Source organism: Taudactylus pleione, unplaced genomic scaffold (genome assembly GCF_031769625.1).
Source record: "Taudactylus pleione unplaced genomic scaffold, aTauple2 ptg000670l, whole genome shotgun sequence".
NCBI lineage: Eukaryota > Metazoa > Chordata > Amphibia > Anura > Myobatrachidae > Taudactylus > Taudactylus pleione.
In genome coordinates, this window is record NW_028285072.1 from 170,249 (window position 1) to 242,337 (window position 72,089).

The 72,089-nt window shown below is 47.0% G+C and overlaps 1 protein-coding gene across 1 annotated transcript; it reads right to left on the reverse strand.

The window, feature by feature from the left end:
- Positions 1-19,233: 19,233 nt before the first annotated feature.
- Positions 19,234-37,730, reverse strand: LOC148478244 (lymphocyte antigen 6E-like). The gene is made up of 3 exons (XM_088455735.1): positions 37,635-37,730; positions 21,338-21,457; positions 19,234-19,562 (listed from the first exon to the last, which is right to left on the reverse strand). Exons 1-3 carry the CDS (start codon positions 37,687-37,689, stop codon positions 19,360-19,362), a joined length of 378 nt encoding a protein of 125 aa, XP_088311861.1. The 5' UTR covers positions 37,690-37,730; the 3' UTR covers positions 19,234-19,359.
- Between the last annotated feature and the right edge of the window lie 34,359 nt (positions 37,731-72,089).

Here is a 72,089-nt window from a genome sequence, read left to right on the forward strand (position 1 = left end):
CAGTTTTGTGTAAGGACCTCCAAATTGCCTCTTTTTCCTGTCAGTAGTTATTTACATCTCTTCAGATCTGTGTCCGTTGGGAAGAAAAAACAATGTCTTCATCCATTCTGTGATGAAATTCCACTCCCAGCAGCAGGCATGACGCTCAAGACACAACGTAAGACTTAAAGCTTAAATCTTAAATGTTGCATTTGCTACTCTGTTCTGCTTGTCCACAATATCTGCTCAGGTTAAGTGGACAGTGGGTACAATGGCAGTTGAACTGAAGGTCTAATGCAGGGCTTGACAAATCCCAGGAGCCAGGTCACCATGGCTACCAGATTTTGCAGTGAGGGAGGAAGCAGATCCTCATAAGCCCCCGTAGAGATTCGTGCCTATAGTATTGAACTTCTTTTTTATTACTCATTTTCAAAACACTTTAAATCACATATATGCTCCTCAATAAAAAAAATCTCCTAATTTGTTCATCAAGCATACGCATTCACCAACAGTGTTCTTTCACCAGCATTTTTGAAAAACCTTCAACACTGTCGTTCTCACACATACACTATTCTTACCTCATCCACACTGTGACCATGTTTTCTTCAAATTCTCACTTTACTCAGTGCCTACCTAATCTTTTATTCTGCCCCCTGTTCTCACCTCTATCCTTCCCCCCTCGTCTCCTCCACTTCATCCTCCCCTTCTCTCCCCTCCTCTGTCTGTATTCCTCCCATCTCCTTTCCTCCTTCTCCTCTCCTGTTACTCCTCTCTCATTCTTTTCTCCCCCACAAGGGTCCTACTACCCAACCACTAAGCTGAGCACCCACCCTCCTCTCCCTATCACCTCACCGCACCTTCATCTACATCACACTAATCTCCCTCCCTTTCCTACAAATGCATCCCACCTCTCTTACCTGTTGATCACTTCCTTCCACTCCTGCCTCCAAGATCTCACCCGTGCTGCTCCCTTCCTCTGGAACTCTCTCCCTCTCCCTATCCGACTCTCCACCTCTCTGCAAATCTTCAAACGGGCTCTCAAAACTCACCACTTCAAATCCTTCCATCTCTCATCCTAACCTGCTGCTTACATGCTTCTTCCTGACTGTCTACCCTATCTGTGTCATCCCTGTCTGTCCCCCCCCCCTATAGAATGTAAGCTCTCACGGGCAGGACCCTCTTCCCTTATGTGCTTTTCCTTCCCTCACTCATGCGATCATCTACTCAAAACTCTCCACAAGGGCACTTAACACTTGGTAGCTGACGCCCTACTGCTTTTTTGAGAATTATGGCCCTCATTCAGAGCCGTACGCTCTGAGCAGAGCGCACGCTCTGAATGAGGGCCGGGCTCCATTTTCATGGAACGTCCTCCTGGACGCTTGTATAGCTGTGGGTCACCACCCACAGGCTATACGAGCGTGCATTGTGATGGTCGCGATGGTCGAGACCATCGCGACCATCGAATTTGCGAGCCGGAGCCTGCGGTTGAGGTTTTCAACCGCAAGCTCCGGAGTGATTTTGGCTCTATCAGAGCCAAAATCACTCCCACTGACATCACTAGTGATGTCAGTGGGCCAGCTTCTGACGGGAGGCGTTCCCGTGGGAACGCCCCCATCAGGGAGGCACGCCCCCGGCATGCCCACCAAAGGGGGCGTGCTGTCAATCAACATTGACAGCACGCCCCCTTTGATCGGACACAACGAGCGAAGGACTTTCCTTCGCTCGTCGCGTCTGGCGCATGCGCACGACGGAGCTCCCTCCGTCGTGCGCATGCTCAGTCCATAACATCGACCCACTTGCGAGCGGACAGCCGCTTGCGAGTGGGTCTGAATCAGGCCCTATGATCGCTGCAGCAATGTTTATAAACCATGTCCTTATTCTGTATTATCTTGTACTGTAAGTCGCTGTTTTACGAGTTTGCTCATTTGTTAATGTACTTTGTGAAGCACTGCGGAACCCTTGTGGTGCCATATAAATAAAGGATAATAATAATAATATTGCGGCACTCATTTCATGCACAGGAGTGCATGTGTTGCGTGTCGTCTGCGGTGACTGCTGTGCCTGTGTCTGTCCTGGTCTGCGCTGACTCCTCCTGTCTTGCTCTGACCCATGCTGTCTGTTTCAGTCTACGCTGATCCTCCTGATCTTACGTATGTCCCGGCTGTCTGCTGTCGCCGATCTCTGGCTGCATAGAGCTCCCCGGTAATAGGGTCTATGTGTGGACAGGGACTGCAGAGTGGCTTCAGAAGGATAATGGTGTGACCACGAGGGGAGGGGGCTTCTGTTGTACTTTCTGGCACCATTGTTTTATATGAAATGTGGTCCGTTATTACTGGAGGGTGGGGGGTGGAGCAGGGGAGCTGTGCAGAGCAGTGAGTTGAGTCTCCCATATCCAAAATGCTTGGGACCAGGAGTATTTTGGATATATCAGAATATTCTGTTTTTTGGAATATTTGCATATCATAATTTAATATATTGGGAATGGGACCCAAATCTAGACTCAGAATGCATTTATATGTTATATAAACTTTATACACACAGCCTGCAGGTAATTTTATACAATATTTTTAATAAATTTGTTGCTCAACCAAAGTTTGTGTACATTAAACCATCAAAAAACAGAGGTCATGGTAAAAAAAATTCCGGATTTTGGAATATTTCGTATTTCGTAATATTTGGATATGGGAGACTCAACCTGTATATCCATTCAACTGTGACCATTTTGTTGGCTAGTATAGTTTGTATAACAGTTGCATAACACACATAGCTGTGCTCCTCAATCACTCCTGTAATTTTTTGGGGGGACGGTGGTCTGGCTCCTACACTTTCATCTTGGCTCTTAGATTTTCGAAAAATTTGTTAAGCCCTGCACTAACTAACTATGTTTTTTTTAATGTCCCTGTACAGGTTGGGAAATGTTTTTTCGGAAGGTTTGCAAAGGATTATTTAAGTCAATTGTTTTTGGAAAGCACTCTTTCTGGTCCCGTTCTGGGATGAAAAAAATCCACTCCTAGTTGCAGAAGCAGGCGCAGGATTCTCAAGAAAGACACAACGTAAGGCCTTAAATCAGGGTTAGCCAACCTCGGTCCTCGAGAGTTACTAACAGTCCATGTTTTCTAGACCACCTAGCAGGTGCACAGTTGTATTCATTACTCAGCACCACATTTGAAAAGATTCACAGGTGGAGTTAATTATTACCGTTGTGATTCTGTGAGGAGACCTAGAAAACATGCACTGTTGGTAACTCTCGAGGACCAGGGTTGGCTACCCCTGCCTTGAGTCATAGATCTTACGCTTGTGACATATCTGTGCTGGTTAAGTGGCACTTTGAGGCCACTAACTAAGTATGTGTTTTTTAATGTCCCTGTACAGGTTGGGAAATGTTCAATGTGGAAGCTTTGCAAATGATTATTTTACAGTCAATTGTTTTGGAAAGCAGTCTTTCTGGTCCCCTTCTGGGATGATAATCCAGTCCTAGCAACAAAAGTTGGCAGAGGATTCTCAAGAAAGACACAACGTAAGACCTTAAGGGGTAAATTTAATTTACTAAAGTGAGAGTTTTTAGAAGTGAGTTATAGAAGTTATGTTGCTTGCCCATAGAAAATAATCATATTCTAGCTATTATCTTCTAGAAAGTGACTAGATAAGTAGAATATGATTGGTTGCTATGGGCAACATCACTTCTAAAATGCACTTCTAAAAACTCTCACTTCAGTAAATTAAATTTACCTCGTAATATCTTTGTGCTGGTTAAGTGGCAGTTTGGAGGCCACTAACTAACTATGTTTTTTTAATGTCCCTGTACAGGTTGGGAGATGCTTTTTCATGTGGAAAGCACTACTAGAAGTCTTCCTGGTCCCCTTCTGGGATGCAAAAATTCACTCCCAGCAGCAGGCATGGTGCTCAAGGATTCTTCTGGGGCAAGGACTGATGTGAATGTGTTAAATATTTGTTTGTAAATGCCTCCTCCTCTCCCCTTCTCCCTCATAAATTTTCTTCAGAATAAAAAAATTAAATACAATTTACTACCATTCAACCCTTCCTGTCCCTGCCCTGCCTTCAACTACATACATACTCCAGCTCCCTCAGGCCTCTCATGTTGTCTGTGCTTACTATTCCGTATTTCAGTTTGCGATTCAGGTAGGAATAAAGTCGGCTACAGAACACATTGACAGAATCACTGGATGTCTTAGTGCATTCAGGCCAAATATGATCCATGAATTCCCAGACAGATTTCGGACAGATGAATCCTTTGCTTGTAATAATCTTTGGTAATTCCTGGCAAAGGTGGGTGTTATAGCCAGACACTTTGAAGGCTGTAACTTTGAACTGCTTTATAGAAAACATGAGAATTAAACTTTTCCACACTGCAGAACATGATGGAGAAATCCCTTGAAGTTTTTTCATGTTCTCTGAGGCCTCTCCTGGCTTTTGCTTATGTTTTTGAATAGAACAGTTTTAGAATTTAGGATGTCTACTTTATATAGGTTTGTAAATAAATATAGGCTTTAGTTTTTTAGCGCATATAACTTTATAAGCTGTTAGGATAAAATTTCTGCTATGTTTAAGATTAAAAAAAAACAACTATTTGTAACCCAATTACATAAAAAAAAAAGTTTTCATTGCAATATTCATGCAGCCCCTTGACAGACAGCAGCACAGCACCCCTGTGCAGCTACGCCAATGACAGGTGTGGCTAACATGCAAACAATAAAAATTGTTTATTTATTATTTTGGGCAGCAGCCCCTCGACAGACAGGAGCACAGCACCCCTGCGCACCTACACCGATGACAGTGACAGCCAGGTGTGGCTGACACGCACACAATAAATATTGTTTATTTATTATTTTGGGCAGCAGCCCCTCGACAGACAGGAGCACAGCATCCCTGCACACCTACGCCGATGACAGTGACAGCCAGGTGTGGCTGACACGCACACAATTTTTTTTTTACAAAAGACAATATATTTTTATTTTCTTTCAGCTCCAAAACTTGGGTTCAGAGCACAGATTAATCACAACTGGAGTTGGGCAGCACTAGGTTGCATTGCCAACTTACTAGATATTGTGCGGCTAAGCCTAACAAGCACAGACACACAGACAATTATTAGACAAAATATATATTTTTTTCAGCTCCAGAACTTGGGCCCAGAGCACAGATTGATGACGACAGGAGTTGGGCAGCACTAGGTTGCATTGCCGACTTGCTAGATCTTGTGCGGCTAAGCCTAACACGCACAGACACACAGACAATTATTAGAAAAAAAGACAATTGATTTTTATTTTTTTTCAGCTCCAGAACTTGGGCCCAGAGCAAAGATTGATTACAGACAAATCTCAGGTGCACAACTCCAAATTAATAATAATATATATAAATTAGGGGTGAGCGGGTTCGGATTTCTGAAATCCGAACCCCCCCGAGCCCCCCCGATCCGAGTCCGATCCGAGTCAGGCTCGACTTTTCCCGCCTGACTCGGATCTGAAATCGAGGCAAAACGTCATCTTCCCGCCTTCCGAGTCTCGCGGGTTTTGGATCCTATATAAGGTACACACGTCGGCGCCATTTTCTCACTCGGCTGTGGACAGTGAAGAGGGAGGGTGGGAGTTAGGGCTGTGTAGTGTAGTGTAGTGTAGTGCTGCTGTTGTCCACTACTTCAAAGTCCATAGGGGCTGGCTGTGTTGTGCTGTGCTGCTGTTGTTAATAGGGGCTGTGTCCACTACTTCAAAGTCCATAGGGGCTGGCTGGACTGTGTTGTGCAGTCAGTTCTCCATAGGGGCTGTGTCCACTCCAAAGTCCTGTGCAGTGTCCCAGTCCTAAAGGAGTGCTGTAGTGTTGTCCAGGGGGTGCTCTGTCCATCAGGGGTGCTCCCCCCAAGTGCTAAAAAAATAATATATTTTCTGTGTTTGTGAATTGTGTGCGCAGTAGCCGCACGTGCATCAACAAAGTAGTGCCAAGCGTGCGCCTGTGTCATAAGTAAAGGGCCGGCTGGCTTGACCGTTAAGGGTGCTGTAACCCCCGAAAGTACACTCCAGTCCAAACCAAAAAAAAAATTATTTTCTGTGTTTGTGAATTGTGTGCGCAGTAGCCGCACGTGCATCAACAAAGTAGTGCCAAGCGTGCGCCTGTGTCATAAGTAAAGGGCCGGCTGGATTGACCGTTAAGGGTGCTGTAACCCCCGAAAGTACACTCCAGTCCAAACCAAAAAAAAAATTATTTTCTGTGTTTGTGAATTGTGTGCGCAGTAGCCGCACGTGCATCAACAAAGTAGTGCCAAGCGTGCGCCTGTGTCATAAGTAAAGGGCCGGCTGGCTTGACCGTTAAAGGGTGCTGTAACCCCCGAAAGTACACTCCAGTCCAAACCAAAAAAAAATTATTTTCTGTGTTTGTGAATTGTGTGCGCAGTAGCCGCACGTGCATCAACAAAGTAGTGCCAAGCGTGCGCCTGTGTCATAAGTAAAGGGCCGGCTGGCTTGACCGTTAAAGGGTGCTGTAACCCCCGAAAGTACACTCCAGTCCAAACCAAAAAAAAATTATTTTCTGTGTTTGTGAATTGTGTGCGCAGTAGCCGCACGTGCATCAACAAAGTAGTGCCAAGCGTGCGCCTGTGTCATAAGTAAAGGGCCGGCTGGCTTGACCGTTAAGGGTGCTGTAACCCCCGAAAGTACACTCCAGTCCAAACCTAAAAAAAAATTATTTTCTGTGTTTGTGAATTGTGTGCGCAGTAGCCGCACGTGCATCAACAAAGTAGTGCCAAGAGTGCGCCTGTGTCATAAGTAAAGGGCCGGCTGGCTTGACCGTTAAAGGGTGCTGTAACCCCCGAAAGTACACTCCAGTCCAAACCAAAAAAAAATTATTTTCTGTGTTTGTGAATTGTGTGCGCAGTAGCCGCACGTGCATCAACAAAGTAGTGCCAAGCGTGCGCCTGTGTCATAAGTAAAGGGCCGGCTGGCTTGACCGTTAAAGGGTGCTGTAACCCCCGAAAGTACACTCCAGTCCAAACCAAAAAAAAATTATTTTCTGTGTTTGTGAATTGTGTGCGCAGTAGCCGCACGTGCATCAACAAAGTAGTGCCAAGCGTGCGCCTGTGTCATAAGTAAAGGGCCGGCTGGCTTGACCGTTAAAGGGTGCTGTAACCCCCAAAGTACACTCCAGTCCAAACCAAAAAAAAATATATTTTCTGTGTTTGTGAATTGTGTGCGCAGTAGCCGCACGTGCATCAACAAAGTAGTGCCAAGCGTGCGCCTGTGTCATAAGTAAAGGGCCGGCTGGCTTGACCGTTAAAGGGTGCTGTAACCCCCGAAAGTACACTCCAGTCCAAACCAAAAAAAAATTATTTTCTGTGTTTGTGAATTGTGTGCGCAGTAGCCGCACGTGCATCAACAAAGTAGTGCCAAGCGTGCGCCTGTGTCATAAGTAAAGGGCCGGCTGGCTTGACCGTTAAAGGGTGCTGTAACCCCCGAAAGTACACTCCAGTCCAAACCAAAAAAAAATTATTTTCTGTGTTTGTGAATTGTGTGCGCAGTAGCCGCACGTGCATCAACAAAGTAGTGCCAAGCGTGCGCCTGTGTCATAAGTAAAGGGCCGGCTGGCTTGACCGTTAAAGGGTGCTGTAACCCCCGAAAGTACACTCCAGTCCAAACCAAAAAAAAATTATTTTCTGTGTTTGTGAATTGTGTGCGCAGTAGCCGCACGTGCATCAACAAAGTAGTGCCAAGCGTGCGCCTGTGTCATAAGTAAAGGGCCGGCTGGCTTGACCGTTAAAGGGTGCTGTAACCCCCAAAGTACACTCCAGTCCAAACCAAAAAAAAAATTATTTTCTGTGTTTGTGAATTGTGTGCGCAGTAGCCGCACGTGCATCAACAAAGTAGTGCCAAGCGTGCGCCTGTGTCATAAGTAAAGGGCCGGCTGGCTTGACCGTTAAAGGGTGCTGTAACCCCCGAAAGTACACTCCAGTCCAAACCAAAAAAAAATTATTTTCTGTGTTTGTGAATTGTGTGCGCAGTAGCCGCACGTGCATCAACAAAGTAGTGCCAAGAGTGCGCCTGTGTCATAAGTAAAGGGCCGGCTGGCTTGACCGTTAAAGGGTGCTGTAACCCACAAAGTACACTCCAGTCCAAACCCAAAAAAAAATTATTTTCTGTGTTTAGCCGCACGTATATATCAAATCGATATAACATAAATGGAGGACCAAACTTTCTCCGATAAAAATAAAATAGAGAAAGATCAAGAACCACTTCCTCCTAGTGCTGAAGCTGCTGCCACTAGTCATGACATAGACGATAACATGCCATCAACGTCGTCTGCCAAGGCCGATGCCCAATGTCATAGTAGAGGGCACATACAATCCCAAATGGCAAAGTTCAGGAAAATGACCTTGAAAAAGACATTTAAATCAGCTGAAGAGAAACGTAAACTTGCCAATATGCCATTTACGACACGGAGTGGCAAGGAACGGCTAAGGTCGATCCCTAGTATGTTCATGACTAGTGGTTCAGCTTCACATGACGATGGAAGCACTCCTCCCACTAAAAAAATCAAAAGAGTTAAGCTGGCAAAAGCACAGCGAAGAACTGTGCTTTCTAAGAAGATATCACAAATCCCCAAGGAGAGTCCAAGTGTGGTGGTGGTTGCGATGCCTGACCTTCCCAGCACTGGACGGGAAGAGGTGGCTCTTTTCACCATTTGCACGCCCCTTGCAAGTGCTGAAAGGAGCACCCACAGTCCACTTGCTGATATGCAAATTGAAGATGTCACTGTTGAAGTACAACAGGATGAGGATACTGGTGTAGCTGGCGCTGAGGAGGAAGTTGGCGAGGAGGATTCTGATGGTGATGTGGTTTGTTTAAATCAGGCTCCGGGGGAGACAGTTGTTGTCCGTGGGATGAAAAAGCCCATCACGGTCATGCCTGGGCAGAAGACCAAACATTCCACCTCTTTGGTCTGGCAATATTTCTATCCAAATCCAGACAACAACTGTCTTGCCATATGTACCATATGTAAAGGTGAAATAAGTAGGGGTAGGGACGTCAACCACCTAGGAACATCCTCCCTTATACGGCACCTGCAGCGCGTTCATAAAAAGTTACTGTCAAGTTCAGAAACTTTGGCTCAGACCGTAAGCAGTCCAGGGACACCTAAATCCCGTTGTCCTGTTGTATCCAAGCGCCTGCAAACCACACCGTCAACTCCCTCCTCGTCAATTTCCTCCTTAGTCAGGATCGGAAGTAGTCCTGCAGGCCATATCACTGGCATGACTGACTCTCCTATCCGGGATTCCTCCGGAGGATCCTGCATTGCTACGCCTACTGCTGCCGCTGCTGCTGTTGCTGCTGCTGGGAGTCGTTCATCATCCCAGAGAGGAAGTAGGAACACCACTACTTTTACTAAACAATTGACCCTCCAACAGTCCTTAGCGAGGAGGATGAAGTACAACAGCAGTCATCCTGAAGCAAAACGTATAACTGAGGCCTTGACTGCTATGTTGGTGTTAGACGTGCGTCCGGTATCCGCCATTAGTGCAGTGGGATTTAGACAATTGATGGAGGTAGTGTGTCCCCGGTTCCAAATCCCGTCTAGATTCCACTTCACTAGGCAGGCGATACCGAGACTGTACAGAAACGTCAGAAAAAGTGTCCTCAGTGTCCTGAAAAATGCCGTTGTACACAATGTCCACTTAACCACGGACATGTGGACAAGTGGAACAGGGCAGACTAAGGACTATATGACTGTGACAGCCCACTGGGTAGATGTATCACCTTACGCAGCAACAGCAGCAGCGTCACCAGTAGCAGCATCTCAGAAATGCCAGCTCGTTACAAGGCAGGCTACGCTGTGTATCACCGGTTTCAGTAAGAGGCACACCGCCGACAACCTCTTAGAGAAACTGAGGGAAATCATCGCCCAGTGGCTTACCCCACTTAGACTCTCCTGGGGATTTGTGATATCTGACAACGCCACCAATATTGTGCGGGCATTACATCTGGGCAAATTCCAGCACGTCCCATGTTTTGCTCACACAATAAACTTGGTGGTGCAGAATTTTCTGAAAAGCGACAGGGGCGTGCAGGAGACGCTTTGGGTGGCCCGAAAAATTTCTGGCCACTTTCGCCATTCAGCGACTGCGTGCCGAAGACTGGAGCGCCAGCAAACACTCTTGAACCTGCCCCGCCATCACCTGAAGCAAGAGGTTGTGACGCGGTGGAACTCAACCCTCTATATGCTTCAGAGGATGGAGGAGCAGCAAAAGGCCATACAAGCCTATACATCCACCTATGACATAGGCAAAGGAGGGGGTATGCACCTGACTCAAGCGCAGTGGAGAATGATTTCCGTGTTGTGCAAGGTTCTCCAGCCCTTCGAACTTGCCACACGTGAAGTCAGTTCAGACACAGCCAGCTTGAGTCAGGTCATTCCCCTCATCAGGCTTTTGCAGAAGCAGCTGGAGAAAGTGAAGGAGGAGCTAAGACGGAGCGATTCCGCTCGGCATGTGGGACTTGTGGATGAAGCCCTTCATTCGCTTTGCCAGGATTCCAGGGTGGTCAATCTGTTGAAATCAGACCACTACATTTTGGCCACCGTGCTTGATCCTAGGTTTAAAGCCTATGTGGTGTCTCTCTTTCCGGCCGACACAAGCCTGCAGAGGTGCAAAGACCTGCTGGTGAACACACTGTCAGCTGAAGCGGAACGTGACACGTCAACGGCTCCTTCTTCATTTTCTCCCGCAACTGGGGCTGCCAGGAAAAAACTTAGGTATCCTAAGCAACCCGCTGGCGGTGATGCAGGGCAGGCAGGACCAAGTTTGGACATCTGGTCCGGACTGAAGGACCTGGCAACAATTTCTGACATGTCTACTGTCACTGCATATGATACTGTCACCATTGACAGAATGGTGGAGGATTACATCGGTGACAGCATCCAAGTAGGCATGTCAGACAGTCCATACCTGTACTGGCAGGAAAAAGAGGCAATTTGGAGGCCCCTGTACAAGCTGGCTCTATTTTACCTGAGTTGCCCCCCCTCCAGTGTGTACTCCGAAAGAGTGTTTAGTGCAGCCGGGAACCTTGTCAGCGAAAGGCGTAGGAGGTTGCTTCCACAGAATGTGGAGAAGATGATGTTCATCAAAATGAATTATCAGCTCTTCCAGGGAGACCAGCCTCCAGAAGGTACAGAGGGACCTGTGGTGGTGGATTCAAGTGGGGACGAGTTAATACTTTGTGAGGATGAGGATGTACACACTGAAGAGGGTGAGGAATCGGTGGATGAGGAGGATGAGGATGACATCTTGCCTCCGTAGAGCCAGTTTGTGCAGGGACACATTAATTGCCAGCTTGTTTTGTGGGGGCCCAAACGAACCAATCATTTCAGCCACAGTTGTGTGGCAGACCCTGGCGCTGAAATGATTGATTTGTTAAAGTGTGCATGTCCTGTTTATACAACATAAGGGTGGGTGGGAGGGCCCAAGGACAATTCCATCTTGCACTTCTTTTTTTTCTTTGCATTATGTACAGTTTGGGGCCTAGTTTTTCTAACTGCCATCCTGTCTGCCACTGCAGTGTCACTCCTAGATGGGTCACGTGTTTGTGCCGCCCACTCGTGTCGCTTAGCATAGTCATCCAGCTACCTCGGTGCAACCTTTTGGACATGAAAACACTATTGTGAGGTGTGAGGTGTTCAGAATAGACTGGAAATGAGTGGAAATTAAGGTTATTGAGGTTAATAATAGCATAGGAGCAGAGAAACCAACAAATTCTGTGATTTTAGCTGTTTTTATGCTTTTTAAAAAAAAAATACAGATCCAAAACACAAAACCCAGAACCCAAAACACGGAAGGGTGGTTTTGGCAAAACCAATCCAGATCCAAAACACGAAGAAAGATCCAGATCCAAAACCAAAACACAAAACACGAAAAGTGGCCGGTGCACACCCCTAATATAAATGCAATAAAATTTTGCAATCAATAGAGGTTTTTAGCATAATCATGGCCAAGGTTATGGGCCTACCCACCATATCCAGGTAACCTCTTTCGGGTAGGTCCCTAACATACTAGGGTTCAAATCCAGAGCGCAGGACCCCCCAAAACTGGCCCAGCCAAGCTGCCCCAGGGCACCACCATAGTAAGAAAAGTGCAGTGTAAAGAGATAGTTAGGAGCAGCTGCAGCTGCATATAAAGAATGAAAATAAAAAAGTGAAGTACATATATATTAAACACACAGTGAAGGGTTAAAATGTGTTATAAAGGAAAATGTGTTATAATGCGGTGCCCTGAGACAGATCAGCCAATGCAATCCAGGGGGACCCACGCCCCAAAAATGAACCAAAATTGCACTACAGTATATAACTGGTAGGACTTACCTAGAATTGTGCCTAATACAGTGTGCATATACATTACCATACTCCATGCTTTTAAACCAATAAGGAAGGGTGCTAATCCAGAATGTGTGTGTCTCCTTTCCCTCAGACGTGTAATAAAGCACATTAAATGGAGTATATGGGAAAGATTTCTGGACTGCACAACCTGACTATATATATAATGGGAGGTGCTACCTGATGAGACTAATTGCAGGCACAGAAACAGACAAATCTCAGGTGCACAACTCCAAATAATTAATTATATATATAAATGCAATAACATTTTGCAATCAATAGAGGTTTTAAGCATAATCATGGCCAGGGTTATGGGCCTACCCACCATATCCAGGTAACCTCGTTCGGGTAGGTACCTAACATACTAGGGTTCAAATCCAGAGCGCAGGACCCCCCAAAACTGGCCCAGCCAAGCTGCCCCAGGGCACCACCATAGTAAGAAAAGGGCAGTGTAAAGAGATAGTTAGGATCAGCTGCATATAAAGAATGAAAATAAAAACAGTTACGACGGAGACGATTAAACTGACTTTGTGGTACATTTTGGAGCCAAGGTTTATAATGCCCACTAGAAAAATGTAAAACGTTATTAGTATCAACGTCCTTATGATAATTCGTCGTAACTAGAGCAGAGCCCTCAGAGGAGATGGTGAGTTCCAATATGGACAGTTTTCGGAAACAAGCTGATCAATTGTGAGGATTTCCTGAGTAGGGGATACCCAAAAACCCTTCAATGAATCTGCATATACTAAAACTTTAAAGATAGATAGAAATAATCTCTTGATCCCTAAAAATAAAAATAAATATTTTAAAGATACGTTTAATTCTCAATATAGTAATGATGGAAAATTATATTATATTTCTAAATTTAATAATCAATCTAGTAATATTAAGAAGACTTTAATAAGAAATTTTGATATTCTTAGACAGGATCCCATCCTTAATCAAACAGCTGATCTTGGATTAAAAGTAATTTTTAGCAAGAATAGGAACTTGAAAAGTATATTGGCCCCTAGTTCCCTGAGGCGAGAACAAAATAATACCATTGGATCACATTCCAATTGGCTCCCAAGTGCACCTAGAGGGTGTTTTAGGTGTGGGTTTATAAACAAGACTACTGGAATAATATCCTCTGTCACTAAAGAAGAATTTGTCATACAAGAATTTATCAATTGTAATACTACGTACTGCATTTACGTATTGCAGTGTCCTTGTGGCCTGCAATACGTAGGAAGGACTACAAGATCATTAAAAACCAGATTCAGGGAACACATTATAAAAAAATATGGGAATCATAGTGTTTCTCAGCATTTCAGCGTTGCCCACAATGGTAGTCCCACGGGGTTAACTATAACGGGGGTCCAGCATATCAAGTGTACGAATAGAGGTGGGGATCGTTATAGAACCCTTTGTAACAAGGAAGCCTTGTGGATGTTCAAATTACAGACACTGTTTCCAGCTGGTCTCAATGATAATATCGATTTTGAATCGATTATTAATTCTTAGAATCCCCGACTTACTTACTTTAGAGGTTTAGTAGAGGGGTATTTTGGGCATCTAGAGTAGTGTAGTACATGTGACTAGTCACCTCCACTTAGGTATAGTTGCTAGAGTGAGATAGGTATATTTTGTCTCACCCCTTCAGGAAGAGATAAGGTCATAATTGATCACCATTCTTCTATTCTTGTATTGTTTAAATATTGCAGTCAGCTTGAGAGCTCCAGTGGTACTGAGCATGAGAAATGGGTTGAGAAATAACAAATAAGATCAATGCAAGTTCGAATCACATAGGCTCAGTACAAACAGAGACTGTGGTTTATATTATACATCTTGCAAAATTTAGTATATGGTTTTCAAAAACAACAACTTTTTTTTTTTTTATTATTTTTTTATATTTGTTATATTCGGTATGTTATTTAATGTTCTATGTGGGGCTCATTGTTAATATAGATTAATAACATTCAGATTCTCTTTCCTATGTATTTTTAGAGGTTTAGTGGGGAAGGGGTCCATCAGGTATGGTTGTATGGATTATGAGATTAGATATACATATATACATGCAATTACAGTCTGTTAGAAGAGATATAGGTATATTACATCTATCCTTGCAGTAGGAGTTAATGTGGTTATCTACTAGTCTTGTATTTACAATGACGGCACTCTGATTGAGAGTTCCAGTGGTGTGGAGCATGAGAAATGGTTTGGGAACTAACAACATAGGAGGGTATAAGTCCGAATCCCATATGTGAACAAGATAAAATTAAAAATAGGGATGTTGGTTTAATTAATTTTTTAACAATGGTTAATTTTTATTATATTATAAGACCTCTTGATATTATATTGTTTTATATATATTTATTCTTTTTTAATTGATATGTTGCTTCAATGATTTAAAGATATAATGTGATTATTTATTTATGTGCATTTGAGTTTTCAAGACACCAAGTGAAGAGTTGATTTTATTTTTTGGTTTCAAAATGGTTTTACATGTGTTAAGAATGACAATCAGAACATTGGCATCATGTGGAGACTGATTAAATAACATTGCATCCTATCAGGAAAAAGGAAGCTGTATATAAGGGGGGAGAATATACTCTATCCCATTCATGCTCTTTGATAAAGCGTCATGTAGTGGAAACTAGTTAGAGGATTTTCATCAAGTGACACAGTCGTTTTGCTGACCCTGGACACCCACTTATTTCCACAGAGAGCCATAAGCGCTATATATATTGCGGTGACGGTGCCCGCTGGCTGGATTCAGGACGGTGAGAGATAATCAGGCGGTCATGTGTTGACCATATTACAGCCTCAGGATTTCCCCGTCAGAGGATAACCTTGTCCATTGGCCAGGCGGTAGGAGATACCAATAACCGCTACACCTCTTCAGGATATACAGGTGGGTTATACGTACGCTTCAAATTAGCGTGAAGTCCATGTTTCCTAAATAACATTATATTGTTTACATCTTTGGACATCATTTCAGCGTTACCCCTTGTTTAAAACCCGGAGGTAGAATCAAAGGGATATTAGGACTCTCACATGTGGACTTTGATCGGGTGAGAACTGTCAGATCAAGATTGGTCACATTATATATGAAATATACCATTTTTTATATATATTTTTTATGTTTTTTGCTTCCTTTAGTAAACTAGCCAGTTATGCAGGTATTTATTAGGAACTAAGAAGTTCCATGGTAATGCATGATAGTCTGTACAGACTTTTATAATAAGGTGATTGTTATGTCATTTGTATCCACTATTGACATGCTTATTGTGTGTTTATTAAATATATGTTAGATTTATTTGGTGTCTTGAATTAATTTCTGCCACGTTAAGTATTTATTTGTAATTACAAGTCCAATTAGCGCAACTCCACTAGTGTAATATTTATGTTTGGGATCATCAGTAGGTGATCTGGTATTGGGTTTACACAGACCTATAGGAGTTTGCATCTGTGGTCTATTCTTTAATTGTAGTTTATTAGCGCCAGGCTGTCATTTGGTGGGACCTATTATTAATGAGGCCTTACTGTTATCTCATTTACTTAAACATTTCTTATATTTATTTGCTCAAACAAGCAGACTTCATTTGCTATATGTATAATTATGACTGCAGCACATTGCCGGGGTAACAGGTCTCTTCCTTGCACGCTGAGGGCCTGATTCAGAGACTGAAGCTCGCTATGAATTAGAGCGTTTTTTTTTTTTTTTGGAGCGGCCCCCTGACCACCCACAGCTATAGCGAGCGGCCAGGTTGATGGTCAAGACCATCGCGACCATTGGGCTTGTGACGAGACCCTTGCGGTAGGGTCTCGTGGCTGCAAGCCCTAGAGAGCTTCTGGCTCTAATAGAGCCGGAAGCTCTCCCACTGACATCACCAGTGATGTCAGTGGGGCCGCCCACAAACGGCAGGCATTCGCTTGGAAACGCCTCAGTTTGTGAAGCCACCCCCCCGGCCACGCCTACCAAATGGGGCGAGCTGTCAATCACCATCGGCAGCTCGCCCCCTTTGGTGTGAGACCTGCAGCGACAGCGCACCCGTCGCTAGCCGGGTCTCGCGCATGCGCAGGACGGAGCCAGCTCTGTCGTGCGCATGCCCAGTGGGCAAACATCGACCTGGTTGCGAGCGCTTAGCGCTCGTGACTGGGTCTGAATCAGGTCCTGAAGTCACCTTGTTGTCTGTCTCTCATAAGCAATGACGTAACATACAGTATGAATCACTAATCACTACCTCGCCGGCTAAACCCACCTTCTATCTCTCTAATCTTCATAGCAGAACATAACATACAACGGTGCACAGCAGGAGCGCCGAAGGACATTTCGCTGCTAGTCGCTTTTGTCGATATGTCCACAATCAATATGTAGACAGTTGAAATGTAGACATGGACATTATTTAGACATTCAATGTACAGACCGTTTGAAATGTCGACAGGGTCAAAATGTCAACATTTAAAATATAGAATTATAAGGTCGAGACCAAAATGTCGACCGTCAAAATGCCGGTGGCTCAGACGTCTGTGAGAGCCGCCTGTTTATGCGCTGCTAGGAACAGCTAAATGGTTACTGTACATTTTATTAAAATGCGCTGTGTTGTCCCCTCCCCAAATCCATAAGCATCCCCGGACCTCTTGGGCTACTGGTATTGGAAAATCGGGGGGCAGGGGGGGTGTTGAGTGGTTCCCCCTATTTTCCAATAACCAGCACTGGGCTGAACTACAGTAGGTGGGGTCAGACGCTAATGCAGGGAGACACAGCGTTTGGTACCCCTGTCATAATGTTATCCATCCCCAAAGCTTGAGTCACTCACTCTCAGCCAATCTGCATTTCCCCATTCATTTCTATGGAGCGATCGGGAGTGACCCGGTCACATTGCGGAGCCTCTCAAGTCTGTTTCAGGTAGTTAGTTTTCCTATGACCCATGGATGCTACATGGAGAAGAGGATGTGAATACCTGCATTGTGTGAGTATTAGACTGAAGAACAAGTGTTGGGGAGTGTTTGTTCATAAAAAGGCATAAAAAATTCGGTGTGTACGGTCTTTTTTTTTTTTTTTTTTTAATTATTTAAAAGGCAGGTGCCAGTGGTCCCTTAATGTCTGGGCATGCTGGCACTTGTTACACAAGTGCCATCATGCCGCGGCAGACTTGCCGGGACTTGTAGGCGGGATGCAGTAGGACTGTCTAATCCCGGCAAGGCACTAATGACAGGCGGCGAAATCCTGAAGCTTGTCATTAGACCTATTCCGGGAGCCCGACGCCCAGCATACTGAACAAAAAGGGGGGGAGGGTTAGGTTTTAGGGCAGGGACTTAGGGTTAGGCACCCCCCCCGGGAGGGTTAGGCTAGAGGAAGGGGGGGTTAGGGTTGGGCACCCCCGGGGGGAGGTTAGGGTTAGGCTGCGGGGAAGGGGGGGTTAGGTTAAGGCACTTAAAGGTGGGTTAGGATTAGGCAGCCCTAAGGGAGGGTTAGGGTTAGGGGGGGGAGTAAGGGGTATACAATCGGAAAAACCAGCTACCTTAATACTGACAACCAGCTTCCCGACTGTCATATCCCGCCGAGGGTGAAATGACAGGCGTCTAGATGTAGACGCCTGACATTTCCCCGACGCCGGGAGACCGGCGCCCGACATCCTGATCGAAGGGAGGCCGGACGACATGCGGCCGTCAGTAAATCATACCAATTGCGGCCGGCAGTATTACATACTGATTCCCAAGTAGGCGGCCTGTAAAGAATAATATTATTTAGCTATTTATTACCATTACCCCCGTACCCAATGCCCAGGGTGGCGGGGTAGGGCCATGGGCTTACCAGTTTTGGGCTGGTTAACATTATGATGGGGGACCACATGATGTGTCCCTGCTATAGTGTAATGCTGGATACACACAGGACGATCTGTTGAGCGACCGATATCGCTGAACGATCTCCGTTGAAATTCCTACTGTGCTGGATGAACGATATTGTTCATCCACGCACCAACGGTTCCATCAACGATGAACCTGCCAACAATCGTTCTCCCATATAGAAGAATAACGTTATCTTCCAGTTTGGCCTGCATGCCCGATGACGATATCGTTATCACAGCAAAAATACAGGGAATATGTATCTGCACATGCGCCGCCACCGGCTACCTCAACCCCTTCTCGTGACCGCCCCCCGCAACCCCTCCCGCTTAGCTTACAGTTACCTTCGGTGATCGGTACTCCCCTGATGTCCTCTGGGGATCTGGTCAGCTGGTCTCCCAGCTCTTACACTGTGACCCCGGTCTGCTGTTCTGTGCAGCAACTGACCAGGGTCACAGTGCAGGAGCCGGGAGACCAGTTGACCGGAGTTCCAGAGGACATCACTAACATCACTGAGATGGCATTATCCAGGGAAACACTGGATAATGCCATCTCCAGGTGGAGTTATTATCACAGGGCTTCCCCAGGTATTCTTTCCGCATTTTGTTTTTAGTAAATCTCAGGCAGATCGCATTTCCCATTACAATTATGGGAAATGCGATAATTAGGGTTTGGAGTAGAATTTTACAAATTCTACTCCAATTGCCCTTATGTAAATGTATGTGATACTTATATAATGTGCAAAGGGTGTGAAAACACCCTATTTCACTTTAGTTTAATAAAAATAATGTTAATAAATAGGCCCCGTAGTCCACATCAACATTTTGGTTGTCTAAATATTGTACCTGTTGACATTGTGGTGTCTATGTTTTGACTGTCTACCTTATAACTAAGTAACGTACCCAACCCCTCCATGCGTGTGTTTTGTAGAACATTCGGGTGACAATATCTTATTGTCACCATAAGCGGTAATAAGATATTATAATCATGAGGTCTAAGAACCGATGACAAATATGCCCCTATGTGAGCTGAGGCTGAATAAGAGATACTGTAACATACTTGAACTATAAGAACTCTTATATTAGTGTAGTTTATTAGGCTGACACAGTACAATACAGGAATCAGAGAGCAGTCATCCTCTATGTTATTAATCAGGTAGATGGGCTCAGTTTCCTCGGTCAGTTATCACTCAAGTAAGTTTTTCAAAAAGATGAATCCCAGCGCCAGAATGATGGCGGTAAGGCTGTATTTTACGCTGGAGCCAGCGCTGAAATTGCACAGGTCTGTGTCGCAGCAGGAAGTGGAGGTTGACGCCACGCCAATGCCGAAGCCAGTCGGTGTGCAGGATGATGCACATTGTTTGGTGATGGTGGTTGCAGAAATTATACCTGCAGCAGAGAGAACATAGAATTAACCAACCTGAGAATAAAAACACATCCCCAGGACTGAAAGTCTAATTTACGAAGGATGACGTCCCACTCATGAAGGTAATTGGAGCCGTATTTGAGGAGAAAAGCTGAATGTGGTGATGGTTAGTTGGAGGGCTTGGATACAAAGTGGCCTGAGGGTGTATTTCAGGTGGCAGGAGGGTGGTGTTAGCAGAAGGCTGCACTTTGATGTCACACACGGTATTGTACACAGGGCCTGATGCAGAGCCGCTCGTAAGCGGCCGCTCGTTCGCTCTGAGCATTGTTCGCACAACTGCGCATGCGAATGGGTCGTAATGCGCATGCGCAAACCAGTAATTGCGGTCGGAAATCGAGCACTCGCAAAACAGCGAGGGGCTGCTAATGTGATTGACAGAATGTACCGTTTGTGGGTGGTAACAGGGGAAGGTGCTTGTTAACGGGGGAGTGGAGATCTGAACGCAGGCGTGCCTAACGGTCAAAAGGGCGTTTAATGGGAGTGCATAATTAGTAAAGGAGCGTCATTGACCACGTCACTTGGTTGTCTTTTAGCCTGAACTGCTCGCAGTGATAGCGGTAAGAAAATCCTACCACAAGCACTGCGAGCAGTTCAGACGCCTTTCGATGTCCCCGATTAATCTAATAAATACCGGAGATGATGTATGATGCGAACGGCAAAGGGGCGTCTTTACAAAATAGCGAGCGCATTTTTCGAATGCTCGCTCAGACATAGAGGCATCAAGACACGGCAAAGAGCGAGCGCTCAATTTAAATATCCGGCCCCTTTTTTAGAACGACCGTCCGCAAATAGCGTCCGGCTCTTAATCAGGCCCACTGATCATACAAATAACAAGTGGCGGATCTTACGTCGGGGCTGAAAGGCTGCAGCCCCTTCCCCAGCAAAATCAACCACTTCAGTGAGCAATTGCAGTCTGTGACTGCACTGGCTACACTGTGATTGGAGGTGGCTTCCCATTGGAAGTTCCACCTGCCAGTCACACTGAAGACAGACTGCCAGGGGGAGGTGTCTCCTCCCCCCTGGGTCTGCCAGTCCGCAAGCAGCAGAGAGCGGTTTCCAGTGGAATCCGCTGTTCTGCCTTTCTGGCAGTCCTAACGGCAGACTTGCCAACATTTAGCTCCCTCCTTCCGGGAGGGAGCTGTCGGGCTTACAGAGCAGGGGGGCGTGGCGCGTCAAAGGGGGCGGGACCCGGCAGCGACTCGTCATTGGGGGCGTGACAGCGCAATCGCATCATCATGGCTCTGCCACCTCTTCACAATGCTGATATTAATGCCACAATGACGCGATTCAGCGCGAATCGCGTCACTGCCCCCCCCCCGCTGCCGGGCTTTATGCTTACAAGTCCGTGGGTTGCAGACACATCGCCGGAGGTCGGGAGACTTGCCTGCCTTCCCGGGAGACCGGGAGCGGCACCCGATTTTCGGGAGGCTCCCGACCAAATCGGGGGGGTAGGCAAGTATGCCTAATGGGTTTCTCAGGGCTGCAAGGAATGCAGTCCCGAGAAGCTGGTGTTATACGTGCACATGCGCGGCACCACCACCGATCATGCGCATGCACCGGTCCCGACATCTGCCAGAATCACTGAGCAGGTGCCGAGACCCAGGCTAGCAGCAGAGGCAGCCCCCCCTCAGGTAAGAGGGCAGGAGTCGCTGCTGCAAATAACTCACTTGACATTATGATGTGGCAGCTTTTGAACACATTGATTTCTTACAGTATAACGTTCATGTTACTGTCTTACCAATGCCAGCGGAGGCCACAACAGTCTCGCACTGCGTCTCGCCATTGCTGCAGGGAGTCGCTGTTAAGCAGTTGGTGTTGCTGGTCTGCAAATCACATGTGTAACACTGCAGGGAGAAGGCTGTGGGTGAAACGGAAGATGTTACCATCTCTGTGTACGATAAAAATATATACAGTGCATCCGGCAAGTATTCACAACGCTTCACTTTTTCCACATATTGTTATGTTACAGCCGTATTCCAAAATAGAATAAATTATTTTTTGTCCTCAAAATTCTACGCACAATACCCCATAATGACAACGTGTTAAAAGTATTTTGCGGTTTTTGCAAATTTAATAAGAAAAATAAATAAATAAGAAATCACATGTACATAAGTATTCACAACCTTTGCTCAATACTTTGTTGATGCACCTTTGGCAGCAATTACAGCCTCAAGTCTTTTTGAATATGAAGCTACAAGTTTGGCACTCCTATCTTTGGGAAGTTTCGCCCATTCCTCTTTGCGGCACCTCTCAAGCTCCATCAGGTTGGATGGGAAGCGTCGGTGCACAGCCATTTTCAGATCTCTCCAGAGATGTTCAATTGGATTCAAGTCTGGGCTCTGGCTGGGCCACTCAAGGACATTCACAGAGTTGTCATGAAGCCACTCCTTTGATATATTGGCTGTGTGCTTAGGGTCGTTGTCCTGCTGAAAGATGAACAGTCACCCCAGTATGAGGTCAAGAGCGCTCTGGAGCAGCTTTTCATACAGGATGTCTCTGTACATTGCTGCATTCATCTCTCCCTCTATCCTGACTAGTCTCCCAGTTCCTGCCACTGAAAAACATCCCCACAGCATGATGCTGCCACCACCATGCTCCACTGTAGGGATGGTATTGGCCTGGTGATGAGTGGTGCCTGGTTTCCTCCAAACATAACGCCTGGCATTCACGCCAAAGAGTTCAATCCTTGTCTCATCGCTATACGTTTATGATGCCGGCGGTCACAATGCCGACCGCCGGCATCTAGACTATAGAATCCCAGCGAGGGTTAACTAACCTATGCCGGGAGACCGGTGCCCGACATCCCGATCAAAGGGATGCCAGGCGCTGAGCGCGGGCAGCTATGGGCGGGGGTGGGTTAGGTTTGGGGTTCCCGGGGGGGACTTAGGGTTAGGCACCCCCCAGGGAGGTTAGGGTTAGGCTAGGGGGAGGGAGGGTTAGGGTTAGGCACCCCCGGGGGAAGGTTAGGGTTAGGCACCCCCCTGGGGGACTTAGGTTTAGGTGGCGGGGAAAGGGGGGTTAGGTTTAGGCACTTAGGGGGGGTTTAGGGTTATGCAGCCTAAAGGAGGGTTAGGGTTATGGGGTTCAGTTAGGTTAGTATTTACTTACCTTGTGGACGATCGGGATTTCCTTCCAGGTCGGGCTGGCGCTGCCGGGATTTGTGGCCGGCGGAGTTTCAAACTGAATGCGTCTCATCATGGTCTGAGAGTCCTTCAGGTGCATTTTGGCAAACTCCAGACTGGCTGCCATGTGTTTTTTACTAAGGATTGGCTTCCGTCTGGCCACTCTACCATACAGGCCTGATTGGTGGATTGCTGCAGAAATGGTTGGCCTTCTGGAAGGTTCTCCTCTCTCCACAGAGGAATGCTATAGCTCTGACAGAGTGACCATGGGGTTCTTGGTCACCTCACTGACTAGGGCCCTTCTCCCCCGATGGCCGGCCAACTCTAGGAAGAGTCCTGGTGGTTCTGAACTTCTTCCATTTACAGATGATGGAGGCCACTGTGCTCATTGGGACCTTCAAAGCAGCAGATATTTTCCTGTACACTTGCCCAGATTTGTGCCTCAAGACAATCCTATCTCTGAGGTCTACAGACAATTCCTTGGACTTGGTTTGTGCTCTGACATGCACTGTCAAGTGTGGGACCTTATATAGACTAGGGGTGTGCGGGTTCGGATTTCTGAAATCCGAACTCCCCCGATCGACTTTTCCCGCCTGACTCGGATCTGAAATCGAGGCAAAACGTCTTCACTTTGCCTTCCAGGTCTCGCAGGTTTTGGATTCTATATAAGGTACCCGCGTCAGCGCCATTTTCTCACTCGGCTGTGGACAGTGAAGAGTGAGGGTGGGAGTTAGGGCTGGCTGGGCTGTGTAGTGTAGTGTAATGCAGTGTAGTGTTATGCTGTGCTGTGCTGTGCTGCTGTTGTCCATAGGGCCTCTGTCCACTCCTCCAAAGTCCATAGGGGCTGGCTGTGTTGTGCTGTGCTGCTGTTGTCCACAGGGGCTGTGTCCACTCCTCCAAAGTCCATAGGTAACCCCCAAAGTGCACTCCAAACAAAATAAAAAAATATTTTCTGTGTTTGTGAATTTGTGTGCACTGTGGCTGCATGTGCATCAACAAAGGAGCAGCGCCAAGCATGCGCCTGTGTCATAAGTCTTTTAAAGGGTGGTGTAACCCCCAAAGTGCGCTCCACAAAAAATAAACAATTCTACTTTTTTTTCCGTGTTTGTGTGCGAAATGTATGCGCAGTAGCCGCACGTGCATCAACAAAGGAGCAGCTCCAAGCGTGCGCCTGTGTCCCATAAGTCTGTTAAAGGGTTGTGCACTCCAACAAAAATAAAACATTTTCTTCTGTGTTTGTGAATTGTCTGCACTGTATGTGCATCCTCAAAGCAGCAGCGCCAAGCGTGCATCTGTCTGTTAAAGGGTGGTGTACAGGGGCGGATTGGCATGTATTTTTTGCGGGAAGAATCCCAGTGGGCCGCATGGTTGTGGGGCCGCTTTTCTGTGAGGCCCCGCCCCCTTATTTATGTCACCCATGCTGGGCTTTCACAAGCACCCGGCTGCCTGTCAGCTTTATCTGGCGGCCCCTGCCTAAGGCTTAGCCTCTCTCTCGCGAGAAGAGAGGCCAGCGCGGCAGCCTAAACCCCACCCAACATACTGTCGGCATCACACGCCGCGGAAGATTCAATAGAGGAAGGTGGCGTGGACCCGCGGCCAGCGGCAGGACATCAAGGGAGGTAAGCTGCGGCGGAAGTGGGGGGCTGCGCAGGCAATCTGTTAGCCTGATCGTCTCCTCTCCACTCTTTCCTCCCCAGGCTGTGAAGTGTCAAGTTTAATTTCACAGCCTGGGGAGAGGGCAGAGAGCGGAGAGGAGACAGTCTGGCTAGCTGCAGCAGTGGCCAGGGGCAGGCAATGGGGCTGTGGGTGACAGCGGCCTCAGCACCGGTGGAACCAAGGGAGGGGGGGTGATAAGGGCGACCATCCGCCGGCCCAATTGCCAAAAGTCCCGCCCACTTATTGTGTGGTGCTGCCTGTCAGCAGCTACCTGGGGACACTGTATAAAGGGGTCTACTACCTGGGGGCACTGTAAAAAGAGGTCTACTACCTGGGGGCACTGTGTAAAGGGGTCTACTACCTGGGGGCACTGTATAAAGAGGGCTGCTACCTAGGGGAACTGTATAAAGGGGGCTGCTACCTGGGGGCACTGTATAAAGGGGTCTCCTACCTGGGGCACTGTATAAAGGGGTCTCCTACCTGGGCGCACTGTATAAAGGGGTCTCCTACCTGGGGGCACTGTATAAAGGGGGCTGCTACCTGGGAGCCCTGTATAAACGGGTCTACTACCTGGGGGCACTGTATAAAGGGTCTGCCACCTGGGAGCACTGTATAAAGGGGTCTTCCACCTGGGAGCACTGTATAAAGGGGGCTGCTACCCGGGGGCACTGTATAAAGGGGGCTGCTACCTGGGGCACTATGTCCCCATGATCGATCAGCTGCAGTGCTGGATCTAGGTGCCGTGCTCAGCTGATCCAATCAGAGGTTGGCTAGTACGTGAGAATGTCTCACCCGTCTCGCAGTGAGGTAACGGGGTGCTCCTACTGCTCCCTGTCTGTATCACACTGCTCCCTGTCTGTATCACACTGCTCCCTGTCTGTATCACACTGCTCCCTGTCTGTATCACACTGCTCCCTGTCTGTATAACACTGCTCCCTGTCTGTATAACACTGCTCCCTGTCTGTATCACACTGCTCCCTGTCGCCCTCTCTTTCACACTGCTCCCTGTCTCTCTCTCGCACCTCTCCGTCTCCCTCTCTCTCGCACTGCTCCCTGTCTCTCTCTCGCACTGCTCCCTGTCTCCCTCTCTTTCACACTGCTTCCTGTCTCTCTCTCTCTCGCACTGCTCCCTGTCTCCCTCTCTCTCGCACTGCTCCCTGTCTCCCTCTCTCTCGCACTGCTCCCTGTCTCCCTCTCTTTCGCACTGCTCCCTGTCTCTCTCTCGCACTGCTCCCTGTCTCCCTCTCTTTCGCACTGCTCCCTGTCTCTCTCTCTCTCGCACTGCTCCGTCTTTCGCCATACTCATCTTCCAGTCCTCCAGCATCTCATGGTACCCATATCTTCCTTTATTGAATATTGACTTTATAGCCACTACATGATGATGACATGATGGCTTTTTTCCTACACAAACAGGTGTCTTCCAGACCATGTGATCTCCTGCATGAGCAGTGAATACCGACTCAAGACGCTGCCTGTCCAGAAAGGATCAATTTCTTCAGAGGCTCCCCATTGCAGAGCAATCATATAGGTATGAAAATACTCATTCACAATGCATGCTTGCTTGGAAGCATATAGCCATGCCCCTTGCCACAAAACCATGCCCCCTTTTTGGGCGTGCGCCTTCGGCGCACGCATATAGGTCCACTTTCGGGGAATTTTCCAAGGCCACTTTAAGTTCCCAATCCACCCCTGGTGGTGTAACCGTCAAAGTGCGCTCCACAAAAATAAAACATTTTCTTCTGTGTTTGTGAATTTTCTGCACTGTACGTGCATCCTCAAAGCAGCAGCGCCAAGCGTGCGTCTGTCTGTTAAAGGGTGGTGTAACCCACAAAGTGCACTAGTCTCCAACAATAATAAAAAAATATTTTCTGTGTTTGTGTGCGCCTTAGCCTCACGTATATATCAATATAACATAAATGGAGGACCAAACTTTCTCCGATAAAAATAAAATAGGGAAAGATCAAGAACCACTTCCTCCTAGTGCTGAAGCTGCTGCCACTAGTCATGACATAGACGATAACATGCCATCAACGTCGTCTGCCAAGGCCGATGCCCAATGTCATAGTAGAGGACACATACAATCCCAAATGACAAAGTTCAGGAAAATGACCTTAAAAAAAACATTTAAATCATCTGAGGAGAAACGTAAACTCGCCAATACGACATTTACGACATTTCCCTAAGTTCATGACTAGTGGTTCAGCTTCACATGATGATGGAAGCCCTCATCCCGCTAAACAAATCAAATGAGTTAAGCTGGCAAAAGCACAGCGAAGAACTGTGCGTTCTAAGAAGATATCACAAATCCCAAAGGAGAGTCCAAGTGTGGTGGCAGTTGCGATGCCTGACCTTCCCAGCATTGGACAGGAAGAGGTGGCTCTTTCCACCATTTGCACGCGCTCTGCAAGTGCTGAAAGGAGCACCCACAGTACACTTGCTGATATGCAAATTGAAGATGTCACTGTTGAAGTACAACAGGATGAGGATACTGTTGTAGCTGGCGCTGAGGAGGAAGTTGGCAAGGAGGATTCTGATGGTGATGTGGTTTGTTTAAATCAGGCTCCGGGGGAGACAGTTGTTGTCCGTGGGATGAAAAAGTCCATCACGGTCATGCCTGGGCAGAAGACCAAACATTCCACCTCTTTGGTCTGGCAATATTTCTATCCAAATCCGGACAACAACTGTCTTGCCATATGTACCATATGTAAAGGTGAAATAGGTAGGGGTAGGGACGTTAACCACCTAGGAACACCCTCCCTTGACCGTCCAACAGTCCTTTGCGAGGAGGATGAAGTACGACAGCAGTCATCCTATTGCAAAGTGGATAACTGAGGCCTTGACAGCTATGTTGGTGTTAGACGTGCATCCGGTATCCGCCATTAGTGCAGTGGGATTTAGACAATTGATGGAGGTAGTGTGTCCCCAGTTCCAAATCCCATCTAGATTCCACTTCACTAGGCAGGCGATACCGAGACTGTACAGAAACATCAGAAAAAGTGTCCTCAGTGTCCTGAAAAATGCAGTTGTACCCAATGTCCACTTAACCACAGACATGTGGACAAGTGGAACAGGGCAGACTAAGGACTATATGACTGTGACAGCCCACTGGGTAGATGTATCACCTTATGAAGCAACAACAGCAGCGTCACCAGTAGCTTGTTCCAAGGCAGGCTACGCTGTGTATTACCGGTTTCAGTAAGAGGCACACCACCGACAACCTCTTAGAGAAACTGAGGGAAATCATCGCCCAGTGGCTTACCCCACTTAGACTCTCCTGGGGATTTGTGATATCTGACAACGCCACCAATATTGTGCGGGCATTAAATCTGGGCAAATTCCAGCATGTCCCATGTTTTGCTCACACAATAAATTTGGTGGTGCAGAATCTTCTGAAAAGCGACAGGGGGGTGCAGGAGACGCTTTGGGTAGCCCGAAAAATTTCTGGCCACTTTCGCCATTCAGCGACTGCGTGCCGAAGACTGGCAAACACTCTTGAACCTGCCCCGCCATCACCTGAATCAAGAGGTTGTGACGCGGTGGAACTCAACCCTCTATATGCTTCAGAGGATGGAAGAGCAGCAAAAGGCCATTCAAGCCTTTACATTCACCTATGGCATAGGCAAAGGAGGGGGTATGCACCTGACTCAAGCACAGTGGAGAATGATTTCCGTGTTGTGCAAGGTTCTCCAGGCCTTCGAACTTGCCACACGTGAAGTCAGTTCAGACACTGCCAGCTTGAGTCAGGTCATTCCCCTCATGAGGCTTTTGCAGAAGCAGCTGGAGAAAGTGAAGGAGGAGCTAAGACGGAGCAATTCCGCTCGGCATGTGGGACTTGTGGATGAAGCAATTCATTCGCTTTGCCAGGGTTCCAGGGAGGTCAATCTGTTGAAATCAGACCACTACATTTTGGCCACCATGCTCGATCCTAGGTTTAAAGCCTATGTGGTGTCTCTCTTTACGGCCAACACAAGCCTGCAGAGGTGCAAAGACCAGCTGGTGAAAACACTGTCAGCTGAAGTGGAACGTGACACGTCAACAGCTCCTTCGTCATTTTCTCCCGCAACTGGGGCTGCCAGGAAAAAACTTAGGTATCCTAAGCAACCTGCTGGCGGTGATGCAGGGCAGGCAGGACTAAGTTTGGATATCTGGTCCGGACTGAAGGATCTGCCAACATTTTCTGACATGTCTACTGTCACTGCATATGATACTGTCACCACTGACAGAATGGTGGAGGATTACATTGGTTACAGCATCCAAGTAGGAATGTCAGACAGTCCGTACCTGTACTGGCAGAAAAAAGAGGCAATTTGGAGGCCCCTGTAAAAACTGGCACTTTTTTACCTGAGTTGCCCCCTCTCCAGTGTGTACTCCGAAAGAGTGTTTAATGCATCCGGGAACCTTGTCATTTCAAGGCGTAGGAGGTTGCTTCCACAAAATGTGGAGAATATGATGTTCATAAAAATGAATTATCAACTCTTCCAGGGAGACCAGCCTGCAGACCGTACAGAGGGACCTGTGGTGGTGGATTCCAGTGGGGATGAATTAATACTCTTTGAGGATGAGGATGTACACAACACTGAAGAGGGTGAGGAATCGGTGGATGAGGAGGATGAGGACGACATCTTGCCTCCGTAGAGCCAGTTTGTGCAGGGACAGATTAATTGCCAGCTTGTCGTGTGGCAGACCCTGGCGCTGAAATCATTGGTTTGTTAAAGTGTGCATGTCCTGTTTATGCAACATAAGGGTGGGTGGGAGGGCCCAAGCACAATGCTGTCATCAAACATCAAACTGCCATCCTGTCTGCCACTGCAGTGTCACTCCTAGATGGGCCATGTGTTTATGCTAAGCAACACGAGTGGGCTGCACAGTCATCCAGCTACCTCGGTGCAACCTTTTGGACATAAAAACACTATTGTGAGGTGTGAGGTGTTCAGAATAGACTGGAAATGATTGGAAATTAAGGTTATTGAGGTTAATAATAGCATAGGAGCAGAAAAACCCACAAATTATGTGATTTTAGCTGTTTTTATGCTTTTTAAAAAAAAAAAAATACAGATCCAAAACACAAAACCCAGAACCCAAAACACGGAAGGGTGGTTTTGGCAAAACCAATCCAGATCCAAAACACGAAGAAAGATCCAGATCCAAAACCAAAACACACAACACGAAAAGTGGCCGGTGCACACCCCTAATATAGGGGTGTATGCCTTTCAAAATCATATCCAGTCAACAGAATTTACCACAGGTAGACTCCAATTAAGCTGTAGGAACATTTCAAGGATGATCAGTGGAAGCAGGATGCACCTGAGCTCAACTTTGAGCTTCATGGCAAGGGCTGTGAATACTTATGTACATGTGATATCTTAGTTTTTTTTTTTAATTAAATTAGCAAAAATCTCAAAAAAAACTTTTTAAACGTAGTCATTATGGGGTATTGTGTAAAATTTTGAGGACAAAAATGAATTTATTCCATTTTGGAACAAGGCTGTAACATAACAAAATGTGGAAAAAGTATGCACACACACATACACACAACTACTGTACATACGATTCTGCCTTTCTCATGGCCTAAAGCTGGCCACACACTAGAACAACTTACATCCAACCAGCCAACTTGTTGATTGGTTGGAATGAAAATCTGCTAAGGAATGGGAGTAAATGATGATCAGCAATGTACTCCTAAATGCCAGAAAACAGATGAAAATGGTCGTTCAGACATGTTTGTTAAATGTTTGATCTAAACTATTTGTTCATACAACAGTTTTGGTCCATTATTCAGCGTCTGGGAGCAAGTTGCTGATTGTATTCCTTACCAGATTTTCATTCCAACCAATCTACTAGTTGGCTGGTTGGACAGATAATCTTTAGATGTGTGGCCAGCTTTAGACACTACTCCAGTCGGCACCAATGTGTGCACACACCTTCGTAGCACTCACGCACCTTGTTAGTTTTCTAAAGGAGCACACCTGATGTCACAAAGTTGATGAAGAACCTGCTTATTCTAATGCTGGACTGCAGGGTAAATGTTTTTCTTCTGCAGAACACCTTAGTATTCTATATCAGTGGCGTCACCCCGCCGAGGGGTGACACCAAGGTGCAGACTCCCCCTCAGTGACAGGAGCTGGGTGCTGCACTGTAGTATTAAGTGCAGCACTCGGCTCCTGACACTGTGAGGGAGCCGGCACTGCACACAGGACAGGACAGTCCGCACCTCCTGCACACCCCCCTCAGACCCCCCCTTCCTGGTAAAAAGCATGAGACAACGGGGTTTGAGCTGAGAGGCAATGCCCCTTCCCACTAGGCCATGCCTCCTTCCCACGAGGCCACACCCGATCCCTCCCCATACCAGGCGACAACGCGGGGAGGGACGCCACTGGTTCATATTGTGTTGTTTTTGTTGGGTTACTTGTCACTGGGCCTTATTCAGAGTTGGGAATAGGAGGCCTGATTCAGAGATGGACGCTAATGCGATCGCAACTGTTTTTTTGTACGCAACGCAGCTGCGAAAATATGCTAATGTTAGCAAAGATTACCTGAGTATAAAGACGCCCACTGCTGCCTTCTCACCTGCGTGCGATGACACATATCTACGTAAACATCAGTAACATCGGAGCACATCGGCGCCCATCTTACCCGTGCGGAAGGTCTGAGCCTCGGGGAGCTCTTCAGGCAAGCAGAGCTGAGCATGTAATCGCAGTGGCTAAGTTATGCACGCCCATGTAACAGTGTTTAAACAGACATGTACGCCTGCGTTTTTGTGACCACTCCCAATTACCACCCCCAAACACAGGCAGTCTGTCACTCACTTAGCGATGGATTCCTCTGTGCGTGCGTAATCGCAATGCGATCGCAGCCCACGCACAGTGCGGTGCATACACATGTGCAATGCCAAATAATCGCTCCATCTGCGTGAAAATTGCATTAGCGCTCATCTCTAAATCAGGCCTAGAGTAAGAACGAGCACGTAACTGTGCCGCCTGGTAACACCGTGCAGCGCTGCAGGTGGACTATGGGAAAGAGGGGCCTATTTATCAAGCAGTGAGAAGCGTGGAGAAGAGGACCAGTGGAGAAGTTGCCCCTAGCAGCCAATCAGCTCCTACCTATTATTTCATAGACTGTACTTGATAAATGCTACTTGAAAGCTGAATGGTTGCTATGGGCAACTTCTCCACTGGTCCTCTTCTCCACGCTTCTTGCTGCTTGATACATAGGCCCCTCAGTGAAGTGTTGCTATAGGATGGCGCACATACCGTATGTAGACAATTTAATTTCAAAATATCATAAAACTTTACTTTTTTATTATATATGGACCACGCCAGACCACAGGAACAGAGGGAGAGACCGGGTACATAGAAGCTGTGTTACTTTGTCCGTGGCTATTAGTACATAGACCCCTAAATCTCTCCGCCCATCTTACATCTGCAACACCTGCAGTGCATCAAGCAGATACCGAAACAAGATCATCAGCACATATTGTTATATCTTACATTATATTTGTCATAAATGTTATAGAATACCCGTATAATTTGTGTATAAAGTACATATTATAGTCAGGGGTATATAATATATACATAATAGATTACTTTTTATTTTTGGCAACAGACACAGGATACAGATGAAAGCTTTTGAGGGAAGGTCCTAGGTATCTATAGGAAAATGTAGTCAGCATCTCGCCGTGCGGGATGCCGATGGCCGAAATACCAGTATCGAAATTCCTACCACTGTCATCCAGAAGTATCGGGCATTAGGGGGGGTTAGGGTGCGGAGTTAGGCATTAGGGGAAGGGTTAGGATTAGGGTGTAGGGAGGGGGAGGTTAAATTTAGGCACCTGGGAGGGGATCTTGTCCCAAGGTGGTCTTTGCACAGGTCCAGCAAAAGTGGAAGAACATCCCACTGTAATCTCAGTTCCCCCAGCAGCTCAGCTCATTTATTGCAGTACCAGCAGTTATGGTAAGGTGCGCTATGTACTCTCTCTGATCTCCTACCATGCAGCTTCGGATGGCGGGTGAGATATTTTTTTTTAATGTAAAAAAAAGTTGTAATTACACAATTTGCAGAAAGGTTCAAAAGGACCTACATTAGGGGGAATTCAATTTGGAGCGAAAAGTCAGAGACCGGACTTTTCGTCGTCATCGGAGGTTTTGCCAGCGAAAAAGTATCGCGCGCGTCCCCGCGTATCCCCGTATTGAATTTCAAATGTGCGTAAATGGGACCCGGCGAAACTGAAAATGGCGAAAAGTTCTGTCAGTTTTGGGGAAATCAGCCTGACACCCCCCTCAAGATGCTCTGACATGGGGGTTCACTATGGGTACCCCCAAATAGCCCTGCTAAAGGTATTTGGGTTTTCTAAATGGTATCAATAGGCGCTATTTAGCATCTTTCAGCAAGTGGTGAAGAATAGCATTTTGCAACTATTGTTTGGGAAAATAAGTATTCCCATCAAATTTGGGGTACATGAAAATGGGTGCAAGCATATTTTAAAATGTCTAAAGTCAAGCATTAAATAGCGCCAAAAACGCACCTTCAACAATCACCTGCAATCAGAAATACACCTCCCCCATACTTCCACCCCCCCCCAAAGGCTATTTTGCTAGTTTTTGAATTTGTACCCCACTTTTAATTTTTTCGCCCATTTATTCAAAGTGCTTTTTTGGGGTGTCCTTTGTGTATTTTTGCATTTTTTTTCCCCACAAACTGAATCAAGGGGGGTGTACAAAGGGTACAGAGTGGTTTCTGCACCTCTGAACCCCAAAACCCCAATTCTGCACTTTTTCTCGCCACCTATTCAATGGGGATACATTTTCGCCTATTACATTGCATTGCGTTTTCGCACCGGCGAAAAGACGCTGAAATTGAATACGGGGATAAATGAAATCTGCGAAAATGACGTCATTGGCGATACTTCCGCAAAAACTGACTTTTCGCTCCAAATTGAATACGGCCCATGGAGGCAGAACTGGGACAGAGGGAGCTGCTTAATGTCACACAGTGAGCCGAGGAGGGACGGAGCAACAGCAGCTGTCACAGTGACCTGAGGAGGCAGAGCTCTGGACCTTCATGATCAAAGCAGCGTGTACCTGCCCATTCTGTAGGAGTAGACAGTGATGCACTTATGGCTTACTGCTTGGTGCATGGAAATCCCAAATATAGATATAAGTGCACTTAGGGCCATATTCAATTTGGAGTGAAAAGCTGAAATCGGCGAAAAAGTTTCGCCAATGACGTCATTTTGCCAGGCAGAAAAGTATCACCGTATTCAATTTGAAAGACTTTCCGCCTAAGCGGAAAGTCAGTACAATGTAATAGGCAAAAAAGTTTCGCCTATGAATAGGTGGCGGAAAAAAGTGCAGTTTTGGGGTTTTGGGGTGCAATGTTCAGGGAGCCCCCGTGAAGTCTTCAGACAGTCTCTCAAAGGTAAACTGCACCAAAAAAAACCCAAACATTTAAGGACACCCCAAAAAATCACTTTCATTTTGGGGGCAAAAAAAAAAAAGTTGGGGGACAAAGTTAAAAGCTAGCGAACTAGTCTCCAGGGGGGTCCCCAAATATGTCCCAGGTGTTTTTTTCATTGCAGGTGCTTGCAGCAGGTGGATTTTTAACGTTTTTTAAAACTTCACTTTAGCAACTTTAAAATATGCTTCCCCCCATTTTCAAGTACCCCAAATTTGCTGGGACTAGTTATTTTCTACGAAAAAACCTCCAAAATACTATTCTTCACCACTTATACAAAAAACGCCATTTAGCAGCTATTGAGCCTGTTTAAAAATACCAAATACCTTCAGCAAGCCAAATCGGGGTAAACCATATTGAACCCCCATGTCAGAGCATCTTTTGGGGGGTGTTAGGCTGATTTCCCCAATTCTGACAGGACTTTCCGCTTGTTTCACTTTCGCCGGGTTCCGTTCATGCGTCCTTTCAAATTGAATACGTGGATACGCGGGGACATGAGTGATACTTTTCCGCTGGCAAAACAGGCGAAGTAGGTGGAAAGTCCTGGAGGCGAAAAAGTATTGCAGGTTCGAATCAAATTGAATACGGCTCTTAATCTGTTTGGAAAATGTATCGGGGTGGGTGGAAGGGGGGAAATACATTGCAATACAAAATAGGAGAGGGAATGCTATATAATACAAAATGAGGGTGGATACTACATAAAACAAAATGGAGGAGAGGGGAGAATGCTACAAAATGGGGGAGAGAGAATACTACATAATACAAAATTGGTGGAGGAGATAATACTACAAAACACAAGAGGGGAAAGGATGGTATAAAAGGGGCATTTGGATGAGTCCGGTAGCAAAAAAGGGTATGTAGAGATATGTGATGACCTACAGGGTGCATGTGGCAGCGTCTTGTGGCATAAAAATGGCGTATCGAGCGGTCTCGTGAGATAACAGGGGGCATGTTTACAAGTGTGATGACATACAAAGGGCATGTGGATGATTTGGGCAGAATAAAAGGGGCATGTGTAGAAATGGGAGTCTTACTATGTATATGTGGCAGTGACTTGTGGACTAAAGGGGCACGTGAAATAGTCTGGTGGCATAACAGAGGCATGTAGAGGAATCTAATGGCATAAAAGGGACATGAGGAGGGGTTTGCTGGCCTAAAAATAACCCATGGAAGGGTGTGATGGCATAAAAGAGACATGAGAAGGGGTTTGCTGGCCTAAAAGGTACACATGGAAGGGTGTGATGGCATAAAAGAGACATGAGGAGGGGTTTGCTGGCCTAAAAGGTACACGTGGAAGGGTGTGATGGCATACAAGAGACATGAGGAGGGTTTGCTGGCCTAAAAGGGACCCATGGAAGGGTGTGATTGCATAAAAGGGGCATGAGGAGGGGTTTGCTGGCCTAAAAGGAACACATGGAAGGGTGTGATGGCATAAAAGCGGCATGAGGGGGGTTTGCTGGCCTAAAAGGAACACATGGAAGGGTGTGATGGCATAAAAGAGACATGAGGAGGGGTTTGCTGGCCTAAAAGGAACACATGGAACAATGTGATGGCATAAAAGAGACATGAGGAGGGGTTTGCTGGCCTAAAAGGTACACATGGAAGGGTGTGATGGCATAAAAGAGACATGAGGAGGGGTTTGCTGACCTGAAAGGTACACGTGGAAGGGTGTGATGGCATACAAGAGACATGAGGAGGGTTTGCTGGCCTAAAAGGGACCCATGGAAGGGTGTGATTGCATAAAAGGGGCATGAGGAGGGGTTTGCTGGCCTAAAAGGAACACATGGAAGGGTGTGATGGCATAAAAGCGGCATGAGGGGGGTTTGCTGGCCTAAAAGGAACACATGGAAGGGTGTGATGGCATAAAAGAGACATGAGGAGGGGTTTGCTGGCCTAAAAGGAACACATGGAACAATGTGATGGCATAAAAGAGACATGAGGAGGGGTTTGCTGGTCTAAAAGCAACCCATGGAAGGGTGTGATGGCATAAAAGGGGCATGTTGAGTAGTGTGATGGCATACTAGGGGCAATGGGCAATGACATATATACACTAGAACTTGTCTTTCTTTTGCAAGGTCCTAGGTTTGGGGATGTAAAAGTGCAGTCTATACTTTTATAATCGGTATATATGGATTTGTCTCACTCATAAAATTATAAATCTGATTAAACAATAATTTGTTTGTACATTATACAGCAGAAGAGGGCAGAGTATTTATCATTTGTTCTTCCACCTCAAATTACCCGACCAGTATCTTCGTCCATTTTTCAATGCAGCCCCATAAAGGTGTGAGGGAAAGATCAGTGAAGCCTGTCTAATGTAATACATGGTAACATGTGCAGCCAGGTATGATGGTGATGTCCGATGGGAACATCGCTCCATACAGTATATTGATTGACCTCTAAGTATGCAGATGGGGTGACAATGGTCTATTTTAGGTGGGTCACGCTGGAAGCCGGAAAAATGGACTGAATCTTATGTTGAGATGTGGAAGGAGATGAATATTTAGCAGAATAGTTGGTGAAATTTCTCCCGTCTCTACTGTGAAAACCACTAATTTGCATTACGGGTTCTACGGATCAATATAGTTATACTCAGGGGTGAAAATGGACCAGAACAGCGTGGAAGTGCCCAGTGGCGTCACTCCCCGCACTGACACCTGGTACAGGGAGGGCTAGAGTGCATGCGGCAAAGCGTTGCGCTGACAAAAAGGAGGGGGAGGCCTTGCCAGCGGGGCGTGGTCTCGCCAGCAAGGGGGTGGAGTCACGGCCGAATCACCGTTGGCCATTCTTATCACTTCTGGGTGGTGGTGGTGAGGGGTGCCGGAGGTGTGGACTACCCTGTGTGCAGTGCCAGCTCCCTCACTGTGACAGGAGCTGAGTGCTGAACCTAATGCTACAGTGCAGCACCTGGCTCCTGTCACTCAGGGGGAGTTGGCATGTTGGTGTCACCCCTTGGTGGGTGACACATGGGTACAGACCGCACCCCTCGCACCCTCCTTGGGAAACCACTGGAATTGCCTTCCGTCAGTTCTATTTGGAGACGGAACCAGTTCCGCCTCCTCCGGCCGATCTTGCCCGGCCAGTCAGCGTGGTGCCGCAGGAAGGCTCCATTTGCCAGGTGCCTGCAGAGATTTTGTTACTAGCAGGCACCCGGCTCCCTCCCCGCAGTGGCAGCCAGAGTCTGGAGTTCACTAAAACAGGGGGCATTACTACAGGGGGCACTACTAATGGCATTACCACTGATGTGATTACTACTGGGGGCATTGCATAAGGGGCACCACTCCTGGGGGCATTGCATAAGGGGGACCACTACTGTGGGCTCTGCATAAGGGGCACTACCACTACAGTAGGCATTGCATAAGGGGCACTGTGTGTAATGGACACTACTGCTGTGGGCATTATGTGTATTAGGGGCACTATTACTGTGGGCATTGTGTATAAGGGGCACTGCTGTGTGTCAGAACATAAATAAGGGACACTACTATGTGGTGTAATGTTAAGCAGGGGCACTATGTGCGGTGTAATCTGAATAAGATTGTGCTACTGTGTAGCATAATTTGATTTGGGGACACTATTGTGTGGACACGCCCCTTTTTGAGACCACGCCCCCTTTTAAAAATAAGTGCCCGGGTGGGGGGGAGGGTTGAGTTCTACCGGGTCTTTAGGACCACTTGATGCACTGGTTAAACTGTAACATAAGCTTAGCTGGATACAATAGCTGTGCCTGGGAAATATACAGTATATGTGTAAAATTAGCATTACTGTCCATGGCTTACATAGAGCTGCTGCAGATAGGTGTACACTTACCTGTCCCTATGCAGAGAGCCGCCAATAGAAGGATGCTGGGGGTGTGAGCTGCCATTGTCAGGTGAAGGAGAGCTGTGACCTCCTGAGGTGCACAGACCATATATATACGTCTCTGTGTGTTTGCAAAACTCTGTTTCCATGAGTTCCCCAATTCCAGCCGCCCCCTGATCTCCCAAAAACAAACACTTATTGTATGCATGATAAATGTTTGCTAGGAGTGCCAGTAAAGGACCTACGCGTTGTAACAAACTATACATTAGCTCCTGTTATCTTGGGCCGTTGTCACATTAGTTATCGTCCTGCAAAGAGATTCATTCTTGTTGCTTTGTTATATTTCCCACCGACGAGTACAGATCATACACAGTGCTTAGTATCCTGAGAATATGACGTAGAACATTCATTTCTGATGTGTGCAGGTATTATAGGAGCTGGGTATATCTTACTATGGGCTCATATCATTATCATTATTTTTGCTAAAATAAAGTGATAAAGGCTGTTTTGTGTTTTCACATTATTTTAGTATCACCTAAACTTACTAAAGGGCAATTGGAGTAGAATTCGTAAAATTCTACTCCAACCCCTAAGTATCACTTATTTTTAGTAATCAGGTCGCATTTCCCATAATTGTAATGGGAAATGCGATCTGTCTGATAGTTACTAAAAATAAATAGTGAAAAAATATCGGGGGAAGCCCTGTGATAATAACGCCACCCACCTGAAGGTGGCGTTATCCAGGGTCTCCCCCGGTTACCAGACTCCTACTCTGCTCTAACTGGCAGAGTAGAGACGGGAGCCGGCCCCAGTGATCAGCTGTGTGGTCTAAACAGACCACACGCTAATCACTGCTAAAAATTAAAAAAAAATAGTGAAAAAAAATAAATAACTGAGTCCAGGGACCAGAGATCGGGGCTCCGATGATGTCCTCCCTCCGGTCAGCTGGTCTCCCATCCTGCACTGGGACCTGGTCATCAGCTGACCAGGTCCCAGTGGAAGATGAGAGATCAGCTGACCGGAGCCACGGAGGACATCATCGGAGCCCTGATCCCTGGAGATAAGTGTAATTAATTGAGGGGGTTTGTGATCGCGGTGGCGGGGCTTAGCGGTGGGGTCAGAGCTTAGTGGCAGGGCGTCAGCGCATGCGCAGGCACTTGTCACAGTATTTTTTGCGAAAATACCGTGATAAGTGTGCGGAGAGGTTGGCAGGGACAGAGCTTTATCACAAACTCTGTCCCTGCAAGGGATTTTTAGATAATCCCTGTGATATTGGCTGAAATCACAATGCGAATTCAGTTGGTAATATCACACTACACTCTGCATTTGTAAATGCGGATTGTAGTAAATAAAGGGTGACTTCTAGTATCTATAATTATAATTGACATTAAACAGCTAATTCAAAAACTGTTAAATCCTAATACTCTAATATTCATTTCATTGACCTTAAAGCGCAACTTATTCTTATATCCTGAGATTGTAATATCGGGATGTGGTGTATATCCTGGCAGTCAGAATACTGGTGATTAGAATGCCAGTGCCAGAATCCTGAATGCCAGCATCCTGACAGTAAGTATTGGGCTTAGGGGGAGGGTTAGGTTTAGAGTGGGTGGAGGGAGGGTTAGGAAACGTACCTGCAGGCAGTGTTATTTTTCAGCAGGACCTCAGTTCCTGAACCTCTCATTAACTATGACGTAATGTCCTGGGCCAAAATGCATTTTCTATAAGATAAGTTTTTAAGTCCCCATGCGTCTAATTATATATATATTGATAACGCGGTGAGTTCTAGGTTTATTTATTAAACCTTACTTGTAATAAAGGATAATGAAATAATTCACACAATTACAGATTCTAAAATAAATGACAATGCTTTTACTTTTAAAGACAGCTTAATCATACATGTATTTTGCCAGCGCACAATTCCAACAAAAAAACATAATACTTTACTTACTTTAGGTTATTTTAGCAACAATAGGAAAACTTGTAAAATAAATTTGTGATACCTAGTGCAGCATACCAATCAGCCAATTTCATACATACCGCACGTTAATCGCGCCCAGCACCCCCTGCAGACCCTCGATGTGCTCCCTCTCTCCTCTGTCCTCTGACTGCCCCCTCCCTCTTTCTCTCATAAGCTTTATACTATATTTCCAGTTAACCCAAAGGGGGAATATTAACTTATTTAATATTGGTACGTGCTAGACACTAATTGGTTATATGTCTTAACCAAAATATAATATGTTATCTTCTTGTTCTGTTCCCCTGTAGCGACTAATTCTTGCTTCATGTGGGCCAAGGCTATCTTGATAAGCTCTCTTATTTATAAAGTCTGCTGTTCTGCACACGCTACCACCAGGGCCGGATTAAGGGGGGGCGTCAGGGGCGGTCGTCCCTGGGCCCCCACACACAGAGGGGCCCCCACTGGCAGCGGTGCAGCCGGTGGCTTCTCCCGCCGCTAGTGTCCCCGCCGCTAGTGTAGTGTAGACCGCGCAGTGAACGCGGCCACACTACACAGTGACATACACACCGCCGGCGGCGGCAGCTGTGTGTATGTTACAGCAGCCGATGAGAGTCACACAGACTCTCATTGGCTGCTGCTTCAATGGAAGGAGCCGGTTGGAGCTCACTTATGAGCTCCGTCTTCCGGCTCCCCCCCGGGTGATGATGGGAGTGACGTCATGACGCTGACGTCTCTCCCATACTACAAGAGAAGAGGAGCCGGAGCGGACAGCGGTGGTCGCGTTAGGAGCGGGGATTCAGGTAAGTTTTTTTTTTTTTTGTGAGTGTAAGGGGCACTGCATAGTGAGGGCAACTTCATGGGGGCACTGGGGGCAATGCATAGGACAACTACTGGCGGCACTGAATAGGGGTGGGCTACTACTGGGGGCAGTGTATAGGGGGGGACTACTTCTGGGGGCAATGCATAAGGGGGGACTACTGGGGGCACTATATAAGGGGCACTGCATGGGGGGGACCACTACTGGGTCTGGGGGCTCTGTTTAAGGGGCACTACTGAGGGCACTGTTTTGGGGGACCACTACTGGGGAGTTATATAAGGAGCACTGCATAAGGGGGGACCACTATTGGGTCTGGGGGCACTACCTGAGGCACTGTATAGGAGGACCACTACTGGGGCATTATATAAGGGGCACCGCATAGGGGGGGTACTACTGGGTGTGGGGGCACTATATAAGGGGCACTAATGGGGGCACTGTATAGGGGGACCACTACTGGGGCATTATATGAGGGGCACTGCATAGGGGGGGACCACTACTGGGTCTGGGGACACTATATAAAGGGCACTACTGGGGGCATTGCATAGGGGGACCACTACTGGGAGCACTGCATAAGGGGCATTACTACAGGGGATGGTGGTATATAGGGGCCCCCCACAAGCTTGTTGCCCAGGGGCCCCCACAGACCTTAATCCGGCCCTGGCTACCACTGACATTTTAAAGCTACAATTCTTTCTATTGCTGAACCATTAAAAAACATGGCTGCCTAATCAGTTCTAACTTATCCATAGCTTCATAGTTAATCACAGCTACATAGAAATAAACACTAATCTCTATATACTTTTTAATACATTATATAATATACTTTTAGATCAACATTAAACAAAATGACTAATTCAACAGGGACCCATCTATTTACTTTGGAGAGGAAAATGGTAGGCCTTACATCTCTCCAGGCCTGAGACCATTCCATAAATGAGACACAGCTGCACCTCACACAACATTTCTATATATTCCACATTGCAAAATAGCAAAGCAAGCGTCTTACCTTAAATAGGCCATAAAGCACACTGTTCTGCTGCTGACCAGGGTGCGGGGAGGAATGCCCGTCGGGTCTGGTTCCCACGCAGTGACTCCTACTTAAATCCTACATGATAATAGAGATTTAGAGATATTAGTTACATACATTTGCAAATATATGAATAAGCGCCAGGCCATCGTCAAGGCTCCTCTATACTGGCATCCCTAACATTAAGGGTTCATGTCTGCTCCTCTATGTATCCCCCATGTGTCATGTCCGCCCCTTTACGTATCCCCCATGTGTCATGTCTGCCCTCTATGTATCCCCCATGTGTCATGTCTACCCCTCTACGTATCTCACATGTGTCATGTCTGCCCCTCTATGTATCTCCCATGTGTTGTGTCTACCCCACTATGTATCTCCCACGTGTCATGTTTACCACACTACGTATCACCCATGTGTCATGTCTGCACCTCTATGTATCTCCCATGTGTCATATCTACCCCTCAACATATCTCCCATGTCTCATGTTTACCACACTACGTATCACCCATGTGTCATGTCTGCACCTCTATGTATCTCCCATGTGTCATATCTATGCCTCTACGTATCTCCCATGTGTCATGTCTAGCAAACTACTTATCCCCCATGTGTCATGTCTACCCCTCTATGTATCCCCCATGTGTCATGTCTGCCCCTCTATGTATACCCCATGTGTCATGTCTGCCACTCTATGTATCCTCCATGTGTCATGCCTGCTCCTCCATGTATCACCCATGTGTCATGTCTGCCTCTCTACGTATCCCCCATGTGTCATGTCTGCTCCTTTAATTATCCCCCATGTGTCATCTCTGCTCCTCTACATATTCCCCTTGTGTCATGTCTGCCCCTCTACGTATCCCCCATGTGTCATGTCTGCCCCTCTACATAGTACCCATGTGTCATGTCTGCCCTTTAATTATCCCCCATGTGTCATGTCTTCCCCTATGTATCCCCCATGTGTCATGTCTTCCCCTATGTATCCCCCATGTGTCATGTCTGCCCCTCTATGTATCCCCCATGTGTCATGTCTGCCCCTCTACATATCCCCTATGTGACATGTCTGCCCCTCTATGTATCCCCCATGTGTCATGACTGCCCTTCTACATATTCCCCATGTGTCATGTCTTCCCCTCTACGTATCGCCCATGTGTCATTTCTGCCCCTCTATGTATCCCCCATGTGTTATCTCTACCCTTCTATGTATCCCCCATGTGTCATGTCTGCACATCTATGTATCACCCATGTGTCATGTCTGCCCCTCTACGTATCCCCTATGTGTCATGTCTATTCCTCTAGGTATTCCCCATGTGTCATGTCTACCGCTCTACGTATCCCCCACGTGTCATGTCTATCCCTCTATGCATTCCGCATGTGTCATTTCTGCCCCTCTACGTAACGCCCATGTGTCATGTCTGCCCCTCTATGTATGCCCCATGTGTCCTGACTGCCCCTCTATGTATCCCCCATGTGTCATGTCTGCCCCTCTATGTATCCGCCATGTATCATGTCTGCCCCTCTATGTATCCCCCATGTGTCATGTCTGCCCCTCTGTGTATCCCCCATGTGTCATGTCTGCCCCTCTATTTATCCCCAATGTATCATGTCTGCCCCTCTACGTATCCCCCGTGTTTCATGTCTGCCCCTCTATGTATCCCCCGTGTATCATATCTACCCCTCTATTTATCCCCCGTGTATCATGTCTGCCCCTCTACGTATCCCCCATGTGTCATATCTGCCCTTCTACATATTCCCCATATGTCATGTCTACCCCTCTATGTATCCCCCATGTGTCATGTCTGCCCCTCTACGTATCCCCCATGTGTCATATCTGCCCCTCTATGTATCTCCCATGTGTCATGTCTGCCCCTCTATGTATCCCCCATGTGTCATATCTGCCCCTCTATGTATCTCCCCTGTGTCATGTCTGCCCTTCTACGTATCCCCCATGTGTCATGTCTGCCCCTCTACGTATCCCCCATGTGTCATGTCTGCCCCTCTATGTATCTCTCATGTGTCATGTCTGCCCCTCTATGTATCCTCCATGTGTCATGTCTGCTCCTCTATGTATCCCCCATGTGTCATGTCTGCCCCTCTACGTATCCCCCCTGTGTCATGTCTGCCCCTCTATGTATCCCCCCTGTGTCATGTCTGCCCCTCTATGTACCCCCCATGTGTAATGTCTGCCCGTCTATGTATCCACCATGTGATATGTTTGCCCCTCTATGTATCCCCCATGTGTCATGTCTGCCCCTCTGCGTTTCCCCCATGTGTCATGTCTGCCCCTTTATTGATCCCCCATGTGTCATGTCTGCTCCTCTACATATTCCCCATGTGTCATGTCTGCCCCTCTATTTTATCCCCCATGTGTCATGTCTGCCCCTCTACGTATCCCCCATGTGTCATGTCTGCCCCTCTATGTATCTCTCATGTGTCATGTCTGCCCCTCTATGTATCCTCCATGTGTCATGTCTGCCCCTCTATGTATCGCCCATGTGTCATGTCTGCCCCTCTATGTATCCCCCATGTGTCATGTCTGCCCCTCTACGTATCCCCCATGTGTCATGTTTGCCCCTCTACGTATCCCTCTTGTGTCATGTCTGCCCCTCTATGTATCGCCCATGTGTCATGTCTGCCCCTCTATGAATCCCCCATGTGTCATGTTTGCCCCTCTACGTATCCCCCTTGTGTCATGTCTGCCCCTCTATGTATCCCCCATGCATCTGTAACATGACCCATAGTGTATGTTACTAGTGAACCATTGGGGCTTATGGGTCTCTTGACGCTGCTGCTATATTGCCAGACCAGGAATTTATTTAGCATGTTTGCTGTACATAGAGTCACTGTTGTCACATCGTATTATAGGTCAGAGATACCTGAAACAGTCTCTGTTTAGAACCACAGCAACATCGCACTCTCCCTGGGGCAAAGGGACATTCACCAGCATAATAACAAGCACATAATAGTGTCCTGGATACATGTAGTGTGTAACAGCCGTGTGATCAGCAGCGACTCTTCATACATCTCCCCAGCACAGGCAGACTGAGGAGTTCTAGGATATGGCCATGGAACAAACATAGGCATTAGTATGTCCATATCAGTACCAGGTACACTCAGATATTAAGTAGAAAAAAGGGGGGTGTTTAACCCACTATTGTTCCTCAGCACACTGAATTATGCCTGCAGCAATACATGAAGACTATATGGTTAGAGAAATTCAGAGATATTAGTTGCATGCATTTGCAAATACATGGGTGGCTGCTGGGCCACGTCACGGCTTCTCTGTTACTAGCAGTCCCTAACACTAAGGGTTTCACATCTGGGGCACTGTGCACCCCAATAATCGTCCAGCCCAGGGCCCCCCAGGGCATCACACGAAAAAAAGGAAAAAAAGTGACAGTGAAGTGTAAAGTATAGATGTGTGAGAATAATAAATAAGGGTTGAAAAAGGGGATAAAATATATGTGAAAAATTACATGAATAAGAAAAACATAAAAGGTGATATGAGAAGTGAGTATGGACCTGATTCAGATTCGGTCGCTAGATGCGTACGCTCGCACAGAGCGTATGGAAATATGACTAAGTGACGGCATGGGAGGCGATCACTCGTCAAGGCATAAGCACGCCCACCATGACTTGGCGAGTGATCGCTTTCTGTATGTAGACGCCCATTAGCGTGTATTTAGATGGCCACTAGCACACGTCAAATCCCGGAACTGTATGAAAGCATCGGTACATCGGGTAACATCGGGAGGGACCGCAGCGCTTGCGATTGCCTACACCCTACCACAAGCACTGCGAGCAGTTCAGTGTAAAAATCAGCCAGGTGACGTGTACAATGACGCTGCCTGTTAGTTATGCACACCTCTAAAACAGCGTTGTAACCCTTGCCTGCGTTCGCATCTTCACTCCCCCATATCTAGTGGCAAGCCCCTGTAGCCACCCTCAAACATCTGCACCTGTCACTCACTCTGCTGGGCTGTCTAAGCGCAGCGAGCGAATGATTCCCGATCGCTAACACTGGTTCGCACATGCGCATTGCGAATTATACGCATGCGCAGTTTGCGAACCATCGCTAGACACAAGCGAACGCATCCCTGCGACTGGGTCTGTATCAGGTCCTATGTGTATTAAGTGGTGATGTCCTAAAGAGGCCCAGCCAGAGTACCCCCGGGGGCCCTACACCCAAACGCTCACCCCACAGGTAATATATTTACCAATTATAAGGCCTCATAAGAAAGGCACATATATATATTTTGTCAATTGTAAGGCCTCATGATAAAGTCACAAACATAAATGCATTCAAATTGAGAGCCAGCTTACCTGGGAGTCACCCCTGGGAACTCCAACTAGCACTACTAGAACCAGCATGCCCTCCTAATGCTGGCTCATTAATGCATCTCATAACAACAAACAGAAAATGGCAGCTGCTCAAATCAATCTGGCAGTACTCTTCTGGTGCATGAAAGGTATTAGTAGGGATGAGCGGGTTCGGTTCCCTGAGATCCGAACCCACCCGAACTTTGGGATCTGAGGCAAATCCGAGTCAGCTTGGGTTTTCCCACCTGACTCGGATCTGAAAACGAGGCGAAACGTCATCATCCCGCTGTCGGATTCTCGTGATTTTTTTTATTCTATTAAGGTCCCGCCATTGTCGCCATTTTTCATTCCAGAGGGAGGGAGCTGAGACCTGTGCTGTTGCTGACGCTGTGCATAGGGGCTGGCTACTGTTGTCACTCAGGGGCCGGCTGCTTAATGTCCATATAGGGGTTGGCTGTTGTCCTGTCGATAAGGGCTGGCTGGCTGTTGTCTATAGAGTGGCTGGCTGGCTGTTGTCCTGTCCATAGGGGCTGGCTGTTGTCCTGTCCATAGGGGCTGGCTGTTGTCCTGTTCATAGGGGTTGGCTGTTGCCCTGTCCATCGGGGCTTGCTGGCTGTAGTCCATAGGGACTGGCTGGCCGTTGTCCATAGAGGCTGGCTGTTCTGCTGTGTTGTCCAGGGGGTGCTCTGTCCTTCAGGGGTGCTCTTCACCCACCCCCAGTGTGAAAAAAAATAAATAAAAAATGTGTGTGCATGTCAGCCACACCTGTCATCAGTCTAGGTGTGCAGGGGTGCTGTGCTGCTGTCTTTCAAGGGGCTGCTGCCTCTTTCAGGGGTTCACCCCCAGTGTGAAAAAAACAATTTTTTGGTGTGTGCGTGTTAGCCTGTCACACCACCAGTGAAAAATTTTAAACAATTTTTTGTGTATACACCACACAAAATAAAAACATTTTTTTGGTTGTGTGCATTAGCCACAACTGAGCTGCACTATAATTGCTTGGTGACACTGCTGTAAGACTGCAGTGAGTATGGAGGACAGTCACATGACAGGAGAGCAGGATCCACATACCAGTCTTGTAGCTGCCGGCAGCAGTCATGATGAAGATGATGCAAGGCCGTCATTGTCTTCCATGAAGGCCGATGCACCAGGGCTTAAGTCAGGCCATGTAAAAAAATCTACTTTTACTCTGATAAAGAAAAAAAAAAGCTAAAGCTAAGTTCGCTTTAGAGAAACAAAAAAATTAGCAATATGCCATTCACTACATGAAGTGGCAAGGAAAGGATAAGGCATTGGCCTGTATTTATGATTGATGGTTCTAATGATAATTTAAGCCCCTCTGCTTGTAAGAGAGGTACAAAAATAAATAAATTGTTAAGACAAGTAAGACACCAGAACCAACTGTGTGCTCGGAAAAATCACAAATCCCTGAGGAGAATTCAAGTGTGTCCGCGGTTGCCTGACCTTTCTAATACTGTACTTGAAGAGGATCCTCCTTCCACCATTTGTGTGCCTGACATAGAAATTGAGGATGCTTCTGTGGAATTGCACGAGGATGAGGAGGATATTTATCTAGTTGGCGATAACAGCAAGGATGATGAGGATGTTGATGATGATGATGATGATGAGGATGTTTGTGTAAAAACTGTAAATCAGGCAACAGTTGTTGCCCATGTTGGGAAAAATCCCATTGTTGGCATGCCTGGGCAAAGGACCAAAAAATCCACTTCTCATGTGTGGAATTATTTCCATCCAAATCAAGACAACCTTTACCAAGCCATTTGTAACCATTGCCAAGTAACAGTGAGTAGAGGTAAGGACCTTAACCATCTTGGAACCTCCTCCCTGTTACGTCACTTGCAGCACATTCATCAAATTGGAAAGGGTATTTCAAATTCTAAAACTTTGGGGACAAAAATATGAACAACAATCAGTCCAGTGTCACCTAGCTGCTCCCTTCTATCTGGATCCAAGTGCCTGCAATCTCCACCACCAACACCTGCATCATCATCAACATCCTCATTCGTGATTGGAAGCAGTCCTGCATCCAATTTCATAAGCATGACTGACTCCTATCCTATCCGTGATTCCTCAGAAGGATCCTTGAGTGCTACGCCTGTTGCTGCTGCTGGGGGTGGATCCTCATTCCAGAAAGGGACCAAGAAGACTACTACTAGTAGTAATTTGAAAAAACAATTGACTATTAAACAGTCCTTTGATAGAGGAAGTAAGTATAACAGCTGTCACCCAGTTTCACAGCGGATCACTGACACCATGACGGCTGTGCTAGTATTAGATGGTGAAATAATAAAAAATGAGGATGATAGTGTGGAGGATGTGCAAATGGAAGATGAGGGGGAAATGTGTGTCCTATTTGATGCTAATGAGGATGTTGATGATGAGGATGTTGTTTGCATAAATCAGCCACCAGTGGCAGCAGTTCTTGCTTATGATAAAAATAAAGCCAGAAAAGCCACATCTTGGGTATGGAATTATTTTAATCTAAATTCTGACAACAGTTGTGAAGGCATCTGTTCCATTTGTAAAGCCAAAGTTAGCAGAGGAATGGACGTTAACCATCTAGGCACCTCCTCCCTGTTAAGTCATTTGAAGTGAGTTCATGCAATTTGTTTAACAAAATTATAATAATTTGTAATTAATAACAAGCAGTCCAGTATCAGAAACTAGCAGTTTGGACAAGCACATGCAATCTCCACCACCAACATCGTCATCATCAACCTTCTCCTTAATAAATTGAAGGTAGTCCTTCCAAAAAATGTTTTGTGGGGGCCCAAACACACCAAGGAGTTCAGCCACGAAAGTGTCAGTCCTAGTCGCTAAAGTGCTTGGTTTGTTAAACTGTGCATGTCCTTTTTAATATCCCACATAAGAGTGGATGGGAGGGACAATTCCATCTTGCACCTCTTTTCTTTACATTTGGCACAATTTGGGGCATTGCCGACTGACATTATTATAGTTTATTACACTGCCATCCTGTCTGCCACTGCTGTGTGGCAATGTTTCATAGATGTCCTATATTTTTTTTAAACTGCCGTGCGGTTATGCCGCTGTTCTGCCACTTACTTTAGCCAGCCAGCTCTCTGCAGCCTTTGGCCTATATTGGTGAAAAATAGTGAAATCAATAATGTGAGCTGTGAGGTGGTTAAAAATGCATGGAAAGTAGGGATGAGCGGTTCGTATTTCCGAAATCCAACCCCCCCCGAGCTCCCGCGATCCGAGCCGGGAACCGAGTCGTCTCGGGTTTTCCCGCCAGACTCTGTTCCCGGAACGAGCCAAAATGTCATCATCCTGCTATTGGATTCTTGCGGGTTTTGGATTCTATAAAGGTCCCGTGATCGCCGCCATTTTTCATTCCGGCTGTAGAGTGTGCAGAGTTAGGGACCTGGGAGCTCAGTGTTGTGTGTATGTTATAGATTGTAAGCTTGCGAGCAGGGCCCTCTTACCCTTATGTATGTATGTATGTTTTTTACAACCCAGTATAATGTTAATGTTGATTCAAATTGTAAAGCGCGATGGGATTTGCTGCGCAATATAAGAAACTGTTAATAAATAAATAATAATAAAAATAAAAAATAATAAAGTACTGATGGCTGACTACTGTGAAGAGGGAGGGAGGGAGCTGTTGCTGACACTGACCATAGGGGTTGGCTAGCTACTGTTGTCCTTGTCCATATAGGGGCTGGCTGTTGTCCTGTCCATAGGGGCTGGCTGTAGTGATGTGTTGTCCAGGGGGTGCTCTGTCCTTCAGTGGTGCTCTCTTCACCCACCCTCAGTGTGAAAAGCTGGTCTGGCTGGCTACTGTTCTCCATATACATAGGGGCTGGCTGGCTACTGTTGTCCTTGTCCATATATTGGCTGGCTGTTGTTCTGTCCATAGGGGCTGACTGGCTGTAGTGCTGTGTTGTCCAGGGGCTGCCCTGTCTGCTGTAGGGGTATGCTCATACAAATAATTTTTACAGGGGCTGCCCTGTCTGCTGTAGGGGTACGCGCATACAAATAATTTTTACAGGGGCTGCCCTGTCTGCTGTAGGGGTACGCGCATACAAATCATTTTTACAGGGGTTATTCACTTCATAAAAATAATGCACTCCATAAAAATAATGGAGGATAAAAATTTGGAGGATAAAATAGGGAAAGATCAAGAACCACTTCCTCCTAGTGCTGAAGCTGCTGCCACTAGTCATGACATAGATGATGAAATGCTATCAACGTCGTCTGCCAAGGCCGATGCCCAATGTCATAGTAGAGGGCATGTAAAATCCAAAAAGCCAAAGTTCAGTAAAATTACCTTAAAAAATAAATATAAATCATCTGAGGAGAAACATAAACTTGCCAATATGCCATTTACGACACAGAGTGGCAAGGAACGGCTAAGGTCCTTCCATATGTTCATGACTAGTGGTTCAGCTTCACATGACGATGGAAGCCCTCCTCCTCCCACTAGAAAAATCAAACGAGTTAAGCTGGCAAAAGCACAGCAAAGAACTGTGCGTTCTAAGAAGATATCACAAATCCTCAAGGAGAGTCCAAGTGTGGAGACGGCTGTGATGCCTGACCTTCCCAACACTGGACGGGAAGAGGTGGCACCTTACACCATTTGCACGCCCTCTGCAAGTGCTGGAAGGAGCACCCACAGTCCACTTGCTGATATGCAAATTGAAGATGTCACTGTTGAAGTACTACAGAATGAGGATACTGGTGTAGCTGGTGCTGAGGAGGAAGTTGACGTGGAGGATTCTGATGGGTATGTGGTTTGTTTAAATCAGGCACCACCAAGGGAAAGAGTTGTTGTCCGTGGGATGAAAAAGCCCATCACGGTCATGCCTGGGCAGAAGACCAAACATTCCACCTCTTTGGTCTGGAAATATTTCTCTCCAAATCCGGACAACAACTGTCTTACCATATGTTGCATATGTAAAGGTGTAATAAGTAGGGGTAAGGTCGTTATCCACCTAGGAACATCCTCCCTTATACGTCACCTGCAGCGCGTTCATAAAAAGTTACTGTCAAGTTCAGAAACTGTGGCTAAGACCGTAAGCAGTCCAGGGACACCTAAATCCCGTTGTCCTGTTGTATCCAAGCGGCTGCAAACCACACCGTCAACTCCCTCCTCATCAATTTCCTCCTCAATTAAGGATCGGAAGTAGTCCTGCAGGTCATGTCACTGGCATGACTGACTCTCCTATCCGAGATTCCTCTGGAGGATCCTGCATTGCTACGCCTACTGCTGCCACTGCTGCTATTGCTGCTGGGAGATAGTCATCATCCCAGAGAGGATGTAGGAACACCACTACTTCTTTTACGAAGCAATTGACCGTCCAATAGTCCTTTGCGAGGAGGATGAAGTACGACAGCAGTCATCCTATTGCAAAGTGGATAACTGAGGCCTTGACAGCTATGTTGGTGTTAGACGTGCGTCTGGTATCCGCCATTAGTGCAGTGGGATTTAGACAATTGATGGAGGTAGTGTGTCCCTGGTACCAAATCCCATCTAGATTCCACTTCACTAGGCAGGCGATACCGAGAATGTACAGAGACATCAGTAAAAGTGTCCTCAGTGTCCTAAAAAATGCCAAAGTCCACTTAACCACGGACATGTGGACAAGTGGAACAGGGCAGACTAAGGACTGTATGACTGTGACAGCCCACTGGGTAGATGTATCGCCTTACGCAGTAACAACAGCAGCATCACCAGTAGCAGCAGCTCAGAAATGCCAGCTCGTTCCAAGGCAGGCTACGCTGTGTAACACCGGTTTCAGTAAGAGGCAACCTCTTAGAGAAACTGAGGGAAATCATCGCCCAATGGCTTACCCCACTTAGATTCTCCTGGGGATTTGTGATATCTGAAAACGCCACTAATATTGTGCGGGTATTACATCTGGACAAATTCCAGCGTGTCCCATGTTTTGCTCACACAATAATTTTGGTGGTGCAGAATTTTTTTAAAAATGTCAGGGCTGTGCAGAAGATTCTTTGGGTGGCCCGAAAAATTTTGGGCAACTTTCGCCATTCAGCAACTGCGTGCCAAAGACTGGAGCACCAGCAAACACTCTTGAAGCTGCCCTGCCATCACCTGAAGCAAGAGGTTGTAACGCGGTAGAACTCAACCAGTCTATATGCTTCAGAGGATGGAGGAGCAGCAAAAGGCCATTCAACCCTATACATCCACCTATGACATAGGCAAAGGAGGGGGTATGCACTAGAGATGAGCGGTTCGGATTCTGTGGAATCTGAACCGCTCCGAACATATGGGATCCGAGTCCACCCGAACCGACTCGGATCCCCCCTGTTTGGGTGTTCCCTGCCTGACTCGGATCCCCATTCGGGGCCGAATGGCGGCCACCTGACGTCGGATTCTCGCTAGAGAATCTGACATCAGGGCTCCTCGAGTGTAGGGCAGACCGCTGTGATAGCGGTCTGTCCTACACAGAACAAACACACAGCCACCAGCTGTGCACTGAGGGAGCCGGCTGGTGCTCACTCAGGAGCTCCGTCTTCTGGCTCCCTCCTCATCACTTGGCAGCAGAGCGGATGGCGGCTGGAGCGGGGATACAGGTAAGTTTGTTTTTGGTTTTTTTATGTGTGTATGGGGGCCTGCTAATGGAGAGGCCTGCTAATGGGGGGCCTACTACTGGGGGGGGCTACTATTGGGGGGGAGGTCTACTACTGGGGGCCTGCTAATGGGGGCATACTACTGGGGGGGCATACTACTGGGGGGCCTGCTAATGGGGGGCATACTACTGGGGGCCTGCTAATGGGGGGCATACTACTGGGGGGCATACTACTGGGGGCCTGCTAATGGGGGGCATACTACTGGGGGGCATAATACTGGGGGCCTGCTAATGGGGGGCATACTACTAGGGGGGCATACTACTGGGGGGCATACTACTGGGGGCCTGCTAATGGGGGGCATACTACTCGGGGGGCATACTACTGGGGGGGCATACTACTACTGGGGGCACTGCATAGGGGGCCCTACTACTAAGGGGACTGCATAGGGGGCACCACTACTGGGGGCCTGCTAATGGGGGGCATACTACTGGGGGGGCATACTACTGGGGGCCTGCTAATGGGGGGCATACTACTGGGGGGGCCTGCTAATGGGGGCATACTACTGGGGGGGCATATACTACTGGGGGCCTGCTAATGGGGGGCATACTAGGGCATACTACTGGGGGCATACTACTGGGGGGGCATACTACTACTGGGGGAATTGCATAGGAGGCCCTACTACTAATGGGACTGCATAGGGGGCACCACTGCTGGGGGCATTGTGTAAGGGACACTATTGCTGTGGGCATTGTATTAGTGGCACTACTACTGTGGGCATTGTATAAGGGGCATTACTACTGTGGGCTTTGTGTATAAGGGTCACTACTGTGGGCATTGTGTAAAAGGGGCACTACTGTGTGTCGAAACATAAATAAGAGACACTACTTTATGGTGTAATGTGAATCAGGGGCACTATGGGCCTGATTCTGACCCGGTAGCAAGCGATGTGCGCTCGCAACCGGGTCGATGGTGGGCCAGTGCGTATGCACATGACGGAGCCGGCCCCGTCGTGCGCATGCATGAGACCCGGATAGCAACGGCAAGCCGTCGCTCCGGGTCTCGCACCAAAGGGGGCGTGCTGTTGATGTTGAGTGACAGCATGCCCTCTTTGGTTGGCGGGCCAGGGGGTGGCTGCCCAGACAGAGGCATTCCCATGAGAACGCCTCCGTTTGGGGACAGCCCCACTGACATCACGAGTGATGTCAGTAGGAGAGATTTTGGTTCTGTTAGAGCCGAAATCTCTCTGGGGCTTGCGGCAATGACACCCTACCACAAGGGTCTCGTAGCAAGCCCGATGGTATTGATGGTCTTGACCATCGCGACCATCTTCCTGGCCGCACGCTATAGCTGTGGGTGGTCACCCACAGCTATGTGAGCGGCCAGGAGGCCATTCAAAAAAAAAAATAGCCTGGCCCTGATTCAGAGCGAGCGCTCTGTCAGAGCGTCCGGCTCTGAATCAGGGGCACTATGTGCGGTGTAATGTCAATAAGATTGTGCACTGTGACTCCTTGGGCTGTAGCCTGCTTTGTAAACAAGTACTGTGATTCTGCTGGCCATACCCCACTGGGTGGGTGCACTACTTTTCATTTCTGCCACTGCTGTGTGGCAATGTGCTATAGATGTGCTTTATACTGTGGTGTCTGTGTCATTGTGTCGCTGCTCTGTCGCTTGGTAACCAGTCAGCTCACTGCAACCTTTGGCCACTAATGTTGAAAACAATATTATAAGCTGTGATATGGTCTAAACTGACTGGAAATTAATGTTATTGAGGTTAATAATACTCTAGGAAGAAAAAAAAGACCAATTTATGGGATTTTAGCTTTTTTTGTCAATTTTTGTAAAAAAATCCAAATCCAAATCCAAATCCAAAGCCAGTCACCGCAGTTTGGCAAATCCAAATCCAAAGCCGGACGACGAATTAGAACCAAATCCAAATCCGGCAAAAATGGTCCGGCGCACATCCCTAGTATGCACCTGACTCAAGCACAGTGGAGAATGATTTCCGTGTTGTGCAAGGTTCTCCAGCCCTTCGCAGACACTGCCAGCTTAAGTCAGGTAATTCCCCTCATCAGGCTTTTGCAGAAGCAGCTGAAGAAAGTGAAGGAGGAGCTAAGATGGAGCGATTCCGCTCGGTATGTGGGAGTTGTGGATAAAGCCCTTCGCTTTCCCAGGATTTGAGGGTGGTCAATCTGTTGCAATCAGACCACTACATTTTGGTCACCGTGCTCGATCCTAGGTTTAAAGCCTATGTGGTGTCTCTCTTTCCGGAGGACACAAGCCTGCAGAGGTGCAAAGACCTGCTGGTGAACACACTGTCAGCTGAAGCGGAATGTGACACGACTACAGCTCCTTCTTCATTTTCTCCCGCAACTGGGGCTGCCAGGAAACAACTTAGATATCCAAAGCAACCCACTGGCGGTTATGTAGGGAGGGCAGGCAGGACCAAGTTTGGACATCTGGTCCAGACTGAGGGACCTGCCAACAATTTCTGACATATCTACTGTCACTGCATATGATGCTGTCACCATTGACAGAATGGTGGAGGATTACATCGTTGACAGCATCCAAGTAGGGATGTCAGACAGTCCGTACCTGTACTGGCAGGAAAAAGAGGCAATTTGGAGGCCCTTGTACAAACTGGCTCTATTTTACCTAAGTGGCCCCCCCTCCAGTGTGTACCCCGAAAGAGTGTTTAGTGCAGCCGGTAACCTTGTCAGCGAAAGGCGTAGGAGGTTGTTTCCACAAAATGTGGAGGAGATGTTCATCAAAATTAATTATCAATTCTTCCCGGAAGACCACTCTCCAGAATGTACAGAGGGACCTGTGGTGGTAGATTCCAGCGGGGATGAATTAATACTCTGTGAGGATGAGGATGTACACAACACTGAAGAGGGTGAGGAATAGGTGGATGAGGATGAAGACGACATCTTGCCTCTGTAGAGCCAGTTTGTGCAGGGACAGATTAATTGCCAGCTTGTTTTGTGGGGGCCCAAAAAACCCAATATTTCAGCCACAGTTGTGTGGCAGACCCTGGTGCTGAAATGATTGGTTTGTTAAAGTGTGCATGTCCTGTTTATACAACATAAGGGTGGGAGGGCCCAAGCACAGTTCCATCTTGCACCTCTTTTTTTTCTTTGCATTATGCACTCTCTGGGGCCTAGTTTTTCAAACTGCCATCCTGTCTGCCACTGCAGTATCACGCCTAGATGGGCCACGTGTTTGTGCCGCCCACTCGTGTCGCTTAGCATAGTCATCCAGCTACCTCGGTGCAACCTTTTGGCCTAAAAACAATATTGTGAGGTGTGACAAGTTCAGAATAGACTGGAAATGAGTGGAAATAAATGTTATTGAGGTTAATAATAGCGTAGGAACAATAAAAAAACCAAATTCTGTGATTTTTAGCTGTTTTTATGCTTTTTTCCCCAAAAAATACAGATCCAAAAAGCAAAACACAAAACCCGGAAGGGTGGTTTTAGCAAAACACAATCCAGATCCAAAACACGAAGAAAAATCCAGAATCCAGATCCAAAACCAAAACACAAAACACGAAAAGTGGCCGGTGCACACCCTTAATGGAAATGCTTCAAAATTATTGTTATTAAGGTTAATAATACTGTAGGAACAAAAATAGGCCCAAATTATGTGGTTTAGCTGTTTATATATTTTTTGGGAAAAAATACAGATCCAAAACCTAAAAACAAAGCACCAAGGAAAAAGATCCAAAACCAGATCCAGACCCACAACCAGGGGAGATACAGATCCAAAACTAAAACCAAAACCAAAACACTGGAGTCAGTGCACATCTCTAGATCTTAGGGCTTGATTCAGAGATGGATGGAAATGCAGAGCGGCACACAATTAGCTGCGCAATTCTGTCAATCTAAAATGGTAAAATAGCAGGAGGTGTTTGTAGGAAACAGTCACCTCCTTGCTCCATCTGTGATCCCAGCACTGCAAACTGGGATCACCATCGCAACAATTGGTTGTGATGGTTGCTCCTTTGGCCAGGCTGCGGAGCTGAAGATTACCGCAGCCTGGCCAGGTCATAGTCACTTGTGAGGCTGCAGACCCTGGCCTTGTCCCACCCGGAAAATGAGGATGACACACCCCCTTTACCAGGAATGGTGGCCAGCCACGCCCCTCACTCCGCCCACAAAAGCCACAGCATGATCGCAGAACCTCTTTTACAAGTATAGACCCCAAACATCGGAGATGTGGGCTACATCTCTGAATCAGGCCCTTAGGGGGAAATTAAAGAGTCGTCGAAGGGTGTGAATTGCCATTGCTACGGTGTTTAAACGCTGGCAATGGCAGTCGTTTTGCACCCTTCACCCGACCGGCCAAATGCCCGATTCACACAAACGTTCTCGCTACCCCATGGGGCAGTGGACACTTTTGTGTGAGATCCCGCTGCCGTAAAGGGTGGCGACTGCAGCACAGGTTTGGCCGGGCGAATGGAATCACCCTTAATTCCGACACTGGATGAAGAAGATGCAGAAGACAGCGCTGCAGAAGGTAAGTAATTATGGACTAATTAAGCTAATTGGATACTTCCAATTGCCTATTTAGTCCTCGAGGGGGGGGTGCCGCCGGGGTGTCAGAGCAAGTCCCGGTGATTTCTCCTAAAATCAACGATTTTAGGAAAAATCACGCTTGTTCAGGAGGTGCGTAAAAAATAGCCTCCCAGCACATGTTTTGAAACAAAACACGCACCTAATAGAATAGCAAAAAACCCGCACCTGCTGGAAAAACCTCACAGGTGCGGGTTTTTTGCTATTCTCGCAGTCTATTGAATATACCCCTCTGAATCAGGTCCTATATCAGCTAGATGGATTATTTGGATAGAAATGATTATTGGACTGTGTGTATGCCGCACATTGGACGGCATTCGGGATCGTTTTGGTTGGTTTGTATAGGTCCAGTCACCATTGTACTAGTTCCCCTTCTGCTGCCAAAGTATGCAAATCCCGTGATCGCACGACAAGGCATAAGCACGCCCACTAAGTCTTGGCGTGCGATCGCGTTATGTACTATTTAGCCACCTACCAGCCTGTCTTAAGATGCCCACTTTCCCTTAGTGACACAAGTCATCTCCAGGAATTGTATTAAACAATCGGTGACATCGGACCCATACTCAGCACTTGTGGCTGTCCATAGTCTACCGCAAGCACTGCGAGTGCTGCTGTGTATAATACAGCCATGTGACGTGTATTATGACACTGCGTCTTAATTATGCACACCTCTGAAATGGCGTTAAGATGCTCAGACACGACTACGTTCGCACCACCACACCCCCGTTTCCATCGACCAACCCTTGTCACCACCCACAAATGGCTCATCCTGTCACTCAATCTAGAGAGGCCTCTATGTACAAGGGGCGATTGCTTCACGATCGCATGGACTGGTTCGCGCAAACTTACTGCGTTGCATTGCAAATATCGGCAGGTTACGTGCGAACGCAGCCGAGCGTACGGGTCTGAATCAGGCCCTGAGATCGCTTGTCTGCCGGCTACCTAGCATGACCCGTAAATTCTTGTCTGTTCGGATGAGCGATGGGGCTGTTTTCGCAGTCAAGGAAAGTTGCACAAATGCAAAAAAAAAAATGCCAATGTTTTATTCACTTAATAACTTTAGGGTCTATTCATGAAAGCTTGGAGAGAGATAAAGTGGACGGAGATAAAGAGCCAACCAATCAGCCCAGCCTGCAAACTGACAGTTAGGAGCTGACTGGTTGGTACTTTTCCCAGTCCATTTTATCTCTCTCCAAGCTTTCATGAATAGACCCCTATATTTTCATTGGTGTCAGTTTAATTGTTTCGTTAGTGATATTATCAGTAAGTGTTAGGACTAGGGGTGAGTGGGTTCGGATTTCTGAAATCCGAACCCCCCCGAGCCCCCCCGATCCGAGTCAGGCTCGACTTTTCCCGCCTGACTCGGATCTGAAATCAAGGAAAAACGTCATGATCCCGCCTTCCGGGTCTCGCGGGTTTTGGATCCTATATAAGGTACCCGCGTCGGCGCCATTTTCTCACTCAGCTGTGGACAGTGAAGAGGGAGGGTGGGAGTTAGGGCTGGCTGGGCTGTGTAGTGTAGTGTAGTGTAGTGCAGAGTATTGTTGTGCTGTGCTGCGCTGTGCTGCTGTTGTCCACAGGGGCTGTGTCCACTACTTCAAAGTCCATAGGGGCTGGCTGGACTGTGTTGTGCAGTCAGTTGTCCATAGGGGCTGTGTCCACTCCAAATTCCTGTGCAGTGTCCCAGTCCTAAAGGGGTGCTCTAGTGTTGTCCAGGGGGTGCTCTGTCCATCAAGGGTGCTCCCCCCAAGTGCTAAATTTTTTTTTATTTTTTCTGTGTTTGTGAATTGTGTGCGCAGTAGCCGCACGTGCATCAACAAAGTAGTGCCAAATGTGCGCCTGTGTCATAAGTAAAGGGCCGGCTGGCTTGACCGTTAAAGGGTGCTGTAACCCCCAAAGTACATTCCAAAACAAATAAAGAAATATTTTCTGTGTTTGTGAATTGTGTATGCAGTAGCCGCACGTGCATCAACAAAGTAGTGCCAAGCGTGCGCCTGTGTCATATGTAAAGGGCCGGCTGGCTTGACCGTTAAAAGGTGCTGTAACCCCCAAAGTACACTCCAAACCAAATAAAAAAATATTTTCTGTGTTTGTGAATTGTGTGCGCAGTAGCCGCACGTGCATCAACAAAGGAGCAGCGCCAAGCGTGCGCCTGTGTAATAAGTAAAGGGCCGGCTGGCTTGACCGTTAAAGGGTGCTGTAACCCCCGAAGTACACTCCAAACAAAATAAAAAAATATTTTCTGTGTTTGTGAATTGTGTGCGCAGTAGCCGCACGTGCATCAACAAAGGAGCAGCGCCAAGCGTGCGCCTGTGTCCCATAAATAAAGGGCCGGCTTGATTGACCGCTAAAGGGTGCTGTAACCCCCAAAGGGCACTCCAAACAATATTAAAAAAAAAATTCTGTGTTTGTGAATTGTGTGCACTGTGGCTGCACGTGCATCAACAAAGGAGCAGCGCCAAGCGTGCGCCTCTGTCCCGTAAGTAAAGGGCCGGCTGGCTCATTTCTTAAAGGGTGGTGTAACCCACAAAGTGCACTAGTCTCCAACAAAAATAAAAAATTATTTTCTGTGTTTGTGTGCGCCTTAGCCGCACATATATATCAATATAACATAAATGGAGGACCAAACTTTCTCCAATAAAAATAAAATAGGGAAAGATCAAGAACCACTTCCTCCTAGTGCTGAAGCTGCTGCCACTAGTCATGACATAGATGATAACATGCCATCAACGTCATCTGCCAAGGCCGATGCCCAATGTCATAGTAGAGGGCACATACAATCCCAAATGACAAAGTTCAGGAAAATGACCTTGAAAAAAACATTTAAATCATCTGAAGAGAAACGTAAACTTGTCAATATGCCATTTACGACACGGAGTGGCAAGGAACGGCTAAGGTCTTTCCCTATGTTCATGACTAGTGGTTCAGCTTCACATGACAATGGAAGCCCTCCTCCCGCTAAAAAAATCAAAAGAGTTAAGCTGGCAAAAGCACAGCGAAGAACTGTGCGTTCTAAGAAGATATCACAAATCCCCAAGGAGAGTCCAAGTGTGGAGATGGCTGTGATGCCTGACCTTCCCAGCACTGGACGGGAAGAGGTGGCTCTTTCTACCATTTGCACGCCCCCTGCAAGTGCTGAAAGGAGCACCCACAGTCCACTTGCTTATATGCAAATTGAACATGTCACTGTTGAAGTACAACAGGATGAGGATACTGGTGTAGCTGGCACTGAGGAGGAAGTTGGCGAGGAGGATTCTGATGGTGATGTGGTTTGTTTAAATCAGGCTCCGGGGGAGACAGTTGTTGTCCGTGGGATGAAAAAGCCCATCACGGTCATGCCTGGGCAGAAGACCAAACATTCCACCTCTTTGGTCTGGCAATATTTCTATCCAAATCCGGACAACAACTGTCTTGCCATATGTACCATATGTAAAGGTGAAATAAGTAGGGGTAGGGACGTTAACCACCTAGGAACATCCTCCCTTATACGGCACCTGCAGCGCGTTCATAAAAAGTTACTGTCAAGTTCAGAAACTTTGGCTAAGACCGTAAACAGTCCAGGGTCACCTAAATCCCTTTTTCCTGTTTTATCCAAGGAATCGGTGGATGAGGAGGATGAGGACGACATCTTGCCTCCGTAGAGCCAGTTTGTGCAGGGACACATTAATTGCCAGCTTGTTTTGTGGGGGCCCAAACGAACCACTCATTTCAGCCACAGTCGTGTGGCAGACCCTGGCGCTGAAATGATTGGTTTGTTAAAGTGTGCATGTCCTATTTACACAACATAAGGGTGGGTGGGAGGGCCCAAGGACAATTCCATCTTGCACCTCTTTTTTTTCTTTGCATTATGTACTGTTTGGGGCCTAGTTTTTCAAACTGCCATCCTGTCTGCCACTGCAGTGTCACTCCTAGATGGGCCACGTGTTTGTGCCGCCTACGCGTGTCGCTTAGCATAGTCATCCAGCTACCTCGGTGCAAACTTTTGGCCATAAAAACAATATTGTGAGGTGTTCAGAATAGACTGGAAATGAGTGGAAATGAAGGTTATTGAGGTTAATAATTGCATAGGAGCAGAAAAACCCACAAATTCTGTGATTGCATGCGCACAGCGTCTATTCTACCTCTGCGTACATGCTGATCTGCATAGCAGGGCAGCGTGTACACTTGTTCCTACTTCCCCCCCACCGCGGGACACTGCGGCCCGTGGGCGGGACAGTCCCAGAAAAAATGCTAAATGCGGGACAGTTGGAAGGTATGGAACACATTTGGGAGGTGTTTTGTATATCTCATGCTTTCCCCCCATAACTATAATATTAAAGTAATACACAAGACATCTTGGGTCTTCCTGCCTACTTTACATTATCCCGAGCGCTGGCATCCCGTACCCAAGCCAGTGTTACACAGTGCACCGCCGTACTCATTGTTATACACATTCTGGTCAGGGAGCAGAGCTTGAGCAGAGCGGGGTGCTATGCAGCTCACAGCCAGTGGGCGGGACATACTAAGCATCGCATCCGCAATGCAGAACATCCCGCCTCTCTTCAGGTACATACCGCGGTTGATGTACATAGAAATGCGGTGTACACAGCAAAGGTCAGCTCTCCCGATAAGAGCTGTCCTTTGCAGACTTCCAGGTTTAACTCCCAGAAGTCCCTCTGGTGTCCTTCTGCACATACGCAAAACTATGTGGGCCGCCGGGAGGGATCCAATTGGATCCCTCTCAGTGGGAGTGCCCCGGAAAGAAACCCATAGGCTTTTATTGGGTAACGCCACCTGAAGATGCCGTTACCCACCGGGATGATTCATTCCGGTACTTTGTACATTTAGGGTATACGGTAAATCTGCATTTTACCGCATTTACCCCTTTAGTACACCCCGCCCAGTGAGTGTATGCAGCTTGCAGGTAGCAGTGCAGGATGTTGGAAAATGTTGGAAATGCATGTGAATGCAGGTAATTGCAGGTCTTACCGGTGCTAAGTGGCAGACTACAGTCTCCCACTGAGCCACCCTAATACAGTGACAAGGTAATACTTAGGTTGGTGGCCATCTTGAAACTGGTGTAACCCTGGTTAAGGGTTAAAATATGAACTATACTTATAAATCTATGTAATATTTATAAATGTACAATTTATGAGGTAAAATATATATATATTAGGGGTGAGCGGGTTCGGATTTCTGAAATCCGAGCCCCCCCGATCCGAGGCCGATCCGAGTCAGGCTCGACTTTTCCTGCCTGACTCGGATCTGAAATCGAGGCAAAACATCATCATCCCGCCTTCCGGGTCTCGCGGGTTTTGGATCCTATATAAGGTACCCGCGTCGGCGCCATTTTCTCACTCGGCTGTGGACAGTGAAGAGGGAGGGTGGGAGTTAGGGCTGGCTGGGCTGTGTAGTGTAGTGTAGTGTTGTAGTGTAGTGCAGAGTAGTGTTGTGCTGTGCTGTGCTGCGCTGTGCTGCTGTTGTCCATAGGGGCTGTGTCCACTACTTCAAAGTCCATAGGGGCTGGCTGTGTTGTGCTGTGCTGCTGTTGTTAATAGGGGCTGTGTCCACTACTTCAAAGTCCATAGGGGCTGGCTGGACTGTGTTGTGCAGTCAGTTGTCCATAGGGGCAGTGTCCACTCCAAAGTCCTGTGCAGTGTCCCAGTCCTAAAGGGGTGCTGTAGTGTTGTCCAGGGGGTGCTCTGTCCATCAGGGGTGCTCCCCCCAAGTGCTAAAAAAAAATAATATTTTTTCTGTGTTTGTGAATTGTGTGCGCAGTAGCCGCACGTGCATCAACAAAGTAGTGCCAAGCGTGCGCCTGTGTCATAAGTAAAGGGCCGGCTGGCTTGACCGTTAATGGGTGCTGTAACCCCCAAAGTACACTCCAAACCAAATAAAAAAATATTTTCTGTGTTTGTGAATTGTGTGCGCAGTAGCCGCACGTGCATCAACAAAGTAGTGCCAAGCGTGCGCCTGTGTCATAAGTAACGGGCCGGCTGGCTTGACCGTTAAAGGGTGCTGTAACCCCCAAAGTACACTCCAAACCAAATAAAAAAATATTTTCTGTGTTTGTGAATTGTGTGCGCAGTAGCCGCACGTGCATCAACAAAGGAGCAGCGCCAAGCGTGCGCCTGTGTCATAAGTAAAGGGCCAGCTGGCTTGACCATTAAAGGGTGCTGTAACCCCCAAAGGGCACTCCAAACAATTGTGAATTGTGTGTGCAGTAGCCGCACGTGCATCAACAAAGTAGTGCCAAGCGTGCGCCTGTGTCCCATAAATAAAGGGCCGGCTTGATTGACCGCTAAAGGGTGCTGTAAAGGGTGCTGTAACCCCCAAAGGGGAAATGAGAATTGTGTGCACTGTGGCTGCACGTGCATCTACAAAGGAGTAGCGCCAAGCGTGCGCCTGTGTCCCATAAGTAAAGAGCCGGCTGGCTCATTTCTTAAAGGGTGCTGTAACCCACAAAGTGCACTACTCTCCAGTAAAAACAAAAAAATATTTTCTGTGTTTGTGTGCGCCTTAGCCGCACGTATATATCAATATAACATAAATGGAGGACCAAACTTTCTCCGATAAAAATAAAATAGGGAAAGATCAAGAACCACTTCCTCCTAGTGCTGTTGCTGCTGCTGGGAGTTGTTCATCATCCCAGAGAGGAAGTAGGAACACCACTACTTTTACTAAACAATTGACCCTCCAACAGTCCCTAGCGATGAGGATGAAGTACGACAGCAGTCATCCTGAAGCAAAACGTATAACTGAGGCCTTGACTGCTATGTTGGTGTTAGACGTGCGTCCGGTATCTGCCATTAGTGCAGTGGGATTTAGACAATTGATGGAGGTAGTGTGTCCCCGGTTCCAAATCCCGTCTAGATTCCACCTGCATCCTCAAAGCAGCAGCGACAAGCGTGCGTCTGTCTGTTAAAGGGTGGTGTAACCCTCAAAGTGCGCTCCACAAACAATAAAAAAATTCTTCTTTTTTTTTCTGTCTTTGTGAATTGTGTGGGCTGTAGCCGCACCTGCATCCTTAAAGCAGCAGCGACAAGCGTGCGTCTGTCTGTTAAAGGGTGGTGTAACCCTCAAAGTGCGCTCCATAAACAATAAAAAAATTCTTCTTTTTTTTTCTGTCTTTGTGAATTGTGTGGGCTGTAGCCGCACTTGCATCCTCAAAGCAGCAGCGACAAGCATGTGTCTGTCTGTTAAAGGGTGGTGACACCCTCAAAGTGTGCTCCACAAACAATAAAAATATTCTTCTTTTTTTTTCTGTCTTTGTGAATTGTGTGGGCTGTAGCCGCACTTGCATCCTCAAAGCAGCAGCGACAAGCATGCGTCTGTCTGTTAAAGGGTGGTGACACCCTCAAAGTGTGCTCCACAAACAATAAAAATATTCTTCTTTTTTTTCTGTCTTTGTGAAATGTGTGGGCTGTAGCCGCACCTGCATCCTTAAAGCAGCAGCGACAAGCGTGCGTCTGTCTGTTAAAGGATTACATCGGTGACAGCATCCAAGTAGGCATGTTAGACAGTCCGTACCTGTACTGGCAGGAAAAAGAAGCAATTTGGAGGTCCCTGTACAAACTGGCTCTATTTTACCTGAGTTGCCCCCCCTCCAGTGTGTACTTCGAAAGAGTGTTTAGTGCAGCCGGGAACCTTGTCAGCGAAAGGCATAGGAGGTTGCTTCCACAAAATGTGCAGAAGATGATGGCCCTGATTCAGACCCACTCGCAAGTGGGCGTACGCACGTTCGCCGTACGTAAAAAAATATTTAAATTCAAGCACTCGCTCGTTTTTTCCTACGCAGCTAAAAATCCGCCCCAAACTCAGGCGACCCCTCCTCTGACTAACGAGCGTGCCAAATAGCGAGCGTACATCCCCGAAATGGCTTGAAGGGAACGCACGCACAAGTACAAACCGGAAGTGGGACTGTCAGATTCCGATTACCTGCTAGTTTTTTCGGCCTACCTCCCTCAATCGTATCATGCCAATCAATATATCAATTAGCTTAATTTTTTTTTTTTTTTTTGAGCAATAAATTGAAACAAAAAATCTGACATTGGATTGTGAAATTATTGTACAAATGGGTTACATTTAATCCTGGACCAAAAGGCAAAAACTGGCAAAAAACAAGAAAAATTAAAAAAAAAGAAATGGGCTCTTTAAGGAACGTTTAAAAAATCAAATAACGAGGCAAATTCAAGAGGTAAAAATAAAATGGTGCGAAAATTAAAACATGATGACATTATTGTTACAATAGGCCCTAACCACCAAATTGAGGGCAAAATAAACCCCCACAAATGTACGCAAATTGATTGTGTCATCCTGACATTAGCAGCTCTGAGTTCCACCTGCGTACGGTTTTGTGCTATCCCAAAAACTGATTTCAAAACACATACCAAGCTGGTTTTCAATCCAACACTAATTGCTTTTCAGCCCTCCCGCGATTAATCGCAACAACATCGTGGAGTCCCGGGACGGAGGAGAAGGCCATCGCCAATGTGGTCGAGTAATCCAGACCCTAAGCTGTGCGAGCATTTTGAAGGGAAAGAGGATCATCCAGTGACGTATGAGTCGGTCCGAACACATTTTACGCTCGCATTTGCTAATGTATTTACGCCCCAAAAACGCCTCGCCACGCCTGCGTTTTTCCATCTCCACCCCCGTCAACACCCAAAAACGCCCTGTTCTGTCAATCACATTTGACATGTCACTTCCTGTACGGTATTTGACGAACGAGACCCAAAAAACTCGCAATCTGCCGTACGCACATGCGCAGTGTTACACCGACGCATGCGCGGTTATTCAACATCGGAACGCAACGAGCGTACTGCTGTTTGCGAGTGGCTCTGAATGAGGGCCGATGTTCATAAAATGAATTATCAACTCTTCCAGGGAGACCAGCCTCCAGAACGTACAGAGGGACCTGTGGTTGTGGATTCCAGCGGGGACGAATTAATACTCTGTGAGGATGAGGATGTACACAACACTGAAGAGGGTGAGGAATCGGTGGATGAGGAGGATGAGGACGACATCTTGCCTCCGTAGAGCCAGTTTGTGCAGGGACAGATTAATTGCCAGCTTGTTTTGTGGGGGCCCAAACGAACCAATCATTTCAGCCACAGTCGTGTGGCAGACCCTGGCGCTGAAATGTTTGGTTTGTTAAAGTGTGCAAACTGCCATCCTGTCTGCCACTGCAGTGTCACTCCTAGATGGGTCACGTGTTTGTGCCGCCCACTCGTATCTCTTAGCATAGTCATCCAGCCACCTCGGTGCAACCTTTTGGATATAAAAACACTATTGTGAGGTGTGAGGTGTTCAGAATAGACTGGAAATGAGTGGAAATTAGGGTTATTGAGGTTAATAGCATAGGAGCAGAAAAACCCTGTGATTTTAGCTGTTTTTATGCTTTTTTAAAAAAAAAATACAGATCCAAAACAGAAAACCCAGAACCCAAAACCCGGAAGGGTGGTTTTGGCAAAACCAATCCAGATCCAAAACACGAAGAAAGATCCAGATCCAAAACCAAAACACAAAACACGAAAAGTGGCCGGTGCACACCCCTAATATAAATGTATGTAGTCACAATTCATGATATATGTATTTAATGTATTAACATATACTGTACATTTATATGGTACTTTTTTATCTCTGTGGTGAGGCTGTGCTACAGTGTGTTGGATGTACGGGAAGAAAAGGGGTGGAGTAATATAGCCCGGAGTGATTTGGTTCCTGTCAGGAAAAGAAGGTCCGGTTAGAGAGAGGTATATAACAGCTGTCAGGCGTAGCTGACAGGGAGTCAGGAGTTCCCTGCCTTGGGTGCTCATGCTCACCCCCCTGTGTCCTGCCAGGCACAGGAGGGTGGAGCCGCTGAGGGCGCCTGTCATAGCAGGAGCTTTGAAGATGATGGGAGCCAGCACCCACCCTGCTGGAAAGCATACCTCCCAACTGTCCCGCATTTAGCGGGACAGTCCCGTTTTTCTAGGACTGTCCCGCCCGCGGGCCGCAGTGTCCCGCGGTGGAGGGGAAGTTGGGGGAAGCATACACGCTGCTCTGCTATGCAGAGCAGCGTGTATGCTGAGCTAGAATAGACGCTGTGCGCATGCGCACAGCATCTATTCTGCATACGGGGGGGCCCCGGGGGCTGCCCAGCATCTCGGAGATGCTGGGCATGCCCCATTAGTGATGTAAATGGGGGGCGTGTCATCAGACCACGCTCCCTTTACGATTAGGCCACGCCCCCTTTTCGGACGCAGGCGGGCGCATGGTACGACTCCCTCCCAACAAATGTTGGGAGGTGTGGGAAAGGCAGTCGGTGGTTGTGCCCGTCAGCAATGGACAGTCTGGTGGCCAGGAGGCTGTCAGTGGCAGATTACACAGTGGCAGTGACTGACAGCAGGTGGTAGGCGAGGCAGCCAGCTGAAGGGCCATACAGGCTAAAGGAGGTGGTGTGATAGCCGGAGGCTAGTCTCCCTGTCCAATGGACAGAAGTGTTGGGTAAGCTGTACCACACCAGCACCTAACATCACAGTAGTGGCCAGGCAGCAGGGAGAGGTCACAGAGACACAGCAGGGTGATGGCGGTGGTCAGCGCTGCTCAGAGGAAAAGAAAAGAACAGCAGCAGCTATCAGTAGTGGCCAGGCAGCAGGGACAGGTCACAGAAACACAGCAGAGTGATGGAGGTGGTCAGCGCTGCTCAGGGGACAAGAACATCAGCAGGGCTGTAGAGAACGCTGCCGGGCCCCGGTAAAGAGGGGGCGTGGCCTAATCGTGGAAGGCGTGGCCACACCCACTCAGCCCGGCGCAAAGCCAGAGGGGGAACGATCAGTGTGATCGCTCCCCCACTCAGGCAGAGGAAATTGCTGTGGAGCAGCCGCTAGCAATCTCCCACATGCTGGGCTGCTGCAAGGGAGGGAGGTGGGAGGAAGGGAGATGGGGGGGCCGGTGCCGGATCCGGGCCCCTCTGGAAGCCGGGGCCCGGGTAAAGTGTACCCGCTCCCCCCCCCCCTCGGCGCCCCTGAACATCAGTAGTTATCAGTAGTGGCCAGGCAGCAGGGACAGGTCACAGAGACACAGCAGGGTGATGGAGGTGGTCAGCGCTGCTCAGGGGACAAGAACAGCAGCAGCTATCAGTAGTGGAGCTGCATCTCAGGTATATACCGCTGCAGGGAACAGACATAGATTACCAGCACTCCCTACCAAGCTAATTCATCCAAATACAGGGGATTACAATATAACCCCCTTTTCTACATCAGTTATACATATGCTGTTATAGTTATTCTACTAAGGAGAGAGCTGGGGAGTATTTACATGCTCACTTACAGAGAATAAGTGGCCACTACTTATTTATAGTCAGAGACTATATGATCTGGGGGCTGTATTCATCCTCAAGCAGCAAATCACATTACTATCTTCCAGACAATAAGACATCAATGTTCAATGGAACTGGTAAAGTAAAATATAATCTACCACTCAGGAGAAGGGTACTTACTCTATAGACATTAAGAGGAACATATGTATCCAAAATTGTTTAACATCCTTTTTCAGTGGTGATAGACTAAGGGGTCTATGTACTAAGCAATGATAAGAGACAGAGGGACCTATTCATCAACAATAAAATAACATTTTTAAGGACATTTTCCTTAAATAATGTTATTTTAGTATTCATGAAGCCACTTAGCACAGGAGATATCACAGATATCTCCTTGCCAAGTCCCCCTGCGTTAATTTCCACACTCCCCATACATTAGTACATTAGTATGGGGATATGGAAATTATGGTATTCATCAAATTCCGAAAATTATGTATTTTCGGAATTTGAAGGAGATACAATTGTAACTGTGAGGTGGCGATTAGCAGGTTACACTTACCTGTGTCAGCGTGGGCAGGTCCCCCGGCGTCTTCCTCCGGTGCTCTGGTCTCTCCTTCGGCTCCGTCTGATATGATGTCATGTGGTCTCCCCAGCAGAACACAATAAAGTTTAGAAAAAAAACAAACAAAAAGGTTTTGGGCTAGGTTAGGTTTAGGCTAAAAGGTGGGGAAACTTAGGTTTAGGCACTAAGGGGGAGGGTTAGGGTGCAGTGTGGGAGGGTTAGGCTACAAGAAGGGATGGTTAGGAGGAGAAGGAGGTCGTCCCCTGTTGGGATGCCAACCATCGGTATATTGACAGTAGGCATTACATACCGATTCCCTTAAATATACTCCAATAAGTCAGTATTAGAGATGTTAGGAACCCACCTGATGAGGTTCACCTTGACCTGGTAGGTGAGCATATATTTATGGCCAAACTTGTCCAAAGTACCTAATTTATACTCCATGGTAATTGGAGAGCTTATCCTAATTGTTTTGACTATCAGTATTCTTAGAGCCAGTGATCACAGTAACCTGTTATATGCGGCAGTAGGACCAGCCATACATAGTGCAGTGTATGTAATACATCAGACATATACAGGGCCAGTGATCACAGTAACCTGTTATATGAGGCAGTAGGACCAGCCATACATAGTGCAGTGTATGTAATACATCACACATATACAGGGCCAGTGATCACAGTAACCTGTTATATGAGGCAGTAGGACCAGCCATACATAGTGCAGTGTATGTAATACATCAGACATATACAGGACCAGTGATCACAGTAACCTGTTATATGTGGCAGTAGGACCAGCCATACATAGTGCAGTGTATGTAATACATCAGACATATAAAGGGCCAGTGATCACAGTAACACGTTATATGCGACAGTAGGACCAGCCATACATAGTGCAGTGTATGTAATACATCAGACATATACAGGACCAGTGATCACAGTAACACGTTATATGAGGCAGTAGGACCAGCCAAACATAGTGCAGTTTATGTAATACATCAGATATATACAGGACCAGTGATCACAGTAACCAGTTATATGAGGCAGTAGGACCAGCCATACATAGTGCAGTGTATGTAATACATCAGACATATACAGGACCAGTGATCACAGTAACCTGTTATATGTGGCAGTAGGACCAGCCATACATAGTGCAGTGTATGTAATACATCAGATATATAAAGGGCCAGTGATCACAGTAACACGTTATATGCGGCAGTAGGACCAGCCATACATAGTGCAGTGTATGTAATACATCAGACATATACAGGACCAGTGATCACAGTAACACGTTATATGAGGCAGTAGGACCAGCCATACATAGTGCAGTGTATGTAATACATCAGACATATACAGGACCAGTGATCACAGTAACCTGTTATATGAGGCAGTAGGACCAGCGATACATAGTGCAGTGTATGTAATACATCAGACATATACAGGACCAGTGATCACAGTAACATGTTATATGTGGCAGTAGGACCAGCCATACATAGTGCAGTGTATGTAATACATCAGACATATACAGGACCAGTGATCACAGTAACCAGTTATATGAGGCAGTAGGACCAGCCATACATAGTGCAGTGTATGTAATACATCAGACATATACAGGACCAGTGATCACAGTAACCTGTTATATGCGGCAGAAGGACCAGCCATACATAGTGCAGTGTATGTAATACATCAGACATATACAGGGCCAGTGATCACAGTAACCTGTTATATGCGGCAGTAGGACCAGCCATACATAGTGCAGTGTATGTAATACATCAGACATATACAGGACCAGTGATCACAGTAACCTGTTATATGCGGCAGTAGGACCAGTCATACATAGTGCAGTGTATGTAATACATCAGACATATACAGGACCAGTGATCACAGTAACCTGTTATATGAGGCAGTAGGACCAGCCATACATAGTGCAGTGTATGTAATACATCAGACATATACAGGGCCAGTGATCACAGTAACCTGTTATATGAGGCAGTAGGACCAGTCATACATAGTGCTGTGTATGTAATACATCAGACATATACAGGCCAGTGATCACAGTAACCTGTTATATGGGGCAGAAGGACCAGCCATACATAGTGCAGTGTATGTAATACATCAGACATATACAGGGCCAGTGATCACAGTAACCTGTTATATGCGGCAGTAGGACCAGCCATACATAGTGCAGTGTATGTAATACATCAGACATATTTAGGACCAGTGATCACAGTAACATGTTATATGTGGCAGTAGGACCAGCCATACATAGTGCAGTGTATGTAATACATCAGACATATACAGGACCAGTGATCACAGTAACCTGTTATATGAGGCAGTAGGACCAGCCATACATAGTGCAGTGTATGTAATACATCAGACATATACAGGACCAGTGATCACAGTATCCTGTTATATGCGGCAGTAGGACCAGCCATACATAGTGCAGTGTATGTAATACATCAGACATATACAGGGCCAGTGATCACAGTAACCTGTTATATGCGGCAGTAGGACCAGTCATACATAGTGCAGTGTATGTAATACATCAGACATATACAGGACCAGTGATCACAGTAACCTGTTATATGAGGCAGTAGGACCAGCCATACATAGTGCAGTGTATGTAATACATCAGACATATACAGGGCCAGTGATCACAGTAACCTGTTATATGAGGCAGTAGGACCAGTCATACATAGTGCTGTGTATGTAATACATCAGACATATACAGGCCAGTGATCACAGTAACCTGTTATATGGGGCAGAAGGACCAGCCATACATAGTGCAGTGTATGTAATACATCAGACATATACAGGGCCAGTGATCACAGTAACCTGTTATATGCGGCAGTAGGACCAGCCATACATAGTGCAGTGTATGTAATACATCAGACATATTTAGGACCAGTGATCACAGTAACATGTTATATGTGGCAGTAGGACCAGCCATACATAGTGCAGTGTATGTAATACATCAGACATATACAGGACCAGTGATCACAGTAACCTGTTATATGAGGCAGTAGGACCAGCCATACATAGTGCAGTGTATGTAATACATCAGACATATACAGGACCAGTGATCACAGTATCCTGTTATATGCGGCAGTAGGACCAGCCATACATAGTGCAGTGTATGTAATACATCAGACATATACAGGACCAGTGATGTAATACATCAGACATATACAGGACCAGTGATCACAGTAACCTGTTATATGCGGCAGTAGGACCAGCCATACATAGTGCAGAGTGTGTAATACATCAGACATATACAGGACCAGTAATCACAGTAACCTGTTATATGTGGCAGTAGGACCAGCCATATATAGTGCAGTGTATGTAATACATCAGACATATACAGGACCA

What these genes read in the sequence shown, in the direction of transcription:
- LOC148478244 (XM_088455735.1), bottom strand. Translation starts at nt 37,689, where the DNA reads ATGGCAGCTCACACCCCCAGCATCCTTCTATTGGCGGCTCTCTGCATA. An exon ending in GGCTCTCTGCATAGGGACAG is followed by an intron (nt 21,458 to 37,634) that starts GTAAGTGTACAC and finishes TTTCACCCACAG; the next exon opens with CCTTCTCCCTGCAGTGTTAC. An exon ending in TGTGGCCTCCGCTGGCATTG is followed by an intron (nt 19,563 to 21,337) that starts GTAAGACAGTAA and finishes TCTCTGCTGCAG; the next exon opens with GTATAATTTCTGCAACCACC.